Source organism: Panulirus ornatus, chromosome 1, assembly GCF_036320965.1.
Source record: "Panulirus ornatus isolate Po-2019 chromosome 1, ASM3632096v1, whole genome shotgun sequence".
NCBI lineage: Eukaryota > Metazoa > Arthropoda > Malacostraca > Decapoda > Palinuridae > Panulirus > Panulirus ornatus.
The window spans coordinates 32,806,020-32,878,108 of NC_092224.1; the positions used below are offsets into that span (position 1 = coordinate 32,806,020).

The 72,089-nt window shown below is 42.9% G+C and overlaps 1 pseudogene; it reads left to right on the forward strand.

The window, feature by feature from the left end:
* The first annotated feature begins 28,199 nt into the window (after positions 1-28,199).
* Positions 28,200-52,130, forward strand: LOC139747468 (uncharacterized; annotated as a pseudogene).
* The last annotated feature ends 19,959 nt before the right edge of the window (positions 52,131-72,089 follow it).

Here is a 72,089-nt window from a genome sequence, read left to right on the forward strand (position 1 = left end):
GATCAAGGGTTGTACCGTCAAGATCAAGGGTTGTACCGTCAAGATCAAGGGTTGTACAGTTATGATCAAGGATCGTAGCGACGCGTTAAGGGTTGTACCGTCATGATCAAGGGTCGTACCGTCGTGTTAAGGGTTGTACCGTCATGATCAAGGGTCGTACCGTCGTACTCCAAAGATTAACCAAACTTTATATGATCATGTCAGTTACTACCTATTAAGTACTATTAAGCACACACACACACGCACATACAAGCCTCCGTGGTGTAGTCATTAACGCTACTGGCCACAAGTCAGCCCGCGTTAGAATCCTGGACGTGGCATTTGGCCTACACTCAACCCAGGTGTTTATCCCCTGCTTAAGGATGGTTGACAATTGTCTACCTGTCCTAGGCTAGTGTGTGTGTGTGCGCGCGCGGGCGCTCATACATACTTACACAGGAATAAATACATGCTACATACAGACAAGGTTAAGAGGCGGGGGGGGCTACACGAGTGTAAAACTCTCCTCCCAATATCAACACCTGGGTGACCTTGACAACAATAAACGTGATGAACACGCCCACAAGACAGCAGGTGGAGAAACAGCTGTGAAGCATCTGTCTCGTCCTGCCAGACGAGTTAGCTTGTTGGCCTTGTTAGGGCGTGATGGAGTGGATCCTCTTGCCCGGTAATTGGCCCTTGTGGTATGAACTACCCCTCAGTGGTAAGGCAGCGGAAGACATCATTGACAAACTGGAGACCCCATTGTCAATTCCAAATAACTTTTTTTTTCTTTCGTAATTTGTTTGGGTAATGGGTTTTATGCTAATAGGGTAGACACAGACTCAATGTTTACTTTAGTAATTATCAGGTTCCTGGAGTACCTGGCTCACCCCTGTGGTCCACCACACACACCACCCCCACCTCACCCCTCTTCCCATCAACCACCTGGTCCGCCCCTTTCGTACCATCCTCAGCCAACTGGCCCATCCCTTAGATTCCCCCTTCCCCCCAACATGGCCCATTTCAGTGAAACCACCTGGCCCACCCTTGCCTCCTTCTTCCCCTCCTCTACTAAACCCATCACCATGCCCTCCCCACCAATTGGCCGACTCAAGTAACCCATATCCATCTGGTCCACGACTATGGCCATCTCTTGGAGACTACCACTTGCTCCATCAATGTGGCATCACCACCACCATCTCCCCCCACCCCTTCATTGTACCTTCATCACCATCACAAAATATCAAAGAACAACCATTCGGTCTGACGTCATATAAGAAATGACGAAAACTATTTCAATAGAGATTTTTTTGTCCGTAATGCCACAAGAATCGTTTTAAACATCAATGTTCTTGATGTAATAACAAGAGAGAATAGAAACGAGATGTGAGAGTAGAAAAGGCGAGGAAATGACAAACACACACATATGCCTAGACAGCATCATCGCAGTTATAGAATAATTGATCTCGATTTAAATTGCAAGTCTTGACAAAGTTCTTATTTACACCTCGAAGAGTTAGTCGAAGTCAGATCGAGGTTATCCGTAAAAGATCACTGAAGACTATATTCCTTGATGGACGTACGCCTAAAGACCCTAAACCTTGATCTTTTGACCCTATAATTAGTATAGATCCTCCCTAACCTATGAGACAAATGACACCAAGGACGGTGACACAATGATAGGAGGAGCTCTTTTGCGGAAATGTAAAAATCATACATTTACATACTGAATTTGGCGTCCTTGTCCTCTCACGGGGTAATTGAGAGTCGCAGGCACATTACTGACTCATAAGTGGGATGACAGCAGTGGGAAACGAGTAGAGAAGCGGGATATGAAGAAGTGGAGAGATGGGATAGCAATAATGGAGGAAAATATAAAAGGGGACTGGAACTGTAAAATGAGTGGGTGGGGAAAGAGGATAGAGCGTTTGGGAATGATGGGTGGTAAGTGAGGACCTGTAATGTAGGGACGTCTTTAGTTCCCTTCGACTAGTCTATCCGGGGAAGAGGTCTCACTCCCCACTCATTATTTACGTTTGAAGATCTGGCCTTTTCAGCAACCACCAGTGCAGTACGGCATCAAACGTTTCCTGTCATTCTAAAACCATACAATCTAGCCATCCATCTCCTTTGTCTAAAGTGCAGCTCACTCGGTCACAAATGTCCAAGACATTTGTTACTCCTTTGTCTAAGTCCATATTTCCTTTCGCTTACGTAGTTTATCTTCTGCAGGTGATGTTCAACCATCTGCTCTCTGAGTATCTATATCTTTTCCACTCTTTAACAGTCATGCCTAGTGTAGCTTCACATTCCATCAACACTTATGAAGAGATTTCTAACTGGTCGTAAGTTTCATATAGGAGAAGGGATCGTGATTTCCTGATGTCTTTTCCAGCATTTCTCAATGCTTTCTGAGACCTCCTCCTCCCTCATCATCATCCCACCTCGCTATGGTTAGATCTACAGTAATCTCGATCGAAGGAAATATACCCAAACTTGTCATTCATACCCTTGCTTATTTATGAACTCTTGTAGTGTAGCGGTTTGCGTGACATCTCAAAATTGCTTTATATCTTGACACCTCTAATTGGGCCACATCATCCATTTCCTAACCTCGCCTCTGTGTTTGAGGCTAATGGTTTCTTCTATGTTCAAACTCCTTTACTGTAAATTCCACAGAACCTTTCACAACAATGGCCCATATCATGGCTAATGAACTCCTCCGTCCCTCATCAGTGTTCCTCTCGAAACTTTTTTAATTATGTGTGGTTCCCACCGTTAAATCTCTCGTTTTTTGGCAGAGGTTTCACCTCTGTTCTTTTTAGGTTCTCATTTGCCACGTAATGAGACCCCCCAAGCTTTACGTGATCCCTTTTTACAGGCGTTTCGAGCATATGTTTTTCCCCACTTCCCACGTTATTGTGTGTGAAGATATAATAATGATGTAGCAGCCACTCAGGGAAATGCTGATGTAGGAAATTCTCTTCTATACATTATACGAACACGTGTCTCTTATGACCTTGTGTATATACAAGAATCTAAATTCTCCCATTCTAAATTTATATTTCAAGTCCCTCATAATCAGATCTTTACCATCTATGAGGATTGCGTGTTTCACTGCTTCGTGTAACGTGACTGTTCTTTCATTGTCTGTACTTTGTATATTCATTCTAGTTCATTAAGATTCGTAGGAGGATAATCAATACCACTGTGCACTTCTTTCCTACACTTACTCTTCCCATTATGTCCCTCTTTGAAATGGACATCTCTCATTCCTGAAACAAAGTTGTCCCTTGTTCATATAGACAATTCCGTTTGACAATTCCACTTCCCCTTCGCTTTCTTTTTCCCTTTGCTATCATGTACTCTTTTTGACAGATGAGGTCACATGTCTCTTCAGCAAGACCCATTACTCCAGCTGGAGTTTCTTTTCATATCATTCAGTCCTTGAACTCCAGCGCTTTCCCACATACAGTACTATTAATCCAATTGCACACGTGTAATTATCTTGATTTAACTTTCCCATCACTTAACATTCCAGATCTGTATGAGGTACTTGCAGGGTTGTTCTGACCTGACGCTTCTCGTTTTCTACCTTCGGACTGGATTCGTTACATCTTCCTCCCTCCCTCCCTCTCACTCTCTCCCCCCCTTCAGCCCACCACGTCATATGAAGTCCCAACTAAAATTCCTACTAACAAGTTCCTTAGCACCACCTTTATACATAACACCTCATTTCTTTTCTCATATCTATCCGGTCCCTATTTCTTTTATCTCAGATATTGCATGTGGCATGTGTTAGATGTGTCAGATATTGCATGTGTTTGTTAAACACCGAGAGTAATGATAATGAATTATAATAGTAATAAAAATAATATATATATAACTGATATGTATAATGATAGTGGTAGTAATAACAATGGAACTGATAATAACGACAAACGATTTAACCGAATTAACAGCAGCCAGAGGTTGATATATTACAGAGACAATACACAATATGAACAATGGGGCTATAAATAGAAGGGAGAGAGAGGATAAGCAGAATCTTTTCCCACAAATTTTAGGTTGGCAGTCTCTTGATTACCCATGATTTCCAATGACTCGGACGGACTTGCACTTATACGCCTTTTTACGAATTCGAATGGTTTCGAGGGGGATTGTGCTGCCGAACCAGAACCCGAGGACAAGGGATATCATAGCACGGGAGATGACGGTGGTGAGGGTGTGTGGTAGTAGCTTCTTTCCACACTGGCGGAAAAAGGCCTAGGAAGACCTGTTTCGAGAGTATTGTGGTTGGCGATGAGAGAGGGATGGAAAAGACGAATGTTCTTTTCTCCATCTTTTCTAATAACTCAGTTTTGTGGTGGAGGAGGGAAGGAGACCAGTTGTGGAGGTATAGGTAAGTCTGGGAAGGATGAAAAGTGTTGAAAGGTTCCTTAGTTCAGGTGCAGACAGAAGTGTCTCAAGTTGCCGAAGAACGAGAGACGATGGCTAGATTTGAGGATAGTACTGACGTTGTCCTTTCAGTTTGAATAATCATTGCAAAAAACACTGACAAGCTCAGAAAACTGAAGGAAGAACCTGAAGGGGACTGTGGTCTAGCAAGACAGTAGGATGCGAAAAACTGTTACATGAAAGATTTTTTTTTTATTGTGACTGGTATGGCACGAGTAAGACATGTCCTAATTAAGGCCATCTAGGGTGAAAGCAAAAAAAAATGAAGAACAAGTTAATCACGGCTCCTCAAGTGTTCGTATACCTGACTCATGATTCATAAAGGAGGAAAGGCTATGTGAAGAGGGAAAGACAAAGGGAGGAAGAGAAACTACCACAGCACCGTTGTTCGGTGGAAGGAGGAGGCATAACGGCTAATATTCAAGAGTCTTTTTTATGGTGCCGTATTTTGCGATGGTCCAGGCCAGGCCTATTGTCATCACCTTATACTCGTGGCAGAGTCGTCATAGACATCCACCAGGCACTGTGCATCCTTCAAGGCATCCTTTATAAGAAGAAACACAAGCATCCCAACTCCTCGGCCTGTGGGACGCCACACGTGAGGAACTTAGTAGTGCAGATGGCCCCCCTCGGAAGCATACAACCAGACGACTTTCACCGAGGATGTCTTGAAGCCATAAAATGAAATCTGTCAGTAGACGTGAACCACAGACGTCTTGGCGTTCCTCTAGGTTGTGATGGATAGAAACCCAGGAAGCTGACGAAAGCAGAGGGTGGTAGAAGGAAGTCTTCTTATCATCAAGCTTATGAGGGTTTATAGAAATTGCAGGATCCGCGACCACAAGACTGCCACAGAGCAAGGTGGAGATCGCGGTGATGGCAGAGGGTCGTAACTCACTGGGGAAACTGTGGGTTTGTTGGCTTCTGTACTGGGAAAACATATGGTCGTCCAACTTCCGGGGGGTTGGGGGGGGGGGGGTGATGGCTAGGAAGAGGCTTGGGCTGTGATGCAGAGGTGTGTGTGTGTGGAGAGATGGACGGAGGGAAAGCTTAGGATATATAAACAAGGCACCAAACACACGATTCCAGATAATCCCAAACATACATGAAATTATATCACAATACACCTGTACATACTTCAGTCTTCTACTCCATTTCAAACTAATCCCATTCCAGTGCTCCACCTCTTCCTCTTACCATCCCAATAGAAAGAAAAAAAACGTTAAAAACAAATCAATCGATAGAATAGAAAGGTAAAAAAACAGACAAATCAGCAGACATTGAGACGAAGATAGAAAAACCTCCGCTCAGACACACACACACACAGGTCATCACCCCGGGTAAGGCACAGAGCAGTAACAGCAGCTTGGTGTCAGGCACCAGGTCCTCACGTGCGCTACCGTCTCGCTCTAGATACGTCAGCCGGAGAGAGAGAGACACACACACAATAAACCCCCCCTCTGACATTATTATGCTCTACTCGACAACCAACACCAACACTTGGATCTTTACTACCGCTTGGACGAACCCCTTGTCTTACTACCCTCACGGGCTATTTAGCGCGCTTCAGCACGTCGTTAACAACAGGCTACTGGGTAGTTAACGTGGCAAATGGGTGATGGAATAGTTAAAACAATCGTAGAGGCAAGACATACCCATATTTCTTGGTGGGGCTCTTTGGGATGAGTGGGCCTCTGTGTGTTAGCTTTTGTGATCCGTATTTTCCAGAGAGTCATTACAGTTGTTTGGCTGTAGGAGGAGTACACGGGAGGGTGTAGGGAGGGTGCTATTAGCTAGGGTGCTACTGAAGAACAGGGTGTTCTTAGCTAGGGTGTAGGTAGAGCGTTAGTGAAGAGCTGGGTGTTGTTAGCTAGGGTGTGGGTGGAGCGTTCGTGAAGAGCTGAGTGGTTTAGCTAGGGTGCAGGTGGAGCGTTAGTGAAGAGCTGGGTGTTGTTAACTAGGGTGTAGGTAGAGCGTTCGTAAAGAGGTGGGTGGTTTAGCTAGGGTGTAGGTAGAGCGTTCGTTAAGAGGTGGGTGTTGTTGGCTAGGGTGTAGGTAAAGCGTTAGAAGAGCTGGGTGTTGTTAGCTACAGTGTAATTAGGATGTTAAGGCTAAGCAGGGTTTTGCTAGTTAGGGTGTAGTTATGGTTTCAGTAAAGAGCACGTTGTTAGGTTCAGAGACAATGTAACAAGAGTGTAGCCTTACGGACTGTTGGTAGGGCTAAACTAGAGATCAGGCAGGGTGTAGTTAAATGAAGTGGTTTGGTCGTAATTAGTATGCAATTAGTTTAACTCAGAAGATGTTAGGGTGTAATTAACTTAGATACGAAGATATTAGGATGTCATTAGTTTAACCACGAAGATTCTAGAGTGTAATTACTTTAGTGAGATGCTAAGGTGTAATTAGCTGCACCAGGAAGATACTAGGGCGCAATCGGTACGTAATTAGTTTGAGATCATGGTAGGATGCAATTGACTTAGTTACGAAGATATTAGTTTCTATTAGTTTAACTCTGAAGATTCTAGGGGTAATTACTTTAACTAGTAAAATGCCACAGTGTTATTAGTTTTACTAGGAAAATGCTAAGACGTAATTCACTCAACTAGGAAGATGCTAAGGTGTATTTAGTTTAACATGAAGGGTGTAACTAGTTTAATTAGTATGCTGTTAGGGTGTAATTTGCTTAACTAGGAAGTTGCTAGGGTGTAACAAAATCAACTAGGAAGCTCCTAGGGCGTAATTAGCCCAACGGGGAAGTTGAAGACCGCCCGTCCGTAGTGTAACTAGCCTAACGGGGAAGTTGAAGACAAACTATCCGTGGTGGACTAGCCTAACGGGGAAGTTGAAGACAAACTGTCCGTGGTGGACTAGCCTAACGGGGAAGTTGAAGACAAACTGTCCGTAGTGTAACTAGCCTAACGGGGAAGTTGAAGACAAACTGTCCGTAGTGGACTTGAGAACGCACGAATCAAGAGTGTCCGTGGCGCTGTTCATGTGAGCACACCCTGATTAATAACCCCTTCCGAGCCAGGAACGCTGCCGACAGTAGCCGGGTGTTGTACGTGACGAATTAAGTACCAAGGTTCCCTGTGTAATTAAGCACCTGTGTACCCGTGTAATTAAATACTCCTCCGCTTCTGTAATTACACGGGAGCGGGGGGGGGGCGCCTCTCCAGTAACTCACGCCGGCCGCTAACCCCACCCAACCCCACAGGAGGAAAGAGTACAGGACTTACGAGTTACAGAGAGAGAGAAAGAGAGAGAGAGAGAGAGAGAGAGAGAGAGAGAGAGTATGTCTGTTAGTGGGAACGTAAAGTTGAGGGCAGAGACATATGGCTCTGGTCATTACAGCGTGCGAGCTTGTAAACAGACAGCCAATTAGGTCTGGTCATTCTCCCTGGGCTTAATTACCAGAACCTCGTCTTTTATTTCCGACGCTTCCAGCACTCATGACCCTCCTCCTCCTCCTCCTCCTCCTCCTCGGCTGCAGGCTCGTGGTATGGCTCTGGATGAGCTAACTGGACTTACCCTAAAATGTAAAACCCAGACAGAGTAAATCTGGAACCCCAGCGAGGATAGACCTGACTTTCTATTTCAGTTACTCCTTAAGCACGACAGTACGACCCTTGAGCACGACAGTACGACCCTTGAGCACGACAGTACGACCCTTGAGGACAACGGCACGACCCTTAAGCACGACAGTACGACCTTTGAGCACGACGGTACGACCCTGGGGTCGTACCGTCCTGTTCAAAGGTCATACAGTCATACTGAAGGGTCGTACCGTCTGTCCTTAAGGGTTATACAGTCGTGCTCAATGGTCCTACCGGTCGTGCTCAAGGGTCCTACCATCGTGTTGAATGGTCACATCTCCGTGCTCAAGGGTCGTGCTGTCGTGCTCAAGGGCAATACCGTCGTGCTGGAACAGCAATGGATATTACCTCACTTTATTCAAAGAACGTCTGAAGAGAATTTTGATCGTTTTGCTGACGTTTTTATCGTATTTCCGATTCATACATTCTAAATGGTACTGGGGGAGTTAGGGTAGTATTATGATACGGGGTTTCTCCTTTGTCAGAACCCGTAGGCTAAACGAAGAATTCATTAAGAACACATACATATCTAATGCCAGTTTTACACATTTTAGGGAAAGGTAATACCCTGAGGGCACAGTATACCCAACGAGAATGTGGAACTGGTATTCATTAAATATCTCGGGAAACAAGCCAGAGGAAATCACGTAAATATCAAGATAAGAAAAATATAAAAACATTCAGAATACCGCCACGTAGGTCAGGGTTTCCAGCACTAAAAAACCGAGCAAAGAAACATTCGCTTGAGAAGCTACAGTTCTGTATGGCTATTCATGGCACGGATTATGGATGGATCTACAAATTAATGATAGAAATTTATCTTTTCCTATGATATCAGACTTCTGGCAAACCCTGTACACTATGTGAGGACAGACAGTTGTTCTTCGAGGTGAGGACAGCTTCCCAACCCCCGCACCCACACACGCACACACCTACACCAGTGTTGACTCCCTCCCGTACAGGACTAATAAGTAAATACAAACAATGAAGAATGCTCAAGAAACGAGACCCCCCCCTACAAGTGAATTCCTTCCCAGTGCATTTCAAAAAGGTTACTTCGCAGTTACACTGATAGACAACCCCCACACCAACATAACTCTCCATATAACAATAACTACCCACACACGTGTATAACTCCCGACACATGAATAACTCTCCACACACGAATTACTCCCCACACACGAATGACTCCCAAACATGTATAACTCACCACAAATGTTTAAATTCTCTCGCAAGTTTGATTCCTCACACTAGTTTAACTTCCCACCATAATATAAACTCCCCAAACTTCACTCCTCGTACGTGTTTAACTTTCTCATCAAATATGGAGAAAAGGTTGAAAAAGAAGGAGTAATGGTTCATAGTAAGATGACAAAAGCAAAATATGATCATTTGGATGTACTGTGTACATATTAGCCAGCCAGCATTTGAATGGTATAAGAGATCATGGAATGACTATTACATAAGAGATAAGGATAAGAAAAATCTCTGGAAAGCATGTTGTGGATAACGCAGTTGATTCAACACTTTTCCATATGTTCATGAAGCAAATTGGCGGTTAAGTTGCAGCTTATCACACAGATGTGCAGAGGGAAAAGTATTAGAAAGGTTGATGTAAGGATGTGGGAGGAAGCGAATGACAAATTCAAAAGTCTTAACACACACACACATATATATATATATATATATATATATATATATATATATATATATATATATATATATATATATATATATACACATATATATATATGTAATGTTAAAGAGACGGTCTTAATTAGGGCTTTAGTTGGCAGTGCTGTTTCAGCTTACATAGAAAATGGAAAGCACACACACACACACACACACACACACACGCATTAAAAAGTCTCCTCCGCCACAAACCACGTAACGACAGACCGAGACACAAAATCCTCATAAGACGTTGTGAAGCTGGAAAAACAAGTCAAACATTTTGCAGTTCAAGCGGCTTGTTTCATTAACCTTCGTTCACTTAGCCAGCACATCATCGATCACCGCTGTTTACCAGAATGATTCGTGATAGGTAATCAGCGATTGATACAACGACTCCTTAACCGACGTTGAGACATTGACCACAGAATAGATTATCAACTAATCTTTCCTGCTTAGATATATAGCAAACACACACACACACACACACACACACACACGTACGTACGTACGTACGTACAGAAATACTGGTTCAGCAACCTGGTAACGTGAAAGAAAGGAAGAAATGTTAAAAATCTGTAAAGAATTACTTTTATAGTATAACTGATTTGTGAAAGCTGGGATGCATAAAAAAAAAAAAATTCTAAAGATATGATTTGAAGGTTCGTCTGTATTAGAAGTGATTGAGAATAATAGGCTATGGCGGTATGGCCGTGCACAAAGAATGGAAGGTCCGAGGTATGTCAAGAATTTAGAATGATTCCCTAAAGGAAGGAGTCTCACAAGACGTCCAAGAATGAATTGGATTGAGAGCACCAAGAACTTGCCCCTTCATAGCCTGAAGCCAATGGTTACTCATCCTTCTTTCCAGGACGCTTGCATTTATCTCCTCCACCATCCTGTCCATGAACAAATCACACAGCCATGGGGACATCGCGCACCTCTGCTACAGGCAAACCTTCGCTTGGAACGACCCACTCTCCTCACTTTCCAGTCATATACATTCCTTACACCCTTGATAAAAACTTTACACTGCTTGCGAAAAGCTTTCTCCTCGTACCATACATTCTTAAGACCCTCCACAAGGCATTTCTCTCAACCCTGTTATGTGCTTTCTCTAGATCAGTAAATGCCACAAGCAAATACTTCTGTTTCTCTGATCATACCTTGCACATCCACCACCCCCTCTGAAGCCACACTGTTCCTCCCTAATCTAACGTTCTGCACAGGTCTTCACCCTGTGAATCATTCTTCACTGTGGTGTACCGATTAGCGTTGCTGACCGTGAAGCATACATGGGCCACCTGCGGTAGATTCAGTACTGGTTTGAATCCTGGTCGCGACAACCGGTCCACAGGGTAACCCAGCTGATCATCCTCCCCGATGGATTTGGTTAATGAAATGGTTACTCGACTGTCGGAATGCATGTACAGTGACACTGTATAACAGCGAAAGGGATATACACGGATGTTCAAATTAGACGTATGATATTGTTCAGTGAATCTGCTAATTTGTATAGGAGCGTAGTGACCGAGAGAGTGAAGGCATGTACAGAGCATCAGACTGGGGAGGATCAATGTGGCTTCAGAAGTGCTAGAGGATGTGAGGATCAGGTGCTTGTTTTAAAGAATGTGTGAGTAATACTTAAAGAAAAGGATTTCTATGTGGCATCTATGAATCTGGAGAAATTGTACGACAGGGTTAATGTTGACGACATGTTGACCAGTAATGTGTAAGGGCCATTATCTCGGAGGACAAAAATGGTTATGTTTGACGGTATAGTAGTGTCAGCAAAGTCATAGGATTGCTAGGCATGGGCTATAAACGAGAATGTGCGGAAGTGGTAGAGGTGTTGTATATGAAAGGTTTGAAGTCATGGGGTGGTAGGTGGTTGGATCGAGTAAGTAATTAAAGGGTTTGAAAGAAGTGTTCGTAATAAAAAATGTGCTTGACAGAGCTGAAGAGGATATAATGAAATTTTTTTGAAATACGAAGAGAGAGAGGGAGAGAGGTGAGCTTATCAAAGAGGATATATTTGTCGGAAATAGAGGGAGAAAGAAGAAGGGTGAGACCAAATCGGATATAGAACTGTCGACTGTAAGAAGTTTTGGTGATCGGAGCCTAAGCATACAGCAGGGTGAAAGGGGTGCACGGGAGAGAGTGAATTTGAACAATGTGATATACAGGGGTCGACATGCCGTCAATATATCGAATCTGGGCATGTGAAGCGGCAGGTAAACAATGGAGAGGTCTGCGGGGCCTGATTATGGATAAGGAGCTGAAGTTTCGGCCCATTTATCATGATTAGAAAATGGATATTAGCGAATGCGATCTTTCTTCGTCTGTTCCTGGCTCCACCCTGCTAACACGGAAAATGGCGATCATTATATATATATATATATATATATATATATATATATATATATATATATATATATATATATATATTAAGATGACCTCGTTAAGGTCATTCATTTGCCCTTGCCGTCTCGGCTAACACACACACACACACACACACACCCACCCACCCTAAACAAGCAACATGTAAGAGCACACAACACACACTCACGTTTCATCCTTCAATACGCTCTTTACCGTGGTAATCCGTGCCTCCCACACAGCTTGTTGTGCTTATCGTCAATAAAAACGAGGAATCATATCCTGTACTTAGGTCCCAGTAATTTCATGGATCTGGGTTTGCACGTTAGCGCAATAAAAGCAACGTGTAATTACCCATACAGCTAATTACAGCCGCTGTAACCCAGGCACGTCAGTAAAGCAGCTTGAAAGAATGTGAATGACAAAGGTGAGGTTTGATAACTGCCCATAGGTAGCTTGCCTTCAGATCTGGTAAACAAAGACTTATAGACTTCTATGTTCCTTTCTTGCATTTGGTAAAGGCAAATCATTCCGAAGCAAACAAGATTGAAAGCATTGGAAATAATAAGTGTAGATTTGTAGAGTTATTTTGGAAGGGATGAAACGGTACGAGTTTGAAGCGTGTGGTGAAAGTAAGCAAGCTTGGAAAAGGGGTTTACTTCCAGTAATATTAGAGGAGATTAAATGTCAAATGGCAGCAGGTGAGAGGAAACGAAGCTTAGGGAGTGGCTGAGGAACGGGAGGTATTCAGGAAAACATTGCTACTATGTCTGAGGGAAGTGTGTGGCATGCGGAAGGTGGGTGGTGGGCGGATGATAATGGTGTACTAAGTGGTGCGAGAGGAAGTAAAGTTGTTAATGAAAGAAGAGAGGTTTATGGATGTTACTTTTTTTTTCTATGTTGGAAGCTCCAGTCATGGACACAAGTCCACATCAAGGCCGGGCCGTAATTGAAATATGGAGAGAATTATAAAACGGAAAAATATAAGACAAGGGAAAGTGTTTACGAATTCTGGAGGAAGTGAAAAACCTGTCTTTTGATGTGCCAGGTCATATTTGTTGAGAAAGACACGAGAAAGTACAGAGTTTAGAGCTCCGACGTGTTGGAAAAGAATTAGGTATCAAAACGGCCCACCCTGGAGTTGCAAATGGAGTAGTGTGAACATGTAGTGATGAGGTGAGGAGGACACGGCGAGAGTATTTTGAAAGACGTGTTTGTTGACCAGGCTGGCAAATGTAAGGCGTCTGGGTCAGGGAGGTATACGAACTGCAAATCATGGTGAGAGGTTTGGAGAAAAGAGAAGAAGTAGAGGAAGCCTTGCGTAAGCTGAAAGGTGGAAAGGCCGACGAGTGGATGGTGTTGTAGTTGAAGGAAAAGACTACTGTTGCTTGTTAAGCTAAGATTTTCAGCATGTATGGATCATGGTGAGATGCGACAGATTAGAAATGCAAGTATGGCGCCATTGTATAAAGGCAACGCGGACAAAGGCGAGTGTGCAAACTACAGAGGTGCAAGTCTGTTGGGGGTTGTATATGACAAGTTGTTTGGGACAACAGTGATGAGAAGGTGAAGGCAAGTACAGATCATCAAACTGGAGAGGAACTACTAATCCCCAAGTAGGAATGGAAAAGCTTACCCCTCTGTCTCAGTTCAGCAAACTCTACTCACAGTTGAAGGTACAACTAGGCGGCACGGGTTTTCAGTAAATGAATATAGTGAACAGCTTGTGGAGTTTTGTGCTGAAAAAGAACTGGTGACTGGGAAAAAACTGGTTTAGAATGAGACATGCGCTAGATTAAGTATACGAGTACGAAAGATCGTTAGCAGGGATTACTGCATCACATAATCATTAATTGGTGTGCAAAAGTGTGTTTTTGATGTGAATGTACTGAAAGAGGTAGCGGTGGGAAGTCTGATCACTATCTTCTGGAGGCAGGGGTGAATTGTGGAGGTTTTCGGAAAAGAGGAATCATTACCGGTGAGAAGAGAGAGCCGAGAGTAAGATATTGAGTGTAGAATGGCGAAAGGTGACAGTAAATGAAGTTAGGAGAGGAGGTGAGGAATAAGAGGCATTTAGGAAAGCAGTGATGGCATGTGTGGGAGATACATGTGGCATGCGAAAGATAGATGTGTAGATTAGAAAGGTTAGAGAGTGTTGGGAAGAAGCAAAGTTTTTCTAGTGGAGGAGGAGATAGAAAAGTTAGGGAGTTAATTATAGGGAAGGAGTGCATATACTTGGGAGCTGTATAAGTTAAAGCGGTGGGAGGTCAAGAGGAAGGTGCTGGGGTTGAAAAAATGGAGCGAACGAGAGTTTAGTTTAGTGTGTATCAGTAAACTTTGAGGCAAGATGTTTTCGGAGGTGGTTAATGATGTGCGAAAAACAAGAGAACATATGAAGATATCGGTGAAGGGGCAAAGGAGGAAGTGGAAACATTAGTGATATGATTATATTGAAGGACTGTTGAATGTGTGTGATAATAGGATGGCAGATGTAGGGTGTTTGGATCGGGGTGGGGGTATGCCAGGTGAGAGCCATGGGAGTGGTTTGGTGAAGAGAAAATAGCTGATTATCATCCTGTAGCCCAAGACTGTAATACCTGTGGTAGAAACTTAATATGGACTACTTTGACCTTGCTCCCAGTGATAGTCACGCCATCGCCGACAAGGTTTAACCTCGTGCAGGCGGAGTCCGGTAACACCTGCATATCTATGTATATAGATACATAGAGCTACAACCCCGTAAAGGTTACACACACCAACCTCATAAGTCCATCAACCTTTCATGCCTTCCTAAACAACCAGAATGTCTCCAAATCCACAACTTCAGGATAAATATTTACAATCCCAAATTCCACAAAACCACAATCCCCCTCTTTTCCCCCAACTTAACTAAAGGTTCTTTAATCAATAACCTCGTCAGTCTCCTCTCAGGAACCACAAAAACCCACAATTCGCCTTCTATTCTCCTCAATACAGAAACCCACAATTCTTTTCCTCACAGAAGCACAATCCCGCAGTCTCTCTCTCTCTCTCTCTCTCTCTCTCTCTCTCTCTCTCTCTCTCTCTCTCTCTCTCCAGTCTGTACCACCATCCGTCTTCGTCCTGTGCTCCACCCCCCAGCGGGCAGGCAGCAATAACTCTGTCATTCTCTTGGCCTAAACATTTCACCCATGAGCCTGTCCATCAGAGGCCAAGCCCCCAGAAAAAGGCGGGGACGCGCGGCCGTTCTCCAGCCCTTAAATCCTTAATAGCTACCTGCAGGAACCATTACACGAGGCATTAGCATTTACAAGGGTGTCATTGATGGAATCTGTCATCAGGTAATGGTGGTCTATTACGGCTCCGCCGCGAGTGTTGGCCATCTTTTGGGCGAGGTTAATTGGGTAGTATAATGGTAGGGAGGGAATTAGTATTAAAAGGGATGGAAAGGAATATGTTGTTAATTGTTGCTGCTAGCAGTGTGTGTGTTAGGGCAGGAGTTTTACACTCACGTTACTTCGTCTCAACCTTGAAGACACGTACCATGTTTTTACGCCTATGTTTATATGCACACAAACACACACGCACACACGTACCCCAGTCTAAGACAAGTACCCATTTATCGACCTGCCACGAGAGGAGAATCAACACCTGGGTAGAATGTGGGCCGACTGCCACGCCCAGGATTTGAACCTACGAGGGCGCGACCCTGAGTAGACCCTCGTTGACTCATGGTTAGTGTGTGTGTGTGTGTGTGTGTGTGTGTGTGTAGATGTCTAGGAGAAAAAGCTACCTGAAAATAAAGCTGCATGAAAATAAAGCAAGTTCAAGAGATGGAACTCCACGAGAAGTCCCTCCTATTGTAAAAACGGGTTATCATAAGCAAGTGATTAATCACGCACACACACACACACACAAACACACACACAAAGCATAGGGGAACCACACACACCTACACACAAAAAAAAATCACGTTAAGATTATCCTGTAATCACACACGAACTAAAAGACTGACAAAAATACACATACAACCTCACAGTTTTATGGCCGTTTACTTCATGTACTGCCCAACATCTGAGGAATGAATGTCGAAATTCATATGCCAGTTATCTCTTCAGATATACCTCACATTATACACCGGATTATTTGGTATCTTTAGAATGAAGTATTAAGCGTGGAGGACAGAAAGACTGGTAACTACAGCACTACGAAAAGAGATGATTATAGGACCGGATCCTCACCCACAACACAAACTAAACAGCCGTCCGTAACAAACAAATTCACGAAATACTCAGAGCAAAGAGATGTTATTGTCATACCAAACTACGGTATTTATAACAGTCTGCCATCAGTCCGTGGTATGGATGACTGAGGGAGCTGACCGGGTTGAAGAAGAAGACCTCCTATACTTTAGCCATCTCCTCAGCCAAGGAGCACCTTAACTCAGTAAAAGATCACACCGCCAGCATCTGCCAGAGACTCCAACCTTGACGCTGCCCGCCGTCCCCAACACTTCGGGATTTCGAAAGTCGTCAGACAGTTACAAGGTTTCATGGTAGAGAGGCTCTACTACACTCATTAACTTCCTTTTAAACCTGTGTCATGATTTTTACCCTTAGCTAGTCAAAACCTTCTCCTCCGTGATCAATGCTCTCCTCCAATAATCCAATTATCCCACGGGTTGGATGACTTCTTATGCTTCCCCAAGCATCGAAGGTCCACAAACCACTAACCTCTCGGTGATCTACGACCCATTGCCATCACAGACTCGCCGGCTCACAGTAATTTGGTCAAGAACTTCTCTGCTACCCACTACTTCGTCAGCTTTTTACATTCTATATACCACACACTAGATGTACGTACAAGAGACTTCTGAGGCTGTCATCTTCGTGGAACTCACCAAAGCTCTCGATCCAGTCAGTCGTCAGATAACCATCGGTAAAGTCATCACCAGACGGTTACGGAAAAGTCTTATTCCATGGTATGAAGACCTTGATGAGCATCCCAGGCGTATATACTTCCGAGGGGAACAATTTCCATCTTCCACACCCTCACCTGTGGCGTCCTGCAGTGCTCTAGGAGCCTTGTACTCCCTCATCCATGTAAAGGATGCCCTTATGGATGCACCTGCTCGACAGAACTAGTGCTGAAAGTTATAACACTGACGTCTTTGTTCACTACACCTCATCTCCAAAATACCACAACTTCCACATGCCTCCTATTCACAAGGATGTGACAAAACCACTTGATATATGCAGCTGCGAATATTTGACCTAAGTTTACAGCTTTCAGCTTAATGACAAATTTATAGTTGAGAGCCATTAAATCTGATGTTTATACAAACATATATATATATATATATGTGTGTGTGTGTGTGTGTGTGTGTGTGTGTGTGTGTGTGTGTGTAAAATTGGACCATCAGCTTCATAAGTACGACATGGCAACATCATTCTTAATTTGGTATCAGATCATAAAACAGTATCACAACCCAAGGATCGTACCATATCAATCAGTGGTCACGTCGTACTCTGTGGTCGAAGAGCCAATCCCCCCTGGTCGTACCGTCGTACTCGCTGATCGTAACGTCGTGCCTACTGGTCGTGCCGTCGTACTCGCTGATCGTAACGTCGTGCCTAATGGTCGTACCGTCGTACTCTCTGGTCGTAACGTCGTGCTAAAGAGCCTGGCGTTACTGTAATCGAAGTTGGTCCTTAAGATCTCGCCCAGGGAGACGGCGCGTGGGTCTCCATGACCAAATATGCCACACTGGTAATCAAGGGAGTGACTGTCTCGCCGACCTGGAGCAAGTCATCTAACTGCATCTCACCAGGATGTTAGTAGACTGACTGACTCACTGAGACTCACTAGGATGATACCAGACTGACTGACTGACGCCCTGCAGCTCATTGGGATGATACTACTGACTGACTCACTGCGACTCACCGGGATGAGACCAGTGACTGACTCAATGTAGCTCTCCAGGATGATACCCACTGACAAGTCACTGCAACTCGCCGCGATGAAACCACTCACTGATTCACTGCATCTCACCGCGATGACACTATCGACTGAATAACTTCATTTCACTGGGATGATGCCACTCAATGACTCACTTCAACTCACCAGAGTGACACCACTCACTCACTCACTCAGTGGGATGACGCTACCCACCGACTCGCTCCAACTCACCGGAATAATGCGACTCACTGACTCGCAAACTCAGTAGGATGATACCACTGACTGGCTCATTGTGACTCACTAGGATAATGACATTCCCCCGACTCAAAGAAATTCTCCTTAATGACTCGACATACTAACAAGTCAGCCAATCTCACTGGGGTAATACCACTTACTGACTCACTGCACCTCACACAGATGCCAACTTCAACACAGATGAAATCATAAGAGCAACATATCCCTGGGTCTGAACGAGACTGATTGTGGTAGAGAAAAAAAATCGTGTGGGAGGAGTGAAAAGACATTAAAGAAAAATATTAAGAAAAAAGACCGTAAACTTTTTCACGTTGAGAAGGCTTAAACAATAACATTCGCGGAATTAAAGCGAAAAATGGTTCAAGTCTCTCCATAAACATATCTATGACACTGCTTTTCATTAATTGGTAACTACCAATTCCTTCCCACGTCTTCCCTGCGTGCCGTAGAAGGCGACTAAAGGAGGTGGTGTGTCTCGCCCTCACATTCATGAGATCAAGAACCTATGACCTGAAATGTGGCACCTACAATATTTCAGGAACCTTGCCAACTCCAGTCTCTAACATTTGCAGATGGTACTCAGTCCCAAAGGAGAGATGACAAAGGTATTTGAATGTAAATGTGATATCGCCCTTGAAACTGTATGGGGAGACGGTCGCTTTTTTTGCGGGCACTATATAGCAGAGATCTTAACATTAGTTTGTTTATTGACACCTTTATCAAAGAAAGTTTCCGTATCACTCGTCCCATCAGAGCATAAAAATGACAACGAAAAACCGAACTTGTAACATAAAAGACGAAACCTCCAACAATACACATTGTCGACCAAAGTTTGACATATATCCCGCATCACTCAAAACCTTCGTGCTCAAGTATATGAGCAAAACACTAGCGTAGATCAGCACAGATATCGTTTGAAAGCCAGATGACTACGAGAACTTCCACAGCATAATCCCAATAGTGTAGTGTATGGTGACACTCACCTGTGTAGATTCCCTGCATCGTTCGTGGGGTTGGGTCCAACACCGTAGTCCCTCAAGGTTGTTCGTGGTGCTACAACGCTTTTTCACAGTTTCCAATGCCGTCGATCTCTACAACGTTCGCGGAGCGCTGTCAAGTTCCGATTTCCAGCACGTAGGTAACCTTCTCCAATATGAGCGAGAGTCACTGTTCACAAGTTCACGTCACAGGAGCAAATGGCAGGAGAGGTGGCGCCGTGGACGAGGAAGGTGATGGTACATGTACATTCACAGACCACCAAAGAGAAAAAGGTCGTTTTGTAGTTACACTCATTTATTCGAAGATATCAACCACTGTATCTCGAGACACTTGCTGCAAAGCGTCGCTTTACCTTGCCAAAATGTGATGCATTACAATTCATAAAGTGAATTTGGTTATAACAACTACGAATTTCGTAGGATCCTTTGAAGTTTATTATTCTTGGTTTCGAAGTCGACTATATGTCAAGGCAGTTTGCTTATATAATTGCAAAACAAGTGGCTGCGATTACCAAATAATTTGATTCGAATATACGTTCAAAATACATTAATCAGTGGCTATTTGTCTGTATTTTAATCTTATCATCGTAAATAATGCAATGGATAAGGGGATTCTTGTGGTGTATTAATATTATGACACTTACATCCTTTGTAAGCCCTAAAAGGGATGACAAAGATGAGGGTGGGAGTGGTACATTACACTGTGCTATTGATGTAATTATTGTCAAATGAGATGTTTTCAATTTCACTTTCTATTTCAAGAGTGTTCATTTGTTGTTTCAGAGGGTTCGACTATTTTTTTCCACGGGTGTTCGTGGACTTATGAAATCATTTGCACCACTTGTTTCCAAACATTTTAGAATAGTTATTCCTTCTTCATATAGCTTCCTTCATAATGACCCCTTACCTTATTTCATTCCAAAAATAATGTTGGCTGGGGAGGACGAATAGCTGGATTGACTGTGGATTGATTGCCGCAACCATGGTTCGAATCTCTGCGCTCGACCTTAGGCAGCCCTCGAAAGCGTCCCGGTCGGCGATGCAAACGGCCACAACACGGAAGTCCATCGGTCCATCAAAGTATATATTCATAAATGTAAAAAATACAAAGGTAACTCAACCATTTCATTAAATATCTTCATTAAACTATAAAGAAAATAGAATCAAGATATGAAAGTTCTGAGAGTTTATTAGAGATATCTTTCAAACGCGTTGGAAAGTATTATCATTTTTTTGGAGTGGGTGATGATGCTGCATATCATCAACCAGGTTCTTGATTCTTGGTCTGGTCGTACTCAGGGAGTATCGTAAGTCGTGCTCCAACTCTTGCCTACTCTGATATTTTGTTCTGATGTGGAGAAGGTGAGAGAAAGCAGCCAACACAGGAATAGGCTGATACAAAATGGTAAGAGGCGGGGGAACACTGACTGGGTCACATAAGTCTAGGTAGCAAGCTGGCTGTGCCATTGATGATCAAAACATTGTGAGGGATTCAGCTTCAAACTTCATCTTGGCGCCTGAATCACCTTGAAGATTCAGAAGAAGCTCCATTTGAGAGGCATCACATTGTCAACAAATATATATGTTGCTGGTCTCTTTATGACAAAAAGGTCCCCAGGAGGCCATGGACCCTAATTTTGGAATCACTGACTTAGACAATTGGTATTATGTAAGATTTTCTTTGAACATTCTAATTCTTTCTTCAGTGTTTTGTTTACATGCTTTAGGTTTAGATACTTTATCCGTGATAAATATATCTATAGTTGATGATAACAAGACTAGCACATGTCCATATTTGCTCTTTTCAAAACTACAAGCAAAAGTAAAATTACAAAAAGAAAATCATCTGCTTCGGTTAGTGTTAGTAGCTCATGAGACACACTCCTCTGTGTTCTGCAATCACTATCATCTAATAAATCTGTGATGACTATTCTTCAAATCTATCTCAGCTTTTTGACTGTTCGAATCGCTGCTAAAATGTTTTGGCAGACGACTGATCGAAGCTGTAACAAAACCTGTGGATCGAGAGACACATAAGGTTCGTTAGAGCTTCGACCACGTCCGTTCTGAGGCTTCGGTACTTTTGGGGTATGCCTGGATCTTTAGTGCCAACACTCTACGTGTCAGTTAACACCGAGTCGTACTTAGAGCCGATACGACTGAGCTCGTACGACTAAGCAATGCAGTCGTCGCATGACCGTCGGTGTTCATAGACGATACGATGAGCACGGTCATGCGACGGTCGACGCCCTCCATCTCCAGGGATACCAACATGTCGTATGCTCACACTTGAGGGCAGGTTGGTATGTCGCGAATCAGCTGTTCGGCATAAATAACCATGGAAGGCAGGAAGCCATGAACGTTCTGTTCCCCCCATGAATGGCGACAAAATTTTTTTGGCGGCTAAATTCTTAAAAAATCACTGAGATGAGGCAGTGCAAAAACAAGAACCCTAAAACTACAGCGTAGAAAAATAAGATATGAAAAGTTTATCTTCCTTTTGATCCTGTGTTCCCTTGACTGTCTCCTACCATTGTAACCAGTTAATTCCATAGTTTTATTATTTTCCATCTTTTTTCTTAATCTATTTCACGCCTTTTATCCGTTCTCTTTATCTAGCATTCCATTTTCTTCTAAGGACAAGTTTGACGCGATGAACCCTGGAAAGGAGACGTCTCAAATTAGTTAGAAATATCTGAAGGAGAAACATACGAAGAAGATGAGGGATTTTGACCAACAGCCATGACAACAAACAGGCGATCAGTGACAGCCTATTACATTTACTTGATGCCGGCAGAGAAACGTGACAACATGGCAGAGGCCATAAGCTCTTAAGTGCGTCAGGGTGGGAGAAGATGGGGGATGAGTAACATTATTTTGAAAGACACTTAAAAGCATACATGAGATTACAACTATCTAGATTAACTCAACCAAAAGTGTCAGGTCGTGCATTCCTTCACTGGCGGCCTCTGGAAACTTGGTGTGCCACGGTGCCAGTCCCGCTACCCTGGCAACAACTAGTGACACCCTTGCATAAGCTTGGCTGAGAAATATCAGAGGAAGCAGCAGGTGCTCAGCTGAAAGCTACCGTTCGCCATCTATCGCAAAGTCATGATGAGCAGCAGATGAGGTGGGATTCGGGCACCTATTGGGCAGAAAGATACATAGGTTATACATATTTTGTTATTGTCTAAGCTATCACCTGCAAAATGCTAGACAGCATAAGCACTAGAAACCAAGGGAGTCAGAACGTTCTTTACCAGCAAGTCCACTTCAGGCACTTTGAAACCAAAGTTCCCACTGAGGAGGTGTATTCTGAGGGAAGGGGCGCTTGACGCCTCTGTCGACAAACCGTTCATATTGTTAGATGAGGCGACAGGCAGGAGCGTTTTCCCTCCTGGCTATCAGAACACCACAGTGTACTTGTGAGGTTCCACGGACGATGTAAGAGCACAGGGAGGACACCAGCCACACTTCAAGAGCCATGGAATTCAGTTGCACAGCTGTGCGCAGGTATTCTAGTTGTTACCTCGGCGATCGTCTGTCATTCAGGTGTTCGCCGCTGTCAACACTGCCTGGAAGCAGACAGTTTGAACATCCATGATAGTTAACTGTGTGTGTGTAACGAACTATTGTTTCTGTTTACATCAAATGAATACTTTTCAAAAGTTTGTAGTGGGTTGTTCTTATTTCCCAAAATGTGTATGCATCTTTTTGAGACACCTTATGTGTATATATATATATATATATATATATATATATATATATATAGAGAGAGAGAGAGAGAGAGAGAGAGAGAGAGAGAGAGAGAGAGAGAGAGAGACCATGTCAGTCGATAGGAGGTTAAGCCTAAATCATTGACCTACCGACTTATCATCCATAAATGAGTACTTCCCATAAGTCATACATTCTTATTGTCTTTGATTTAGATTTCTTATGAAGCTGTTGCGTAGCAGACCCAGCCAGGTTTATGTTAAGAGATTAACATTTATAAAGAATGTACTAATGGCCATGTGCATCTTAGATACCCTAATAATTGTTACCAAATAAATGAAAAACTTGAGAGTCGAGTCAAATCATTTTTTCTAATCGGATAATGAGGAAACTTTGTCAGACATGTTCCCGATGAAAGGGCAGGAGAGACAAGGGTAGCCTATGTGGCCCCCAGGCACTGTCGCTGTCACCTACACTGGACATATGACGAGCACTTTCCTCCGTCAGGCGAAGACAGGAGCAAAGGTACTGTAACGCGAAACAATACTCCAGAAGGAGAGAGGCTTGTTCACCTACTACAGATCACTGTAAGAGGAGATGCCTGCTGACGTAAACTAGCTGACGTATCTGCTGACGTAAACCAGATGCCGTATCTGCTGACGTAGACAACAGGTTTTGATTACGGTCAACACTTTTTGTGTGTGCGTGTAAAGACTAGGGTCGTCCATTGAGGTAGTACGTGAGTGAAGGGACGAAGCCTTTAAGTCTAGGTCCTCCTATATTTACCTTTCCCTTCCAGTACACATGCCAATATTTTTGCTATGTTCTTTCTTCTTCCCAACATTTAATGTTTTGAATAGTTCATTCATTATGAGGCCGATTGGATTGAAATTTGGCATCTAGCTTGATTCAAGATACCCAGACACATTTCATTTCATCTCTTCAGGGCTTTTGGTTCTCATGAGGTCAGAGGTCAAACCCCAAAACATATATATTAGGCTACAGTCCCTTACGGTCTCATTCAAGACGAATCACTGATGACATACTTATCCCTAAGTCCCATACAATATACATGACAAAGCTGTAATTTGAGCCTTTTCTTCAATCCTAACTAACTACAACCAAAGTTTTATTGAAAAAAAATATAGAACAATAAGCATTGGGGCTTTGAAAATAGGGAGGATACGTGTTAAAGAGACAGTCTTCACACATAGCAAAGGATGAGGATTACTGTATGATCAAAGTCTGCTACTCAGTAATAAAGATCATATTGACTTGGATGAGATTGATCTTGTGATAGTCTCCACAAGCTCGTAGCGGTTCGATGCCGTTTCGAACCCATCTTGCAACTCGTATGAACCACCAGTGTCGGGACTGTACCATATGAGTGAGTGTTGTACGGAGTAATGACGCCGCCGGGTAGGAGGCGTTTGGCAAGTTTAAAAGTCCCAGGCTGATGCAGGTTCACTGATGAAGGTCAAAATGGGAGGGAGGGTGAGGGACATGTGAAGCTCATCATCTAGACGGCCTTTTGATCACATGCAACAAATTAGGTTTCTGTGTAAACTGTCTCTATGACACTGCAAAGTCCATAAGCAGCAATAGACGTCTGAACTCCCGTGTGCATTGGACGTATTGACGGAGGTTCATGACAACTCGAATGACGCTTCCTAGGCTTTGTGCCGCGTCTGGGGCAAGTGGTGGGTAGAAATCCGGGAAGCCTGTGGTTTGAGAAACACCTCTACTAATGGACAACTTGCGAGACGAACTGCAGCTATCAAGTAGCGAATCTGAAGCAGATGATTTGCGGTCAGCTGCAATGGATGATTTGGACAATTTTCAGGAAGCAATCAGCAAGAAGGAGAAGAGGAGACGAGAGGCGGCGAAGCAATGTGAGGAAAGTGATGGTGATGACGATAGGAATGATAAGAAGATGAGAAATGCTTACCTAGAAGAAGGACGGGAGAAGTTTAACAGGGAACCAAACACTGCAGAATGATCGAACGAACTCTCGAGACAGTGTCGACGCGACGAGGAACCCTGGTGGTGAAAACAGCCCAGGTATAAAGAGGTTGTACTTCCCAAGTGATGTGCGTATGTCATTCCATTACCAGTTGCTGTAGGTTGCTACACTGAGGAGGCAGCATATGGAGTTTGAGCAACTGCCTAAGGAATGTCTTAATACATCCCATCTGACTGTGGCTGGGGTTGAATATATGAGCAGTCAAGTTTTTGGCCAAGAAAGAGTTTCAGAATGTGATAATGACGATACCTGAGGACACAGAAAACACATCAAGGTGATCGTCTTCTTGCATCCGGTTATGCTGGACCCTAAGTTCCTTCTGGACGATAAACGACATGTCTGAGCTAAGAGACACGAGGTCTGGAATGAGGAGAATAAGAAACAAATGGTAGTGTTGATGAAGGGAGACTTTCCAGAGAAGATATTCATCTCTGGAATCGGGTACAGGAGACTGGCAAAGTTTACTGAGCAACCGTTCTTGTATTTTTAGTGCAGCAGGTAGGGGTCAGAAGATGGCCTGGAATCGTCAGAGCGAACATCGGTGCCGTTTCTTTGGGATAAAAAAAAATAACACAACTCGTTGTGGTGTGGAAGTCAAGTAAAGTCTGGACAACGTGTTGTGCCGTGTTGCTGCAACTGTGGCAGCACGTATAATGCGAGCTGCTCGCTTTGTGATAAGAGGCCACAGACGCGTGGCCTTCCCCCTCACTCAGCGCCGGGGCGCTGGAAAGGCACAGCAAATAGAAACGTGAGGATGAACGAGTAATTGCAGGGGAGACACCACCACTTCCTCCACCCAAGGACGTATAAAAAAATAAGCCGAAACAGAGCGACAGACAGGTCGAAGACAACAGGAGATGGAGTAAAAGCCACACTGACAGCTGTACCAGAACACATTGAGGTAACTGACAAGTCCGGTGATGTGAATGGGTTATTGGTTCAACTCCAGCAAGAAAATCACATACTTAGGGGAAAAGTAGAAGACAATCAGAAGGTAATTACTCGCTTTTGTGAATATGATCCGTGGATGTTGAGGAAAATAAAGGCAAGACGTTTAAAGATTATATTGTGATGGACTCGAGCAAACCACCCTCGTTTTGGAAGACCGGAAATTTGGACATGAGTGAGGAGGTAACCCGCAGGAGGGCTGACATCCCCAAGGTATTGCATAACAGGTTATAATATCGCTATTTCCCGCGTTAGTGAGGTAGGGTTAGAAACAGATAACTAAGCCTTAAAGTGAAAAATCCTTACATGACCCCCTTCTCTGTTCCTTCTTATGGAAAGTTAAAACTGGATGGGAGGATTTTTCAGACCCCTTTTAGTCACCTTCGACACGCAGGGAATACGTGGGAAGTATTCTTTCTCCCTTGGGCCCAGGGGTGACATACACACACACACACACACACACACACACACATATATATATGTATTGGAAAGGATCACAATTTTGCGCGTGATCAAGTATATTCTTTAGAGTTCACGGGAAAAGTGAAACTCGATAAGTTCCCAAGTGCACTTTCGTGTAATAATCACGAAAGTGCACTTGGGAACTTATTGTGTTTCATTTTCCCATTGGACTCTTAAGAATATATATATATATATATATATATATATATATATATATATATATATATATATATATATATATATATATATATATATATATATATATGTGATAATGGAGGCTGCAGTAACGAACAAAAGTCCAGATCAAGGCCATGTTTTGATTGAATTATAAAGAAATTATCGAAAGAGAAAAAGAAGAGACAGCTAGAAGTATTTAAGAATTTTGGAATAAGTGAAAAAGCGGTCTTTTATAAGATGCCAAGTCATAGTCACTGGGAAAGACTTGACAGAGAAGAGAGTTCCAAAGCTTTGAGGTGTAGGGAAAGAAGCAGTTATCAAAACGGCCCACCCTTGCGTTTTCAACGGCCTCATAGTAATCAAGTGACGCAGCAGCTTGCCGAGCATATATATATGTATATATATATTATATATATATATATATATATATATATATATATATATATATATATATATATATATATATATATATATATATATATATATATTTTCCCCCTGACATCTTCCTCAATTCCATCGTCTAGTGAATGATTACAAGGGAACACTCTACCCCAAACAAATGTGAGCTATAGCTAGTCAGCGTAGATCTGCATACACACAAAACCTAATACATCCCAGCTTCTCACACCTTCATCTCTGAGAGGTAATGGTGATCATAAATTTATATACACGAGCTCATACGTTACATATACACACTCATACGTATCATACATTTTGCACCAAGGGCACCCATGTGCGTTTACATGGGCAAAAGCAGTCAAACAAAATCATTAGTGCAAGCATATACATGCATACACATCTATGTATTTTCGCTGGCACGTGTGTATACGTGAGTGCACTCATGTATATGTATGCTAAACACACATGCACTCACATACACACACACACTCACGCGCACACACATACACACATCCGTACATACACATACACACACACATTCTATGCACACACACACACACACACGCATACACGTACTCAGACACGCACTAACATCTGTACGCAGCCCATCAACCACTTCGGCAAATAGTCTGGGAACCCATCGCATCAGTTCTTTGTCTATAGGCGACTAGCATATTATTAGCATATCATAATTATTTCCTACCTGCCTTCCATACACGTCGAGATCTTCCTGGCCAGAGCTCTTAGATAGGCGAGCGGAGTCATCGCACCGGTCGCAATTACAAGTCTTGGGACCCCTCGTCCGAGAGGGGATATTTCCGTGGGTGTCGTGATGTTTGGCTGAGTTTGGCTGGCCTCTCTTGGAGGTGGTTTGCAACTGAGGGCGAATATGATGAGTCTTCCATAAACGCAGTGACTGAGCCTTGATCATCTGCATCATGTATGCCGGTTCATTTCTGCCGTTTTCATCCCAAAGCTCGAGAATGCGGAGTAGTTAACCCTCTTACAAAAATTATGTTCATTTGATCGCTATCTACAAACCCTCTCCGGTCTGTGGATTGTGGGAGGGGCGACTCCGCCCTCTGTGTATTGTGTCACTGACGTCACCAGTCCGTGAGCCGTGATTGGCTGGGAGGCGGAGGGCGTACAACATGGCCGCGCCCTCACCTGGACCCATCTACCTGGCCAACGAAGCTTTTTCCAGTCAGTCAGTGCGCCGCTGTCAGCCCGTTTGGACAGGTGCGAAAGCCAGTGCCGTGCAGTGACTGCCGCTCGCTCGCGGTGATAGTAGCTTGAGGATATAACGCAGTAGTTCGGTGATCTCTCCGCTGTGCTTTTGTGTCTACGGTACGTGGGAAAGTTATTGTTGGAAAGACACTTTCGATAACCCTGCTACTCATGTGAAGTTAAAGGCATTTAAGAAGCTGTTCTCTACCAGTTCTCCATACAGCTGGCGACGACGTAGGGATGAATCTATATAAAAAAGAATTGGAATAAGAGCAGTGGAATAATCTCAAAGGCTTATGCAGTGATGTGTCGTTTGTATAAAGGTTAGAAAAAATATTTAGGGGTGAAGTCATGGACTATATATTATTGATTCTAACCGCAGATCAATGCTAGTGGCTCTCCTTTTTTTTTTTTTTCAACTCGAGTGGAAGTGCAACACCTCAGGTGGAATAGCAAGTCCTTGGACGCTCGCTTATACAGCCTGGAGAAGATATCGTGCATGTTTGTCTTGTCTGGTAGTGGGGTGAATGCATTCTTGGCTTCTGTTCTGTTTTTTTTTTTTTTTATTGACGTCCATCGTAAGGAATTTCTGCTCAGTGAAAAGAGGCGAGAGTTTCACCTGATCTTGCAATGTTATTTGTACCCATTTTCTCTTTTTTCTTCTTTTGTGAGAGTAGAGTTTCACTCTGTGTCCTTATTTAGAGGTCTTTCTCAAGAGCTGCGTGTCACAGAGGTGAGGCTCGGGATAGATACAATCAATTCATCCAGTGGATTTAAGGTGGATATAGACGATGTTGAATGCAATGGGAATGTGCAGTGGGTTTCTATAGATTTCATGACCTGAGAGAAGGTTTATTCAACAAGTTTTACGCTAATCAACACCGCTCACTGGGTGCATGAGAATGTATAAGATACCGACTGAGCGTATCCAGTACCACAACAACAGCTCATACTTCAGCATGAACCAATTATTATATAATCCACAAGGTTAGTTGCTCTATCGTCTCGGCTCTCTGAACCCTACTTCTCACTCTCTTTCCATAGTTTGCTGATAGTCTTGCGCCTCGTTTGCCAACGCAGAAAGAGACAGTCTTAGAGAATAGAACGAGTGTCCGTCCAGTTTTACGAGATAGCGCCTCATAATGAGATACAGATATTCCCAGGGGTATTCCACTATCACAAACAGCTTCGAAAAGACCCAATGATCTGTTGCTGTTTGAATTCCTTTGTATTTATTGTGGTCAGATTAATGTATGGGTGTCAGAACCAGAGGAGGTGACCTAGTCATCAGACTGCCGGAGTCGTGGCCGAGGAAATACTTCCATGGCACTGATTGTTCTTCTTTCGTTTCAGGTTGACCATGGGGATTCTAGAGGAATGTCCCACGCCCACGCCCGTGTCCGTGGCTCTGGACATGTGCCTCAAACGCCAAGGTGATGGTCCCACTCAGTCTGTCCCCTCCCATCACCAGAACCCACCACCCACGCGCCAACACCAAGACCCCGAAGAGGACCTCGAAGTCGATGTCGTAGACACCGACTCTGAGATCGAAGTGGGAAAAGGTGAGGAGGAGGTGGGTGAGGAAGAGGAGGATAGCGGAAATGGAGCAGGTGGTGGAGGCGAGGGCAGCAGTGAAGGTGGTGGGGACGCGGGAGGACCATCGAAGAGGAAGCAACGTCGCTACCGCACTACCTTCACGTCCTACCAGCTGGAGGAGTTGGAGAAGGTGTTCGCTCGCACCCACTACCCCGACGTCTTCACCAGGTGAGTCCTGTCCTTGCACTGGACGTGCTAAATTGTCCTCACACTTAGATAGAGCCGGAACCATCCTGAGTTATATGTACATATATATATGTTTACGTGCGCATACATGTACTATGCACATATATGTAGAGCAACACAAGATATATATATATATATATATATATATATATATATATATATATATATATATATATATATATATATATATATATATATGTTTAGTTATGTGTGTATGCCAACCTTCTCCATTACATGTGGACACACCGTGAGTCACAATCCACCTTAGCTAAGCTATAACTTTTTACTGGAAAATAGATATAATGTCTCATCAAAACTCCTCGCTGCAACGAAAATGATAATAATGATATTGATGATGGCAAGAATAATGAATATAATAAAAATAATAATGATAGAATAATAAAAGTGATAATAATAATAATAATAATAATGATATATATATATATATATATATATATATATATATATATATATATATATATATATATATATACACCAAGGAACCCTATTTTAGGGTAACTCTGGGGGGATACAGTCTCGTCCAAGAACTACTCGTTTCAAAGGAGTTTACATATCCCTGCTACTGGAAGTAGTACAGCCGTAGGTTGCAGAAGTTTTTAGATAGGTCCTTGACGCACAACCCAAGGACCACTTTTATGATCTTTTTTTTGTTGCTGTCGCTTCGTAGTGGCTGCGCTCCACGCAGGAGCAGGTAAATAACGGAATCCTGTGGAACAAGATCCTTTACGAGTACACACACACACCCAACTGCTCGTCCACTGACGATGGTACTGCCTTGTCCAGGGTGAGTGACGCACCGCTCGAAGGGCAATCAGAATGCAAGCGAATTCCGGAAACGCGTCTCTCTCTCTCTCTCTCTCTCTCTCTCTCTCTCTCTCTCTCTCTCTCTCTCTCTCTCTCTCTCTCTCTCTCTCTCTCTCTTCTGGGTGATGGTAGACGGTAGGCAGCCATTAACAAGGGAGGAATACTATCGCTACTACTCGTCTGGGTATTTGGGAAGTTAGTGACGGCTGCGCGCGCAGTGAGCCAGCACTTCGGCAGTTTTCAAGATCCATCTCTTTTCCTAAGGAAGCTGACTTCTCTCTCTCTCTCTCTCTCTCTCTCTCTCTCTCTCTCTCTCTCTCTCTCTCTCTCTCTCTCTCTCTCCGCCTTGCCCCTCGCGTGGGTTGCGGGCATTCAGTCCACAAGCGTACCGCGTCTTCACCTCATGCATAACGTTCCACAACACGTAACTATATTTTCATGCGGTGAGCGTTGTGCGCTAACGCTGCCTTATATCAAAATCCAGTCGTAAGCAATCTCTCTGTAAATATATATAAACATTTATATCGATACGATTTGGTAGGACAAGGTGGAGGTGTATATATATATATATATATATATATATATATATATATATATATATATATATATACATATATATATATATATATATATATATATATATATGCACGATCACCTCCGGAAAGAGATACACATATTCCCGTTTCCAGCGTTCACAAGGTAGCACCAGGAAAAGACGAAGAAAAGGCCTCATTCACTAATGTCCATTCTCTTAAGTGTCATTTGTAATGCACCGAAACCACAGCTCCCCATCCACAACCAGGCCCCACGGACCTTTTCATGGTCTCTCTCAGCTAGCTTATATGCCCTGGTTTAGTTCATTGACAGCATATCGACCTCTATATACTTACTCTTATCAACATCTCACTTATTCTCCCCATATGTCTAATACATTTGAGCACACCCTCTTCAGCGCTGTGTACCATAATCTTATCATTACCACATCTCATTGGAACCCTGTCATTACTCTTTCGATTAATCCTCTTAACGCTATATATTGTCCTCTAACATTTCATTGCCAACACATTTACCCTTTTCCGTACATTATCATTCATAGCCCATGTCTTGTATCCATACAAAGTTGTTAGCACAACTATACCTTCAAACATATCCATTTTCACCTCCAGATATCGACCGATCTTTCCACACTTTCTTCAGCTTCCCCAAAACCTTTGGCCCCCCTCACCCACTATATAACTCACTTCCGATTCCATAGTTCCATTCGCTGCCGTGTCCACCCTGAGGCATCGAAAGCTACCCATTTCCTTCAGGGTTTCTCTATTCAAATTAACATCCCTATTAACCTGTCTCTTTACACTGCTAAACCTAATAACATTACTTTCATTCGCATTTCTCCTCAACTTTCACAAACTCTCCAAAACTTAGCCACCAACTACTGCAGTTGCTCACTCGACTCTGTCACCAGCATTGTGTAAACAGCAAATAATGGCTGATACCTACCCCTCTTTCTATAGGATCCTGCTGCTCAAGGTTGCGCTTCTTTCAGTTGCAGGGAAATGTAGATTCCTTTTGACTGAATAATTCTTGAACGAGAATGTTCTCCCAGTATATATATATATATATATATATATATATATATATATATATATATATATATATATATATATGTATGTATGTATATACCACACATGTAATGTATACATATCTGATGTAAATTTTTTACATTATAACCCGGGAATAAGAACCCCGGTCCACCTGTGTGGCAGCCAGGTAACCTAACCTAACCTGTACGACACGATGAGTTTAAGACAGCAACTCCTCCGTAGTTACTCAATGATTCACGGATCTCATGATGCCTCCACATCCTTTACGAGGCGGAAATACTGCCGCTCATGCTCTGGACAAGGAAGAACAGCTATCATATCGACTCGCAAGACATTAAGGCAATGTTTGTGTACCTCTAACATGTAATGTACACACGAGATCTGGTGTAAACTATTTAGAATCGAAGCTAGCTGCCACAATGGTGGATCAGGATTCGATTCTCGGGGTATAGTGATAGTTTGGATCAGATATCATGGGTTCATTACATATGTGAGATGTATAGATACACATTGAAGCAATGCCTTGCGAGGTCATTTGATGCGCATTTCCTCCCTCCTCGTCCAGAGCATGAGCGGCAGTATTTCCATCTCGTAAAGGATGCGAAGACTCTCCAGGTCCGTGAATCATTGAATGGCTCCGGAGGAGATGCTCTTTTGAGCTCACCGTGGCCTAGGGGTTAAGCTACCTGGCTACCAAACAGATGGACCGGGTTCGATTCTCGGGGTATAGAGATAAATAGTTTGGTTAATATATATATATATATATATATATATATATATATATATATATATATATATATATATATATATATGTAGAATAATAGCGTTATTATTCTTCGTATGGATTTTTCGAATTCTCTGTAATGACTAGATGATAAGAATAATTTTTTTTGAAGGGTAAAATATGAATAATACATTATCTTACACCTTTTTTGCCTTCTGTAATACTCGGTATTTATTTTCAAATGCAGAATCCAAGTTAATGTACATGAAGAGAAAATTACAGGTTTAGTGGATTGAGTTAACAATTCTTTTTTTTTTCTCCCCTCCCAGGGAAGAACTGGCCATGAAAATTGGACTGACGGAAGCCCGTATACAGGTAAATATACATGAACTTACCTTTGATTGATAATATATATTTTCATAATTGTCCTTTCTTCATTGATGCAATATCTTTTTTTTTTTCTTTGTCTTTTTCATCCTTTGCAAGTCTTCACCGTAATGAGTATATATATGTAGTATGCTCGGTAGATGAGGAGGTAGTGCGGTTTACTACAGATCGCTCGGATAACTCGTCGTCTTAGTGAATGCAGAACGGTAGGGTACGTGAGTGCGTTAGTGAGGGTGGGAATATGTCCGTTAAGTAGGCTTGTGCTTCTATGACCAACGTCTTTTTGGTTACAAAAACCCAAGTCTGTTTCCTTGAAATATTAATGTATTGCTTTGTGCTTTGTCATAGTCTGATGGGTCGCTTGCGATGGTTGCCATAGTCGTGATTGGTCATTGGGTATAGTTGCCAATAATCTTGATTGGTCTTTGCTATGATTGCCATAGTCCTGATTGGTCGTTTTGTATGGTTGTCATAGTCCTGATTGGTCTTTGTTACGATTGCCATAGTCCTGATAGGTCGTATTGTATAGTTGTCATAGTCTGATTGGTCGTTTGCTATGGTTGCCATAGTGCTGATTGGTCGTTTTGTATGGTTGCCATAGTCTGATTGGTCGTTTGTTATGGTTGCCATAATCCTGATTGGTCGTTTGCTATAGCTGCCGTAGTCTTGATTGGTCGTTTGCTACAGGACGTTGGCCATTTGGAGGTGGTCTCCTCCGGGTCATCACTGGGGTTCATCTTTATATATTCTCTCTATTTGAGAGATTAATCCGGCTGTGTCGAGAGAGGCTGCTGGTCAGGCAGCAGTTTTGTCTTCAAGTGTCAGGGGCTCATAATAAGGCTATCCAGACTATGACAGGTCATGGTAAAGTCGTCTGGTGGACACGTTTGCCAGGTCGAAGCTCCCGTCCTCAAGCAGACTGCTAACAGCTTGCAAGAATGTTGTCCTCCGGGGACGGTAGAGCCTACGAAGGATTGTAATGCCTTCAGAGTGAGGGTCATAGTAAGGTGATGGGGAGTATAGAGCAGCTGTGCCCTAGGATGTGTTATGGTCCTTTTGCCGTGGAGAGCGGCGCTCCGAACTATTTTTACGTCCTCCGTGTTGGTATGTTTATGGACTGCAGCCGCCCAGGGAAATACAACCCTCCTGACTTAGGCGTGCTGAAGTGACGCACGGAACCATCTTACACACATTATTTTAGGATTAATGGTCTTTGTTATGACAGTTGTACTGAAAAAGCTGCCAAATTAAAGGCACATGCACGTTGCTCCTTCGCCCTATAATCAACAGGTCACATGAATTCGCAAAAAATCCTCGTGCATCCCCTTCCTAACAAGGCTGTATAGTTCCTCCAGTAGATATGGATCGAGTGTCGAGGAACACGTCGATGTCTCGTGGGCTGGGTACTTGTGTAGGTATTCTTGTGAAATGAAGTGAGGCGACGTGCCTGTGGAGTTGGGGAATAGCGAGGCTTCTACGGGTGGCATGATGCAAGTCTCGCAAGTACAGGGGGCGCTATAGATGCCTGTGGGATTGACTGAGTGCAAGCAGGTTTCACACAGATGGAAAAGGGATTTTGAAGTTTCCTGGACTGTGAGTAGGTTCAAGTCGATGAGACGATGAGCGTGTTGAAGCCACTGAAAGTGTGCGGCATTGAGAACACTGGGAATGTCAGTGTATTAGTCAGTGGGGGTCGTACGTTCGTAGATCTCATGGAGAATAAGTGACTATCAAAGCTGTGTGTATGTGTGGGAACTGAGAGGAGGAGAAGGTCTCCTTGGGAGGAGAGCGTTGACATGGCCTTACGTGGGTTGCAACAGATGTATTCCTGGATAGACGAGGGGTAGACCATTACGTCTGTGAGTATCATGAAGTCAGTATGAGATGTTGTTGACTAATCTCAGTTTCGGGGAGCTTAACCATCGTTGAGATTAAGGGTACTTAAACTCCTGGGTGACGAGGTGAGTACGGAGATGAGTTAGATGAAGAGGGACGTGTTGTTAAGTTTCGTAATCGTCGACAATGAACAAGACTCATGATTAGTAAGACTGATTCATAATCACGAAAAGTCACAGCCACCAAAGGCTTACTTGAGCAAGAAATGATTACCGCTGAGGGAGGAAATTTGACTCCTAATCTTTTTATTTTTCACTTCAACCGGATGTAATGATGACCCTCCGCTCGTAGTGTGGTGTCCGGCATCAGTTTCAGCGAGACAAAGGCATTCTCTGCTCCCCTCAGTGTCAGCAGAGAGCAGTGACTAACCCAACTTAATGAAACGCTATTGGCATTTCACGCATGCGTGTTCGCTCGCCTCTAGTTTCCAGGTGGCTGTTGACATATCGCTTGTTACGGACAACCATCGGATATCGGCAGAACGATCATGAGTCGGGATAGACCATACGTTCTGACAATAGTGATCGGCAAGTAAAGAAAGGACCAGGTTGCCCTTCATGGTGGGTTAGGTATAAGAGTCGTCCACGTATTGAGGTGCGTGTTATGAGGGAGGAGACAGAGAGGGAGAGGCACTTAGGTTTATGGACAGAGCCTAAGGCCGCCGTGAATGTGGATATCGATTTCCATGGTAGCCAGCGAGGGCGTGATGACATATGTGCCGCTCCTCGCCCGGGAGCCTGTGCGCCGTGCTTGCCCGCAAGCCGTCGCAATACCCTCTCCCCGTCTCTCGTCCACGCTCCGCTGCATGGCGGGGTAGAGAGAAATTATTGAAGTAGACCCCACCATGTATACACACCAGTGAATGAAAATGAAGAAAATACATTTCCCCTTTTCTGCCATACATTCGACTAAGTTTATGAAGCAGATGCTTTCGCTTCGTCAAATAAATTGAAGCATACAGCAGTCGGCGCACTGCGTCGTAGCCACGCCATGAGAGTTCATGAGCACCGTAGGTTTCAGGTGTGTGCACAAATGTCTCGAGCGGAAGCACAAGACATGTTTCATATATATCGTGATCAGGTGTGGTCTTGCCTAGCACGTACTCAGTTCACAAATAATTGTTTCGTAAGAAAATGGATCATTCCTTTTCTTAGTAAAAACATAATACGTGATATATATATATATATATATGTATATATATATATATATATATATATATATATATATATATATATATATATATATATATATATATATATATATATATATAAGCAGTGTACAAAATTGAATAGTATTGGTGATATACAGAACGTGTATATTTTATGTATAATACGTTTTATGAACATTATTGTAAATGTATATATATGCAACTCAAACCATACAGGCTACATACATTATACAGTAACTACAAACTGCATGTATGTGCATAGTTAACAAGGTATTTCTATTACATATTCCATATAAAATGTACACAAAGCGAGGGTTATGCAAAATATACATATACACATAGAACGTAGGACATACGTTTGTGTATCAGTGTAGCGTACACCAGTGTACTGTAGAGTGTAGATGACACAAAAACACTTATCAAGAAAGAATATATTCTGGTCGTGTTTTTGGTCTGAGTTGAGGAAAGTTAGAATATTCTCTGAAATTAGAATTAATGTTAGTTATTGTCGACAGCAGAAAAACAAAATACCGTGATTATTCATTCTTGGATATTACTCGACACCAAGGAGTTAGGATGGTAGTATGAGAAGTATTCGGCGTCATGGAACAGGGTCGTAGTATGACAGATATTCGGCGTCAGGGAACAGGGTCGTAGTATGAGAGATATTCGGCGTCGGGGAACAGGGCCGTAGTATGACAGATATTCGGCGTCAGGGAACAGGGCCGTAGTATGACAGATATTCGGCGTCAGGGAACAGGGCCGTAGTATGACAGATATTCGGCGTCAGGGAACAGGGCTATAATATCATTATTTTTCGACGTTTATAATTCGATCCACTGCGTCAGAAATTTTCGACTTTAAGAAGCTCATCCACATTAACGTAAACATTCAACATTAAGCAGGTGATCCACATCATCAACATTCAACATTAAGCAGGTGATCCACATCAACATTCAACATTAAGCAGGTGATCAATATCGTCAAAATTCAACATTAAGTGGGCGATCAATATAATTAAAGATTCAACATTAAGTGGGCGATCAATATGATTAAAAATTCAACATTAAGTAGGTGATCAATATCATCAAAGATTCAACATTAAGCAAGTGATCAATATCGTCAAAACTCAACTTTGAATAGGTGATCAATATCAGCAACATTCAACATTAAGCAGGTGATCAAAATATCATGAAAATTCAAGAATAAGTAGGTGATCAATATCATCAACATGAAGCAGGTGATCAATATCATCCAAATTCATCATTAGAGGAAGTGACCCTCACATTACTATAAACCTCCAACGTTATAAGACTGAAGTAAAGCATCGTGAATCTTGAAATTCAGTGCGTCGACCCATAATACATTCTTAGCCCCTCAGATGCATCCCCGCTGTGTCTCTCTATAGTAGATCTAGAGTCTTCAAGCATCGCCTGCGCTGGTGTTGGAGTTCTTCCTACTTGTGCGCGCATTTACGGAGCGTAACTGAACCCCAGACTATACGTCGGTGTTAGATTCCTCCAGCTAGAAGCCAACTCCGTAATGGCTCTCCGTTCTACGACACTACCCGTCGTCTCCCGTCCCTCCCGTTCTCCAGTAGAGAACAATGATCGCAAATGAAGTTTGTGAAATATACTTAAGGAAATGTTCCAGTATAATTCAGATAGGGCGAACTTTTGACAGCCTTACGCTATCATCATTATCATTATTGATATTATTATTATTATTATTATTATTATTATTATTATTATTATTATTATTATTATTATTATTTTTATTGTTATTATTATTATTATCATTATTATCATTATCATTATGAGTATTATTATCATTATTATTATTGCTATTATCATTACTATTATTATCATTTTTATCATTATTATTGATACCAATATTGCGATTATGATTATCATTATCATTATTTTCATCATCATTATTATTATTATCAAAGAAAAGGAATGGGAGGTATTTAGGAAAGCAATGCTTGAATGTGTAGATGAAGTCAGTATATGAAATGAGGAAGATGGAACGTGGAAGTTAGTTAGACTACCAGTGGAAGAGAAAAGGGCTGTGTGTGGATGGTGTATGCAGGGAAGTAGCGGAAATTACTGAGAGGAGTACAAAAGATAACGGCAGAATATCAAGAGAAAGGAACAAGAGCTGAAAGAGAGGTTAAATGATGAAACAAGAAAACTGAAGTAGATGAATGGTATGAGGAGAATTAAAAAGGAAATGGAACCTATAATGAGGAAACCAGATGGGGACTTGGTAACGGGCAGATAAGAGGTGAAAAAGAGGTAAAGTGAATATTTTGAATCACTTCGGAATGTGAAAAAGAAAGAGAGACGGATGCGATGTGTTTGGAACAATGTGACACATGGAATGAGGAAGACTTGGAGGAACTGAATTGTTATAGGGTACCTGGGAGTAGACTTGTGAGCGGTTGGAGGTCATGAGGCTGAATTGGGTCATAGGGAGAAAGAGAGGGATAAAGATCTTCGACACGTTAAGTACTGTTTTAAAGAAGAAGTTCATAGTCCGTGAGGACAAAGATGGGTTTGTCTGATCATAAAGAAATCACGATAGTGTTATATGAATTTGAGTCTTGGATCTTGAACAGAACGGGAAAAGAGGAGGGTGGACATGTTAGAAGTATCATGTGTTGTGAGTCGGGTTGGTCGTATGAGGAGGAACACTGTAAATGGGAGGTGTGTTAGTGAGCACAGTCTGAAACGATTCAGACGTTTGGGTTTGGGTAGGACGAGCGAGCAAAGATTGGAGGGTGAAGAGGGAGATTGAGGAGATGGAAGGATTGGGTAAAAGTAGCCTTAGAGTATCAGGGTATGAGCATTCGAGAGGGTAAGAGGAGTGCAGTGGATAGAATGATTTCATTGATGTGGTATCTGAGGAGCGACGTGCTGACAGTAGTCTGGACCAGGGCATATGAAACAGTCAGGATGAACCATGTAATAAGTCAGTGGGGCTTGGCTGCAGAGGGTTTAATTCTGGTACCGTTGCATTAAGTACGACGGCAATAACACATTTCTCGCTAAATAAGGCCATTGTTCGTCTATTCCTGATGCTACCTTGTTAAGATGGAAAAAGCAATTGAGTAAGAAAAAGAAACATGTGTCACTACTACTACAACTATTATTCTTATTGATATCATTGTTATTATCATCACCATCATTATTCACTTTTACTGTTATAACCATTATAATGTTATCATCATTATCATTATGATAATAGTCATTATTAGTATTCTCATTATTATCATTATCATTATTTTAATTATTATATTATTATTATCATTATTATTATTATTATCATTATTATTACTATTATTATTATTATTATTATTATTATTATTATTATCATTATCAATGATATTATCATTACGATTATTATCATTACTAGATTATCATCATCATTATTGATATCACTATTATTATTATCATCATTATTGTTATCATTATAGTTAGAAGTAGTGGTGGTTGTAGCAGTAACAGCTGACGACAGCAGTCCTTGTAACACCACTCCAGTTATCATAATTATCGTCTCTACTTTTATTGTTATTACTATCATTATTTTTTATTGTAGTAGCAGCAATAGCATTATTATCATTTTTATTATATCATTATTTATTATTTTCATTATTATCATTGTTATTGTTAGTATTATTATTGTTTCTATAATCATCCTTTTTATTATTATCATTTTTATTATTATTGTTATTATTATTATCATTATCATTGATATCATTATTATCAATATTATTATTATTATTATTATTATTATTATTATTATTATTATTATTATTATTATCATTATTATATTTTCATGATTAATATTATATCATTATCATTTGTTATCATTATATTATTATCATTATTATTATTACTATCATCATTGTTATTATCAATATTATCGTTAATACTAACATTAACATTTACATTACTTTACGGTCTTTCTGTTGAAATATAATCCAAGGGAAGAATGTAGTATAGAATGTAGTACAGCATCTGCAACAAAATCCATGCTAACTATGGTGGAAAAAAGGAGAGGAGTTGTGTGACATATCAGTATGAGGCTTGACCCCACACATCACAACTGAATCATCACATTATCACAGGTTGTAATTCGTCATGAACCTCGGCCATCCAAAACCAGTTTGTCCCTCTATATCCCACAGTTTATCTATCTGTCTATAATCTATCTATCTATCCGTCTGTCTTCCTCCGTCACCGCTAATGTCGCTGTGGCGGATGCGTTCCAGACTTTCCTATCCCTGTGAGCGCGTCGGGTTCGCCACCGCTTGAACACCCGGGCCACATTCGTGGATGCGACGATCGTAACCCTTGACCTGAGCCGTAAGGATCGGTATGTATTAAAAAAAAAAAAAGAAAAAGGTTCACAACGACGCGAGGGGTCGTATACGATCGTGCTCCAGAATCGCATCGTCGCACACGTAACTTAGGGGCGCAACTGTCGTATTCACAGGGTTTTTTACAAGGTCGAGACGGCGTTTTACCATCGCAATCAAAGAGTAACTTAGTGTATGTGGTTGTATACCAGTGAGGTGCCGCTAGCACAATGTATGGAACTAATGTGATGTAAATGTATTTTTTTTTTTTTTTTCGGGGTGAGGTTTGCCATCAAGATGACCCCAAAGCTGAGTCCCGGCCACAGCGCAGCTTCGCAGGTTTCGCGCAGTGTTCAGCGGTACATCAACTCTGTTCTTAATTGTTCTCTATAAGATACGATCTCAGAATAATGTATGTGTGTGTGTGTGTGTGTGTGTGTGTATGTTAATAGTTATTCGCCGTTTCCTGCGATAGCTAGTTGCTGCCGGGAACCCCAAACGAGCTCCCTCATTCCCTCGCATCCACCCTCTAACTGTCCTGTATAATGCTGTGGAGCAGAGTCCCTTCTCCACAGCCGTGCCTGCCCCATAGATCTTTCCGTGGTTTCCCCTGACCGCATCGTATGTTCTGGTTTAGTCCAGTGACAGCGCGCTCCACCCTACATACAACATCGTTAATTTGATATGTCCCATGCACGCCTCCCACCCTCCTGCATGTTCGGGCTACGAACACCCGAAGCTTCTTTCACGCAATCCTTCCATCTCCTCTACATTTCCCCTCTTCTCCTTGACCCCTCCACTTCCGAGGTGCGTATTTTCTTAACTATCTTCTCACTCTTTCTCACTATATGTCCAACCCGCTTCAGCCCTTTCTCTTATCCTATCATCTGTTGTTCAATCAACCCTCTTACAATAGTGCTGCCCTCAGACATTCTGTTTCCAACATGTCTACCCTGCTCTGTACTTTTTGCCTTGATTCCATTCCTCACATCTATACAACACCGTCGCTTTTACTAAGTCATCAAACATGAAAAAAAAATATCTGTTTCTAATTGCTTTCCTCCCACACCATATATTCGTAACATAGGTTCCAACACGGTGTTAGGAAATGCAGCTGTAGTAATCTGGCCATCATTCAGGCGATTGAATTCTTTTGGGATGGTGTTCCCTGATAATCAGGACTTCGGTGACGTGTAGGCGTCTTAAGTCTTGTTCATAGCGTATTATCCTTGTGGGTTTAAGAACTGTCTCTCGTGTGAAGGCAGCGTTGTGTTACAACCAATGAGCGCAGAGCGCTACATGCTCCTCCGTCTACTGGTATTACCCAGCTTCACGCAGCTAACCGCAGTCATTCCCAGCTGCTCCACTGACCTCGTCACACACTCCTACACAGCTTCCCCCAACCCACATATAAAGAGATGTTAGACAACTTGAAAAGTGCAAAAATAATTTCATTAAAAAGTCAGTTATCTAGTCGTTTCAAAAGAATATACATATATAAATCAAGCAAACTTGCGCAGAAGACTCACACGCGATTTCAGAAAATACAGTTTATGAGTCAATTACCCGAACACCTGATGAGGACAGTACACATCACAAACATGATATAGGATCCATTTATTTGAACACTTGGGTGAAGATAAATGGGAAAAAAAAGATATCATCCCTAACCTTGAGTCTTTGATATTTCCATATGACTCACACCAGCCAGCGTCATGCCAAAGACTCTCCCGCTGGTCCTACAACGTCATTTTGAGAGTCTACCATCATCTCGTTTATCACTGGAAGTATTATGATGGTAACTTCTATGATAACAGTCCCACCATTGTATAGGTATACAGTGTGTAAGTATACGGTGTGGTGCTGGTGAAGTGTGAGGTGGTACAAAATACATTTGTGGTTGTGTGGGTCATGTCATCACAGATGTGGCGCGTGGAGGACACAGCGTTTTGCTTCTTGTTTGTACAATTGTTTATTCATGCTTTTCGTGATGATTTCTGTTTTGGACTGACGCTACCGTTCTTGAGTGTTCATATGCTCGCTGTTCGTGGAGCGTTCTGTTCCACGCGTCTGGATTGTGTATTGCGTTCTCTCACTTAATGTTTTGCGTTGTAGATTGTGTGAGATTCGGGATAACATCATGCGCTTACATCACCGATGGAAGCTCTCTACCGCATGACATATATATATAGAGGTGCTGGCTCATTGTGGAGGCGCGAATGACCCTCCCCTCGACAAACCTAGGCGGATAGTACCAGTAATATACCTCCCCTGGTCGGTGGCTGCCTTCCCAAATACTACGTAGAGAGAGAGAGAGAGAGAGAGAGAGAGAGAGAGAGAGAGAGAGAGAGAGAGAGAGGCTGGTACAAGGTGGCCAGGTGGTCATCAACTAGTTGGAGACTCACCTTCACTCACTCACCTACCCAAGGGTGGTACTTCATGACTCCACCCCGCCGGTCTGTGGCTGGCCACCTCTCGTCATTCATAACTTCCCTCACCTTCTCTGTGAGCCAGACTCAAATTAATCGGCTGATGACAAAGCGCGCTATTAATTAGCGTAGTCCACCACCTCGATGACTGGCTGGGTCCGTCCAGCCTCCTACAATTATCGTGGTTCCAGTGAAATCAGAATGTACATAATGGCATGACTGCTTCGTAATTTGTAGCTTTTTGCCCTTGGCCATTTGTCAAGTGTAAGTGTGTTGTCGGGAGGGAGGGAAGGGGGTTGAGGAAAGGGTGAGGAGGAGGAGGAGGATGAAGAGGAGGGACTAAACGAAGAATAACAAAGGGAGGTAGACTCGATGAAGACTGTCCTGTGGGGATGTAGGTTTGCAGTTTCGTCTACATAAAGTTATAAGTAGATTTTTTGTCACTATCCTTAGATATGTAGTACAAAGGCTTACTTATGGACGATTGTTATAAGATGGTGATGGTTGTGGTGGAGGAAGGCGGCACTGGTGGTGGTGGTTGTGTTGGGGGAAAGGGGAGGCGGTGGTGGTAGTTTTGCTGTTGCTGTCATTGACTGATGTGGTGATAGTGACGTTCAAGTTGCTCCAAGTGTGGTGATTGTGGTTGTGGTAGCGAGATGGAGGTGGCGCTGTTGCTGGTGCAGACAGACACAGATAGACAGACTTAACGGTTAATAATTAAACATTGCACGGCTGCGTATGTATATCTAAAGAACATGTTATATGAATTCTAAGGATAGATTTTCAATTTAGGAAGAACCTACCTCAGTCATAACTTAGACTACATCAAAACTCTCAACGAAATGATCACGGTACATGAGTTGGGAATCTATATCAAGATACCTTATGAAGTACAAGTGAAGTGAGTCAAGTTGTGCAGTAATGCATGGTATGCTGGAGTTCTTTGATCTGGAGGCGAAGGTGTAATGGTGGGTGTGGTAGTGTAGTGGTGCTTGGTGGTGTAGGTGTAGTGGTGGCTGTGGTAGTGTGGTGTGGTGCAGAAGGATGTGTACTGTGGTGTTGGTTGTCTTTGTTAGTTCCACAGGTGCTTCTATTAATGGTTGTGGTGAGAATGGTAGTCAGGTTGATAATGATGGTACTAGCTGTGTTATTAGTGGTTGCTGTTGTTTTACCTTTGGTAGTGAGGATGGTAGTTGTCTTACGGTCATTGAGGAAGGAATAATGTGGTAATGATGGTTTAAAAGATGATGGCAGGGATGGTGATGATGTGGTGGCAACAGGTAGTAAGGAAGGTGGCATGGGACGTAGTGTTTATGGTGGCAAAATGTCGCAGATGGTGGTGTGAGCTGTGATGGAAATGGTGGCGAAATGGCCTTGTTGGTGATTGAAGTGTCGGCAATGATGATAGGAGAAGTGACAGGCGGCAGACAGTGGTTGGTGGTGGTGATGATGATGGTGTTGGTTGAGACAACATGCCCTCTGTGTGTGTGTGTGGGAGTCTCACCTGCGAATAAAAAAAAGGGAAAAAAATGAAGAAAATTCCCATCCTGGAGTTCCAACTTGCCTTTTGGGGGAGCTGTTGTTGTTCATCTCTTGTTCAGCGGCGTGGCTACTGCAGGTGAGGATAGTGCGATAAACACAAGTGTGTGGGTTATCGCCCAAGTAGCACAGTGTGTGAGTGTCGTGCCTCACAGCCCCACTCTCTACTGCAAGACTCCTACCGTAATGAGGTTTCGCTACGGCTTTTTCGCTCCTCCGCCTCCCGGAAGGAGGGAATTGGCCACAGTCTGAGTTAATGGATCGCGTGTAATTACGGCTCCGAAAATTTAGGGGTACCCGAATTTAAGGACTGGATTTTTGTATAAGAAATAATAGACATCTTATGGTGAGAGATTACCGAACAACCCAAGATGTACCCACGGCGAGATTTTGCAAAAAAAGGGCACGGCTAGCTAGAGATAGCTAGAGAGAGAGAGAGAGAGAGAGAGAGAGAGAGAGAGAGAGAGAGAGAGAGAGAGAGAGGATCTCTCTTTATCTAACCTCTGGAATCTAAACGATTACTGTTACCCGCCGTTAAGGCGAGACGTGCCTGCTATCATCAGATTATTGTAACCTTTGTTGACGAGGTGATCATGGCCGTTAATTCCAGAGCTCGTGAGACGCTTATCAAGAGAACATGGTGTTAAATAACATTATACGATGTTAAATCAAGAGGGGTTCGTGTTAAAGGCCGTGATGTTAAATCAAGCACACGTTGTTTCAAGACACCCTGATGTTAAATTAGAATTGCATGGCCCTGAATCAACGGTGTGTGTGGAGTTTGATTGCCAGTGCATGGTGATAAGTGTGTATAGTGTTAGATTAAGGGCGCAGGGTGTTAAAATCGAGCATTAACCTTAGACTGAGAGATGGTTCATATCAGGAATACATCATGGTTAGAGTGCACGGTGGTAAGTGAAGTGTCAACGGTGGTAGGAGTGTGTGGTGGTTGAGAAAGAGCTTGAAGTGTCCAGCACGCGCGCTGTCAGACCAAGAGGTGTTCATGATCCTGAAGGAACCTTGTGTTGCCTTCAAGAGCGTGGAAGCTTTTAAGAGTGCATGGTGTCAGATCAAACAGGGCACATGGTGGGTGCTGGACAGGGAGGTTAATTGTACGAAAAGTACTTCCTGTTAGATTATAAACGCGCGAGGTTATGAGAGCATGGTAGTGTGACGAGAGAGAGAAATCTTCGCCCACTGGCATTGATTTGTGACGAAGTTTGTCACTGCCTCCAGCGCTCGAAGGGCACTAGACGGATATACTTAGTTTTCTATCCAGTAGAATCTTTAGATCAGAAGCATCTCTCTTCAAAATGACGATATACATAGAATCAGCGTTAATTAATATTGGTCCGGTGTGTGTGTGTGTGTGTGTGTGTGTGTGTGTGTGTGTGTGTGTGCGTGTGTGTGGAGTTAAATCGGACGACCCTTTTGTTAATCTTCGATGTTGATCTAGTGATGGACGATGATAGATGAAGAACATGACAGTGGCGAGGCAGAAAATAAAAGAAAATTTACGTCTTTGCCCCAACCCTTGACTTAGGAAGGCTTGTATGCGCAAGCACTGAGCACAGACTGAAATCGCCAGCTCATGCCCCCCCTCCCCCCCCTCCCCCGAACAACCGTTAGCCAAGATATGAGTAGTCTCGTGGCCCACATCAAGGAGAGAGAGAGAGAGAGAGAGAGAGAGAGAGAGAGAGAGAGAGAGAGAGAGAGAGAGAGAGAGAGAGAAGGTGTTTGTGTTTGATGAATGAAGACCCGATCTGAAGTTCATCCTTTATCTGACTGGGTTAATCAAAATTCGCGATCGTTCGAACGAGGCCATTTCGATCATTGTCATTGCCAGCGGTGCTACTTCGATCAGAATTATGCTACTTCGACTATAGCCAGGCTACGTCAGTCACAAGCTACTTGATCATAGCCAAGCTACTTTGATAACAGCCAAGGTACTTTGTTCATAGCCAAGCTACTTTGATCACAGGCTATTTTGATCATACCCAGGCTACTTTGATCATAGCCAAGCTACTTTGATTTTAGCCAAGCTACTTCGATAACAACCAGGCTACTTTGAACATAACTAGGTCACTTTGATCATGACTAGACTGCTTTGAACATAGCCAGGCTACTTTTGATCATAACTGAGTTACGTAAATGATTACTAAATTACTTGATGAATTCCAATATTGTTTAGATGATTTTCAAACTCGATTTAGAAAAAAAAAGTCTCGTAAAATGAAAACTAGACACCTTTGAGTGAACACCAGAGCCAAACTGATACAAGGCTACAGATTAAATGAACTCAGACGACCTTGTTCAAAGTCAGTCACTGATCAAAAGCTACATTACTCTGAACACAGACAGGTCACGTATGTGTAAGACATTTCATGAAACCACAGTCATTCGGAGCTTTAGGATGTGTCATGATATTGGAGTTACGAAGCCAAGAATTGTGTAACGGTTGTGGGAGGGGATGAGTTATGGTGTGGATGGGAACTGGTGATTGTGATAGGGGAGGAAAGTGGTGGGTGTCATGTATCATAGGATATAAGGTGGGGTTAGTATCAGGAGTTATGTAGATGTACAGGAGTTAATAAGTGGGAAATATGTCGTTTTGCTGTTCATCATGAGGATGTTCCCAAATGAATCAGAGGAATTGAGGTGGAGGAAGACGGTCTCTTAGGATACCATCCACCAGCTGAATTACCACACGTATCCACCCATCACCCATAGAGCAAGATGCTTAGCTCCTCCACATGATCAAGTGAACCAACTCCCCACAAGAGATGTCCACCACCCACACCAGCACACTCTCCTCTCTCCACCCACATGACCAAATGCTCACACCCTGTATGATCCACCAGCCGACCACCACCCATAAGCAGACACCCACTACCTTTATGATCAGTCATCCACCACCCTCATGATCAGCTACACACTACCCACATGATCAGCCACACACTACCCACACTGATCAGCACCCACTACCCACATGATCAATCAACCACTGCCTACATGATCAATCACCACCTGCCCACACGATTAGTCACCCACTGCCCTCATGATCAGCCACCCCACTGTCCACATGATCAGCCACCCAGTGTCCACATGATCAACCACCCACTGCCCACATGATCAGCCACCCACCGCCCACATGATCAGTCACCCACTGCCCACACGATCAGTTACCCACTGTCCACATGATTTTCATGTACTGCCCACATATTAAGTCACCCACTGCCCTTATGAACAGTCACCCACTGCCTTCATGATCAGTCACTCACTGCCTACATGATCAGTCACTCACTGCCCACATGATCAGTCATCCAATGTCCTCATGATCAGTCACCTAATGTCCACATGATTAGTCACCCACTGCCCGCATGATCAGCCACCCACTGCCCACACGATCAGTCACCCGCTGCCCACATGATCAGTCACCCACCGCCCACATGGTTTTCATGTACTGCCCTCATGATTAGTCACCCACTGCCCACATGATCAGTCACCTAATGTCCACATGAATAGTCACCCACTGCCCACATGATCAGCCACCCACTGCACACATGATCAGCCACCCACTGCCCACATGATTAGTCACTCACTGCCCACATGATCAATCACCCACTGCCCACATGAATAACCTCACACTGCTTACATCACCAACTTACCAATGTTCACACCACCCACATCCTACTGCCCACACCATCCATATCCCACTGCCCACACCATCCACATCCCACTGCCCACACCATCCACATCACTCTGCCCACACCCTCCACATCCACTGCCCACACAACTATATAGAGAGGCAGCGAGTAATGTATAGAGTGAGGGACGTACAAACGGTAAAAAAGGTATCTTACCACTTTTTGTGTGAAACAATATGAAACCACGTAAGGGTTTTAGAAAAAATGCCCACAGTGGTAGCACTTCTTTCATGGTATTCTAATATATCCATAACTAGCGACATTTCCTGCAATCTTCCATTGTAAATGTTACATTTGTATATGTACCTTGATTCGATATTTCGATGGAAATAGTATTAAAGTGGGATTTTTTTTATATATTCACGTTTACCAACACGAGTCGAATTGGCAATTTCAAAATACATCGGATCCATCCAGGATGATACTTTTTGTATTTTTTTACCGTGTGTACGTATGAATAAATCATCTTTTACGTGACCAGCCACCTCTCTCTCTCTCTCTCTCTCTCTCTCTCTCTCTCTCTCTCTCTCTCTCTCTCTCTCTCTCTCTCTCTCTCTCATATGATCGGCCGCCCATTGCTTTCATGGTCATCCACCCATTGCTCCGTTGCACCGCCGCCCAATCGCCCGCCGCTGCCGCCCACTGCCCGTCAACAGCTGCTGGATATCATATTCACTCAGCCTCAGGTTTTTATCCCGAGTCGATAATGACAGGTAGGAGGAGTAACGAGCGCCTGTGTCCTGGCGGATAATTAGCCTGTTTAATTAACTCCCTCGTGATATGTGGCTCCGGCTCAATTATACTTGCGTTTCCCCACATCACCGACTGCACTAACCAGGGGTAGAGAGAGGGGCGTGGAGCTGCCTTACTCATGGGACGACAGAGGTGGGGTTGGGTTTGGTGTGTTCATCATTCCCCTGATGGACTGACACGAGGAGACGGAAATGCCTGCGTATCGTGTGGCACGGAGAGCGTGTGGGGACTTGTCTATCTCTTTCCCCGCCTCCGTGGAAGGGGAGACACTCTGAAAATGATTCTCTCCCCCCGTGGTACTTGTGTAGGAAGCTCGGAGCGTCACCTTCTCCGAGAGCATAGGATTGTAAGGAGCCAAGAGAGTGTCCCTCTCTCTTCTAAGTTACTAAGGGAGCAAGGGGTGTGATTGGGATATTAGGGAGTAAGGAATGTGACTGAGATACTGGGGAGTATGGAGTGTGACTGGGATATTAGGGAGTAAGGAGTACGACCTTTATTTTCCTCGTAGATTTCTAAGTCGTTAGTAGCATCTCTATACTTAGGATAACAGGACCAATAGATACTGGCCAGATAGACGGTACTAGAATCAGATAGCTTGTTTAGTGGTCAGATAAGTAACGATACTCGAGGGAGGTTGGCGTGTGGTATCGAATGGCATAACACTCCTGTGTAAGGAAATTGTAGGGCGGCTACATGATGACCGGACGCTTCCTGCGATGATCGGCGCTAACGAAAGAGGGTCCTGAGTCGGCAACGTCTTATGTAATCATAGCAGCAGACAAGGATAGAAGCAGCTATATTAGTCTTGCAAGGAACATCACTCAGACAAATAAAGTAGAAAGAAATTAACCTGTCATAGGAAATTAAATTTTCTCCTGATATAGCAGTAATGATGCTAGTAAGTTAGGGCAGCCTTTGTCTACACGGTTGAGGAACTGCCGAGAGACACGCAGACCAGTGGGCGCTGCCTGCCGAGGGAGTGTGTACCGCCTTCGCTGTGCAAGTTCTCTCGTCAGGGACAGCAGGGTGCTTAGGGAGAACCTCGGTACCTGGTGTCCTGAAGTTTGTCACAATGATGGTGAGGTCAGAAGTGAGTGATTTCATCTCGCCACAGAGAAGGGAAAATGGCATCTCTGGTTGTGTGTCGCTAGCTGGTCGCCGTCTCATCTGAAGGTCTGTTGTGTCATGCCGAGAGCCAATAACTCGCCAGATGTTATTAGGTCTGGACCGCTTCAGGACCTGCTGGCCAGGATTAGCGATCATAAACAACGCTATAATTGATATATGTGTAAGGCAGCTGATCTATTCCCACACTTTAATATTTCGTCAGCCATAACCTAACTTGCCTCTTTTTTTCCTTTTGTGGCAGGTGTGGTTCCAGAACCGACGGGCCAAGTGGAGGAAACAGGAGAAGGTCGGCCCATCGTCACATCCGTACGGAGCCTTCCCTCCGTCAGCGCCTCTGCCACTCCAGAACCCCGCCCTGCCACCCACCATCTCCAGTCCCTTCGCTGGTCTGGGCTACCCTCCGCCCGCGGCCAAACATCTCGATCCCTCTGCGATGTTCCACGGTGCCCGCGTACCACCGCACACCGCCTACCTGCCACCCACTTCAGTAGCTCCCTCTGCCGTGTCTGCCGCCCAACCTCTGCTGCCGCCAAGCTCCCCCTTCATCCATCCATCTCTGGCCGTCCTGCGCGACCTGCAGTACAGGCCGCCTGCACTAGGCTCCTCACCTCTTGCCCTACACTCCCTCTTTCACATCCGTCCTGGCGCAGCTGTCGCAACGTTCCAAGTTAGAGGCAGCGCCCTACCTAGCGAGCCTGCAGCCTTACCTGCCCTCACTAGCAGGCCTGCAGTCCCACGCCTCCTCCCTCTCGTCGTCTGGCCTGGCGCCGCCCCTGCCTTACTCCCCTCCTCTGACTGGCCCACAGGGGCTGCAGGCGCCACCTCTCGCCCCACTCACCCTGCGTCACGAGGAGGCAGAGCGCCGGCAGGCCTCCCTGCAGGACCTCCGTCTGAAGGCGCGAGACCAGGAAGTAAAGATGGAGCTGATGCGGAAGGCTGGCGAGATCACAGCGTGAAAGGATGGCTTCGTGTGGTGATGGAGCCCGTCGCATGGCCTCAGAGTACCATGGCGACTGCAGGGAAGATGGATGGTACAGAACCTGAGGCGCGGGGCGATCACTGCTTACAGTAGCCGGCTACGTGTTCACTGTGAAGCAGTGACCGCAGGTCGACAGTGATTCCTTGGACACTGTGCCCCCTCAACACTTTGAAGGATCTTACAGTGACGGATCTCACACCTAGCCACAGATACGGCGTGGCGATAGACACAGGTGATCACAGATGCAGTTGGCCATGGCCTTGACTGTGGTGAACCACACAGTCCCAGCTGGCCAATGGCACCTCAGGTTGGGGTCCAGGACTCAGGAGTAATGATGTGCCTCTAGAATGTATATTAGCGTATGGTATATAGTAGTCTATAAATGTATATTAAGCATATGAAGCAATATGTATACACATCCTCTCGTCAATAATATTAGCGTTCCGTCCAGTCTACTGCCTTACCTACACAGTATCTCGCCTTTGACCTGGCGTGGGTTAGTGTATATAGCTTATATAACAACATTACCTATTATTTCTGCTGTTACTTAATAGAAGCCAAAGTTATTACCCCTCAGTCCATGATGTATATGTACAGTTACAATAAACTTCTAAACAGATGAATTCTGTTCTCTCTTCTACACTGGGTCTGTAGTATCATGGCAGCCAGAGCTGCGAAGGTTGAGATGGTCTCTGAAATTATATACACATGTGTGTAGGAATGGTCCTCGCGTGCAGAAAATACAGGCGAACAGATATTCTTGCATAAGTATACAGATCGACAGGTATACTTACAAACGTGTGCTAACAGATGTCAATGGATATACTTTCATGTGTATACTAACACAGATCAATATCTATACTTACGTACGTATCGTACCACAGGTCGATTTGTGTGATCACATGTGTATGCTAACACAGATAAATATCTATATTTACATAGATACCTCAACAGAAATCGATGGATACATATAACAACAAAGATCATCAGGTATACTTAGGTATGCTATCACTGATTGACAGATACACTTGCATATCTATGTTAGACTCACAAGATGATACAAAGCAAGCTGGTTCAAATCATTTGCCTAAAGAAGTATGTGGAGGCACATATGAAGTAAGTGAATATATATATATATATATATATATATATATATATATATATATATATATATATATATATATATATATATATATATATATATATATATATATTTTGTCGCTGTATATATATATATATATATATATATATATATATATATATATATATATATATATATATATATATATATATATATATACGCACATACACGTACATATACAAACTATTCCTTCAAACATACCCAATTTTGCTCTCCTAGGTAATGTTCTCTCTTTCCACACATTCTTCAACGCACCCAGAACCTTCACTCCCTCTCCACCCTATGACTCGCTTCCACCTCCATTATTTTATGCGCTGCCAAATCCACTCCCACATACACGTACATATACAAACTATTTCTTCAAACATACCCAGTTTCTCTCTCCAAGGTAATGTTCTCTCTTTCCACACTTTCTTCAACGCACCCAGAACCTTCGCCCCCTCCCCACTCTATGACTCACTTCCACTTCCATGATTTCATGCGCTGCCAAATCCACTCCCACATATCTAAAACACTTCACTTCCACCAACTTTTCTCCATTCAAACTAAGCCCCCTCAAGCTGCTGAACCTACTAACCTTGTGTTTATTCACACTCAGTCTCAACTTTCTCCTTTCACACACTCTTCCAAACTCAGTCACCAAATTCTGTTCTCACTCGAATCAGCCAACGGGGCTTTATCATCGGCAAACGGCAACTGACACTTTCCAGGCCCTCTCATCCCCAACAGACTGCTTACTAGCCCCTCTCCCCAAGACTTGTATTTACCTCCCTCGCCTCCCAATCCATAAACAAATTGAACAACCATGGTGAAATCACACACACCTGCCGCAGACCGACCTTCGCTGGGAACCATTCACTCTCTTCTCTTCTCATTCGCATACATGCCTCACACCCTTGATAAAAACTTCTCTGCTTCTCCAGCTCACATTCCACACCGAATATTCTTAAGACCTTCCACAAAGCATCTCCATCAACCTTATGCTTTCTCCAAGTCCGTATATATATATATATATATATATATATATATATATATATATATATATATATATATATATATATATATATATATATATATATAATATATATATATCTTTCATACAATTCGCCATTTCCCGCGTTAGCGAGGTAGCGTTAAGAACAGGGGACTGGGCCTTTGAGGGAATATCCTCACCTGACCCCCTTCTCTGTTCCTTCTGTGTGTGTGTGTGTGTGTGTGTGTGTGTGTGTACTCTTGTTCACAGTCGACTTAACGTGAAATATATCACTTTAAAGAAATACACATCTGCGCTAATAAATACAGCTGTATACGACGAGTGATAAGATTAAAAATGGCTAGAATTATACAAAATATCAATATGTATCCACATACTGTAAATTTGTATCCTCAGACCGTAAATTTGTTTCCACTTACTGTTCCTCCGTATTTACATAACGTAAATCATATCGACCCTCAATAAACACACACCAAAAAGATAACGATGATTCATCAGAGCTCGAATGATCACATATGAACACAACACCTGAAGCTTCAGCACGAACCAACCTACCAAACTCTCTCTCTCTCTCTCTCTCTCTCTCTCTCTCTCTCTCTCTCTCTCTCTCTCTCTTACACATACACACACACACGTCACCGACCATGAGTCACTAAAGGGCCAGCCCGGGGTCGGACCGGCGTGGGTTCGAAACCATGGCCTATACCAAACCCAGGTGTCTATCCTTCCCTCATGCCTGGTCGATAAATGGGTAACTACGTTAGGCTGGTGCGCGTGTGTGTGCGCATACATACATATGAATGAAGACATGATTATATATATATATATATATATATATATATATATATATATATATATATATATATATATATATATATATATAAGGTTAACGCACAAAGAATGCTCACAAACACACGTAGTGTAAAACTGGCTGACGCATCCATATCAAGGAATCTAAACAACACACACACACACACACACACACACACACATCGCCGCAGTGTTTGCTCGCCTCAGTCATTAGCAAATCAGGAACTCCGTGTCTCATGTACAAAATGACCGACTTCCTGTGAAAACTAAACGTTTTATGCCCACTAAGAGAATTCTCGAGTCATAGTAACAGAAGGAGTCTGGTGGAGAATACCACTGACTCACTCAGTCGACCTGTGTGTGTGTGTGTCTGTCTGTCTGTCTGTCTCTCTGTCTGTCTGTGTAGGACGTTTGACTTCCTTGCTATCTTCCGGTGGTACATGGCCTGTTCATACCCGAATGATGGCGAGGATGGGCTAGCACAGCGATATGACATATAAGACAAAATATAGATCACACAGGGACGCTTGTGTTGAAATTTTCGACCTGATGGAAATAGACTTACTATTCCTTAGTGTCGACTTTGTTGTTCTCTCTCTCTCTCTCTCTCTCTCTCTCTCTCTCTCTCTCTCTCTCTCTCTCTCTCTCTCTAGAGGAACGATGCGCCTATCTTCCTCTCCTCCAGGGCTCTCCCATCCTCTCTTTAGCTATCCTCTAATCCGTTCCCCCATCATCTGCCTCGCTCATAGGTTACCTTCTCATCCAAGACATCAGGGAATAGAACGCGTCAGTATGATTCACTGTGTTCTACAATTTATACATATCCTGTTTCCTCTTCTTCTTCCTCCTCCCCTTTTCTTCTTCTTCTTCTTCTTCTTCTTCTTCTTCTTCTTCTTCTTCTTCTTCTTCTTCTTCTTCTTCTTCTTCTTCTCTACTTCTTCTTCTTCATCTTCTCTACTTCTTCTTCTTCCTCTCTTTTTCTTCTTCTTCTTCTTCTTCTTCTTCTTCTTCTTCTTCTTCTTCTTCTTTTTTCTTCTTCTCCTTCTTCCTCTTTTCTTCTTTTTCTTCTTCTTCTTCGTCTTCCTCTCTTTCTTTTTCTTCTTCTTCTTCTTCCTCATCTTCTCTACGGTACAAATTGCTTATTCATTTGAATGACGTACTGATAAGTTAAATGAACGATTACATGATTAATGACTGATTAGTTGACTCCTAAAGTGATTAGCTGCCCCTCTGTTAGACAGGTTGATCAATAGGGTCAAATGTTAAATCCGTTAATTGACCAATGTATTGACTAATATGCTAAAATTGAGGGATTGGGAGAACGGTTGTCTGACCAGTTTTCAGTTAAACAATTGGATGGCTGACTGTCTCATTAATCTAGCGGACAGTTGGCTGGTGTATTCAGTTTTCTAATTGATCACTTCACATTAACATCACAGGGGAAGGTTAGATGTAAATATGTCTATCAGTCATCACGGACAACAGCTTTCTTCTAATCATCTTGAAAGACTGAGAAATGGTTTTCCCCCTTTTTTTCCTGCTATTATTAACACTATATTACACACACACACACACACACACACACACACACATATACACACACACACACACACACACACACACACACACACACGATATCTTCTTCATGTTCTCTGTTATTGTTATCATTTGTGATGACGGATTATTTGTGTTTTCGTCTGATATCAGAAAATGTTTGAATGAATGAGAGTGTCGTGTTATATTCAGGTGCTGAAGCACTTGAATTTTTTGTTGTTATCTTAAGATTAAATAAATATTTGCCTCCTTTCTTGTTACTTTGAAACGTTACAGTATTTGATAGTTTTGTTGGGTCTTGTGACGTGGAGAGAAGTTTTTCTTTCTTGTTAACATAAAATACTGAAGATACGCAAAAAACTATAACACAGACATCTGCTTTCGTAACAATCTAACACAATAAGACTCTATCTAATCTAGCTATCCTGAAATTCGGCAATATATATATATATATATATATATATATATATATATATATATATATATATATATATATATACATATATATATACGAATAAAGTGCATATGAACGCTCAATTTACTGTTTTTTCTTACCTGATCTTAAATCATGGTACTCGCATGTTAATGGACACTAGTCATCAGTCCCCGTCTTACTAATGAATTCCATAAAACACCTGAAAGGTAAAGTACTTCATATCCTAATAGAGAAATGTGATTAATCAAAGACCTACGTGACTCCACTATTCATTTACAAAATTTTCTTGTCATGTCAATCGTGTATGTGTCCGTCCTTTTCTAATTACTAATTGCTATACAGATATTGACTATCGTGGACGCAGTCTTGTCTACAAGTGCTGCAACTACGATTAAGAGAAGGATGTCGCATGGAACTCATGAGTCCCATGTGGCGCAACATAGTCATTGGGAGAGAAATAAAGATTGAGAGAGATAGTGTCTACAAAATATCAGAAACACTTGTGTTAAGTTTAATGGCTACTTTAGGAGACAAGTTAAATTCCAAGTTAAATCTTGTTATTATGGAACTAATCTCTGGAGAGATCCAAACTAGATTTAAGGGTTTTATGACTCATAAATATGTGTGTGTGTGTGTGTGTGTGTGTGTGTGTGTGTGTGTGTGTGTGTGTGTCTGTGTGTGTGTGTGTCTGTGTCTGTGTCTGTGTCTGTGTGTCTGTGTGTCTGTGTCTGTGTGTGTGTGTGTGTGTGTAGACTTTAGGTTGACCTCAGTCGGACCTGGGCAGGAGTGAGGGTTGATTAGAGGCTAAGCATCGTTATCGAGACAGTCCAACTTTGTGTGATAGTGTAGTAGTAGTAGTAGTTACGGGTGGTGCCTCGTATCATATTGGGAATTTAATGACTAGCATGTGAGAATTTAGTTAACCGAATGAGAAACTGTGTGATGCAGAAGACAATCAAGGCGTCAAAAACAAGGGCTTTTGTTGCCAGGGTTACGAATCACCATAGCACCACCTGGTCAGCCCACGCCTCACTCACTCGTGTCGAGATCATTACGAATTAAGGATATTCTCCTAAAATAGATTGGTGTGGAGTGAATAAAATATCAAATTGTAAGAATGATAGAAATGATGTAGTGTTGAAGTCCTTTTATAGTTTGTATAAATACTGTGACTAGGTTAATAGTAAGAGTAAAATTGGTAAACTTAAGAGACGTGACATCGCTCATAGCAGGTCCACTATAGGATCAAGTATGCTGTAAAAGGTAATTTTTTCTTGGTGTTCAAGTAAGAAAATAGATGGTGAAAGTGACGATTAAACACAACGAAAACGCATCGAGTATGGAAAAGTGGATTAGTGGAGTAATTAATCGAGGACAGTGAACTGGATGCCTTAGTAATACAATAAATGGCATCCCACATTAAACAGAGCAGTGAGGAGGTTAGTGTTGGGTCAGTTTTATACCACATCAACGCAGAGACAGCTAGCTTCCACTGCTGCTTGCCTTGCCCTGGAGGCATAAAGTTGTCATCTACCCCAGCCTCGGCAGATTTTCTGTAAGGTGTCAGGCTCCTTCCTGTAGGGGTAACGGGCCAATGGTATGCCTACAGGGACACTCATAGCCTCACTTCCAACAGGGCACCAGCAAGGCCCGGGTGTCGGAGAGAGAAACGGTGACCGGTACTAAGAACGTACCGAGGGCGTGCTTGACCTGTCGGGGTGCGTCTTGCTCAACTCTGGGAGCAGAGGCACGTACAGGCTCACGTTCAGAATCGACCTGACCGGAAGAACGTGGTCTGTCGCTGAGGAAGTACTCCCACACACCCGTCCTCACCTACAGCGAGTTAGGTATGCCTGAACACTAGACACCGAGCAGAGCCGCCATTCGCTGTTGTACTGTGCGGCAAAAATTACAGCTTGTTTTGAGATGAAATTAGTGTAAAGTCCATTCCCTATAGCTATTCCTTCGCCCATCAGTCCTGTATTGCAGCTTAGTTTCAGTGTATTTCCCTATGATTCTTCCTTCGTCCATCAGTCCTATACTGTAAGAACCGTTTCATTTGTGAATATGAATAGGGTGTTAGAGCACATTTACTCTTGGGCGGTGACTGCGCATGCGTATGTGTCTTCCTTTACACTTACGAATTAGGGTGTTATGGTTATTATTACCAGGTGTGTTTAGGATGCGTGGCACATTACCTCTGTCTCTGTCCTTCGATTGGGATATCAAATGTAATATTGTTATTGACCTTTTCCTTAAAGCCTACAGGGAAGTGAGTGGACATGGTAGGCTTGGCAGTCCTGTGGGCTCACTGGCTCATTTAATGGTTTGATTAAGGGGTGTACTGAAGCTATGGCTTATGGGGGCCCCCATGTCACTCTTGATTGATCACACCAACACTACTAACCTAACCTGACAGAGCGCATATCTTTTGTAGTGTTTGTGTGTTAATGTTTTTTCTATCTATCTATCTATTTATCTCTCTCTCTCTCTCTCTCTCTCTCTCTCTATATATATATATATATATATATATATATATATATATATATATATATATATATATATATATATATATATATATATATATATAAACTGAAAAACCTTATACAATCCCATCCCAAGACGCATCAATCACTAATGTGTTACGCCGAGAATAGACCTCAGCCAGATTGATGGCAGACTCACAGGAAAATGATGATATACTGCTTCACGTCAGGGTTGCCAGTGACGGGAAGAGAGGACGACGGAGTGTGGCAATGGTCTGGTAACTCCATCGGGGAAATAGCGTCTGGGGCTTGCACGTATGTCTCGTCTACGAGATCCTTTGCATGCGTCTTGGTCGCATCAGGCCCTGCTGCTGCAGTTCGACCTACACTCACTCAGGGCGTTCTTAACAGATGTTCCTCCTCCTCCTCCTCCTCCTCCTCCTCCTCCTCCTCCTCCTCCTGTTTATGATATCCTCCTGGCTATGCTCCACTGAGAAGTAGGATGTGGTATCCCAGGGAAGGAATGTACTTAGGTACTACAAGCCACTCTAGGTCCTTGAGATTATACAATGGCCAACCTAGAGAGCACCCTATCAAACTTATGGGGCCTAGATAGGAAGGCTGTGGTTTTGGCGCATTGCACAAGACATCTAGAGAATGGATATGAACGAATGAGGCTTTTTCTTTTTCTGTTCTCGGCGCTACTTCGCCAAGATGGGAAAGACGAACAATATGGACTAAACAATATTTCAATGTTGTTTAACCTAAACTGGTAACATTCTTAATGTTGGGTTAAACATCATGAAAATAGTGTAAGATATGATTAAGAACTTATGCAAGATTTGTCCACCTTAGAAAAATTTCTGGTCATACAGTTGACTGTCGTAGCCTTAAGATTGTCAAATACAATAACTCAGGAATGAATAAAGACAACGATGAATCATCTCTTCAAACATAGTTGGGATATTATCATGAATCAAACAGTTGGTTTATATAAACTGAAATTATCTTATGAGTGCATAAGAATGTAAATGTGTTCCCAGAACATAGATTGACCTGAGTTTGTAATCTGAGAGAGGTGAGGTCGTCCAGGGTGACCTGTGTCCTAATACCTTCACCAGTTACTTAATTCATTTGCCAGCCCCGCCCAATGGCAGTTGGTATATTATATTCTGGTTCTTTCTATCTATACTCAGTCATGACGATGAAATTTTACGAAATTGCTCTACGCAACATATATATATATATATATATATATATATATATATATATATATATATATATATATATATATATATATATATATATATATATTTTTTTTTATTATACTTTGTCGCTGTCTCCCGCGTTTGCGAGGTAGCGCAAGGAAACAGACGAAAGAAATGGCCCAACCCCCCCCCCCCCCCATACACATGTATATACATACGTCCACACACGCAAATATACATACCTACACAGCTTTCCATGGTTTACCCCAGACGCTTCACATGCCTTGATTCAATCCACTGACAGCACGTCAACCCCTGTATACCACATCGCTCCAATTCACTCTATTCCTTGCCCTCCTTTCACCCTCCTGCATGTTCAGGCCCCGATCACACAAAATCCTTTTCACTCCATCTTTCCACCTCCAATTTGGTCTCCCTCTTCTCCTCGTTCCCTCCACCTCCGACACATATATCCTCTTGGTCAATCTTTCCTCACTCATTCTCTCCATGTGCCCAAACCATTTCAAAACACCCTCTTCTGCTCTCTCAACCACGCTCTTTTTATTTCCACACATCTCTCTTACCCTTACGTTACTTACTCGATCAAACCACCTCACACCACACATTGTCCTCAAACATCTCATTTCCAGCACATCCATCCTCCTGCGCACAACTCTATCCATAGCCCACGCCTCGCAACCATACAACATTGCTGGAACCACTATTCCTTCAAACATACCCATTTTTGCTTTCCGAGATAATGTTCTCGACTTCCACACATTTTTCAAGGCTCCCAAAATTTTCGCCCCCTCCCCCACCCTATGATCCACTTCCGCTTCCATGGTTCCATCCGCTGACAGATCCACTCCCAGATATCTAAAACACTTCACTTCCTCCAGTTTTTCTCCATTCAAACTCACCTCCCAATTGACTTGACCCTCAACCCTACTGTACCTAATAACCTTGCTCTTATTCACATTTACTCTTAACTTTCTTCTTCCACACACTTTACCAAACTCCGTCACCAGCTTCTGCAGTTTCTCACATGAATCCGCCACCAGCGCTGTATCATCAGCGAACAACAACTGACTCACTTCCCAAGCTCTCTCATCCCCAACAGACTTCATACTTGCCCCTCTTTCCAAGACTCTTGCATTTACCTCCCTAACAACCCCATCCATAAACAAATTAAACAACCATGGAGACATCACACACCCCTGCCGCAAACCTACATTCACTGAGAACCAATCACTTTCCTCTCTTCCTACACGTACACATGCCTTACATCCTCGATAAAAACTTTTCACTGCTTCTAACAACTTGCCTCCCACACCATATATTCTTAATACCTTCCACAGAGCATCTCTATCAACTCTATCATATGCCTTCTCCAGGTCCATAAATGCTACATACAAATCCATTTGCTTTTCTAAGTATTTCTCACATACATTCTTCAAAGCAAACACCTGATCCACACATCCTCTACCACTTCTGAAACCACACTGCTCTTCCCCAATCTGATGCTCTGTACCTGCCTTCACCCTCTCAATCAATACCCTCCCATATAATTTACCAGGAATACTCAACAAACTTATACCTCTGTAATTTGAGCACTCACTCTTATCCCCTTTGCCTTTGTACAATGGCACTATGCACGCATTCCGCCAATCCTCAGGCACCTCACCATGAGTCATACATACATTAAATAATATATATATATATATATATATCTTTCTTTCATACTATTCGCCATTTCCCGCGATAGCGAGGTAGCGTTAAGAACAGAGGACTGGGCCTTTGAGGGAATATTCTCACCTGACCCACTTCTCTGTTACTTCTTTTGGAAAAAAAAAAAAAAGAAAAATGAGAGGGGAGGATTTCCAGCCCCCCGCTCCCTTCCCTTTTAGTCGCCTTCTACGACACGCAGGGAATACGTGGGAAGTATTCTTTCTCCCCTATCCCCAGGGATATATATATATATATATATATATATATATATATATATATATATATATATATATATATATATATATATATATATATATATATATATATATATATCAGTAAGCTTTTGCTTTTCTTGATTCAACATAAACTTGAAAACGTTTAATATGGTATGTACACAGAGAGGGAAAACTAACATCCTAAAGACTGATATGAAATCCATGAGGGCGAGAGGAGACTTGGGCCTGGATGCGTTGATCATCGGATCTCACGCGTTAAGTCACCGATACGGAATCGAAGACTAAGGTCTCTGACTCGGCCCGTCTGCTGGTTCAGAGTACAGGAGAAAGATTCTTGGATGAAAAGAAATTACTCCCTCTATGATTTGTGATTTGTTCTGACCTCCTGCAGTGCTTGAGGACTGTCGTGTTGTCCACCAGCTGCTGTCGTGTAAGGGAGGTCCTGTGATCTTCCTCCATGTGTTGGTTTAGGTGCACCCTCCTGCAGGTGTAGTTTAAGTCGACGACTCAAAGACGTGAAAACTCATAAGTCTGATCGATACTCCTTACGTCCCATAATTCCCCAAGTCGCTACTCCTCCTTACGTCCCATAATTCTCCAAGTCACAACTCCGACATACTACAAAACGAAGCAGCTGGGTGACATAATAACACCATATATCCTTGCTAAATATATCCTAAAGTCTCGCGATCAACATCTAGAAATAATTCCCACTCTTCAGCTTGAAGGACTACTTGTGTCTCTGGATCTGCAAAGCTTGTTCACTAAAGTTCCTGTTCATTGAAACCCTCGACATAAATTCTAAGACATGTACATAATCACCCAGTGATGGCTGACTCTTACATTCTCCCTCTCATACTAGCAGAGCTTCACAAGGCAAGCACCTATGGAAGCGCCGTTCAGCCTTAGAGAAGGTAAGCTTTCGCATCAAATTGAATAGTCGTAATGAATGGTTAATCATCCCTGTGGTCACCCGTTTACTAGTGGGGTCATCCCCAGGGATTCGTCCCTTGAGCGTATACTTTTCATCATCTATGTTCATGATATTGATGTCGGCATGAATAACCCAGTGTCCAGATCTGCAGAGGACACAAAAAGATAAGCAGTGCTATATCAACCGATGACGATAAGCAAAGATTACAAGGGGATCTAGATATATGGTCTGGAAAATGGCAAGAGGATCTAGATGTAATAGCTGATTGGTCTAGAAAATGGCAAATGCCATTTACCTTTAAATATCAGCTGTTGCAAGTAGGAAACATTTCTTCTACTGCTTTCAAAAGGGACCACATTTTTCTTTGAGTAGAGCTAAGGTCACACTTCCGCGCTTGGACGTTGGGTCTGTGTGGTCTGTGTATCTATGTAATTGTCCTTCGTCCTGTGGGCATCTGGGGATCCTGGTAGTGGGCGCGTCATCCCTAGGAATAAAAACTCTCGACCTCAAATGATAATCTTGAGGTCAAACACAATTGTCACAGCGGGAGGTAATGAATGTTTATATCTTACCCTTCAAGATTAGTTGATTTACGGGTGATCCGAGCTAAGAGTTACTGGGGCAGTGGACATCACTGCTCCGTATCTGTACTTCGACTGATATATTTCTTGGGGAAAAAAAAAAAGAGAAAGAATTAGAGTATGATAAATATTAATGGCCATGAGGACAGGTATAAGGGAGGATAAGTATGGACTGAAAGGTCGCTTTGGATGAGTTATAGTGACACATGCAGTGATTCGATCTGGCTTTTGATTGGGTGAGAAAAGACTGTTGTGAATTTTGGGATTAAACACATGAAGAGTGTGTGGGTGGGAACTGGCGCTATTACCAACGAAGGGTGTTCTCTCTCTCTCTCTCTCTCTCTATCTCTCTCTCTCTCTCTCTCTCTCTCTCTCTCTCTCTCTCTCTCTCTCTCTCTCTCTCTCTCTCTCTCTCTCTCTCTCTCATACGTTATTCCAAACAGTGCTTAGATTATTTTCAAACAAATGGAAAAAAATATCCTAATGAATGTAAATCATTTAATGGGCCAATCAGAAATATATTTAAAAAAAATCTGGTTTGAGTGCAACGTGATAGAAGCCTCACACACACACACACACACACACACACACACACACACACACACACACACACGTGTATACACAATGGGCCTCCGTGATATAATGGTGAGCGTTACTGATCATGATTTAGTATGGGCCAGTCCGGTGTCTGACTCGCATAGGTTCGAATCCTGGGCGTGGCAGTGAGCTCAGGCAACACAAGTAACGCACAGGTAGTAATCACAAATAGTAACCACAAATAGTAATTACAGCTCATCTTGAGAAGCGAGAGAAATTAATAAAGAATGTCCTGGGTAGCCAAGCTAAGGGGAAAGTCTTGAGGCTTTCAAGTTGCCAGTGATGGATGAAAGAAGAGTGAGTGGCAGCCAGACTGAAGAGGTAGACACTAAACAATTCTTTGAAAAATGTAGGGATAAAACCTGTATATCTACCTTGCCAAACCTAATAACCTTTCATTTACATTTACTCTTAACTTCCTCCTTTCACACACTCTTCCAAACTCAGTCACCAGCTTCTGCAGTTTCTCACTCTGCCAAATTGGAATGTCCTTGGCAAACAATGAAATAATTCACTTCCTAGACCTCTCCCCATCCCATACAGCCTGCATACTCGCCTCTCTCTCTCCGACACTCTTGTATTTACTTCCCTCACCACCCCATCCATAAAGAAATGAAACAACCATGGTGACATCACACACCAATGCCGCAGACAAGCCTTTATTTGGATCCATACACTCTCCTCCCTTCCTACTGGTACACACGCTTTAAACCCTTCAAAGAAACTCAATACTTCTCTCATCTTTCCTCCCTCATCATATATTCTTAAGACCTTCCAAACGACATCCATATTTACCCTATCATACGCTTTCTCCAGATCCATAAATACCTCATACAAACCCATCTGTTTCTCTGAAACAGGAATTCCCAATAACCAGTCCTTGTTTTTTTGCCCAAACCTCCACGGCCTGTTCACCATTTCTGGTCACATTACTGTGTACCCCGTGCCCCCCCCCCCCCCCCCCTCCACAACCCAATCATACCCTCAACTGCCACATTGCTCTTCGTATTTAAGTCACCTCCATTATTAATACCTACACTTTAGCATCAAAAAGGCTAACACACACTCAGCGGCTCCGAAAACTCTTGCCTCTCATGATCTTTCTTCTCATGGCCAGGTGCACAAGCACCAATAATCATTGTAATCCACTTTCAGTCTTACCCACATCAGTCTGGAACTCCCTTCCTTCCGCTCTTTCACACTCCCACAACTCCTACTTCCGCAGTAATGATACCCCTTCCTTAGTTTTTGCCCTCACACCAACCCTGACTTTACCCCTAAGATATATCTAAATTGTTCTTCCCCTTTACCCCAGACCTTTGTCTTTATCAGAGCCAGAGCTTCCACTATATATATATATATATATATATATATATATATATATATATATATATATATATAGATAGATAGATAGATAGATAGATAGATAGATAGATAGATAGATAGGCAGCCAAGGATAAGGGTATAAATTTCTCCTCATAACGCGTCGCATGTAAAGTGCAGTGACTAGCTGGGTATTGCACGCACGTGCAGTGATCCTCTCCCAAAATCAAAAGTCCCTCTCCACTGTCTTTAAGTGGCGGGCAGATTGACTCAAGTACGTTAGAGTCACGAGATGAGACATTCAGGGCCAACCTCTGACAATAAGGTGGGGTACCTAACCACCGTTAGGGTTGTTAGGGGCCGATTTCTAGGGTACAAAAGGTTCGACCGAACCTGAAACTAGGTTATGAGATGGATGGGTCGTTTATATGGGATGGGTTGTACTCCACTGAGGGTTATGAGACTGGGTCGTACTGGAGTTGTACTCTGCCAAACGAGAAAAAAATGCAAACACTTAACAGAAAACGATACGAAGTCGACGAAGTAAAATACTAAAAAAAAAGAAAAAGAAGAATGCAATGACCTCAGGGGAAGAAAATGCAGACATCTCAACAGCAAAGAATGCCATCAATCAGTAAAAAAAAAAAAGAAAAAAAACAGAGAAAATGGAGACACTTCATGAAAGAAAGAAAAAAAGAAAATGCAGACACGCAACGAAATATAATGCAGACTTGCAACAAGAGAAAGGATACAGACGCAACAGACGAGAATACAGATATCTCGAGAGAGGAAAATATAGCCAGTGAACAGAAGGAAACGTCCCAATGATACATCCGATCATAGAGTGTGCAGATCGTCAACTGCTGAATGTTGATGATTTGTCATCATATGGAGACTACTATCATGGAAAGAAATAGCTCTATATTGGCCCCAAACATGCCTCTATAGTTTCCCTGCTTCTAGAAGGACGTATATCAAGCCTATGCTGAGAATCTGAGACGTATTGCTCTGTAATCCAAAATAACTCAGAACGTCTTTGATTGTAGTCCAAAACGCCCCTCAAACCCATTTATTGACGCTTCAAGAGGACCTAAAATGATTCTTTTTTTTCGCTATTTGATATTGTAGTCCAGAAGGGATACGAACCTGTTCTTTTGTGATCGAAATGGCCACAGGGGTATGGCTAAACGACGTGGTTGGATGATATACCTCACCAAAGAGAAGATACTCAGTCACGTCAGGATCTGCTGCCAACGCCATCTGTTGATTAAATGTTGCCCTACGCAGGCATACCTTATACGAAGCACTTTATTCACAAATAGATCTCAAAATTCAGTGCCATAACTTTAAAGCTTATTGCTCACAATCTACATTTAAAATAAAAGCTAATTGCATTATAAATAAAAAAGAAAAAAACATTGAAATTTATTTGTTGTTCTCATCTGGCTAAGTCATTTGCCCTTCTGGCAACCTTATAGTCAGTTTGTGTTTGATGGTGACGTGGGAGGGTGTGGTGGGGTTAGTGACCAAAACACTGACCTCTCGAACGGTCGTAATTATAGCGAAGTACCGCAGCTGGCTGGCGGGACTACATTGACAATGAACAGCTAAAAGTGAATCTATTTTCGTGATCGATTCAAGTGATTTTTTCTTGTGATAAGTGTTTGATAAGCCCCTTGAGAACAATGAGTGAACGCTTCGAGTGTAACGACTTAATAACTCGATGACTGAATCCTTGAGGACGATGATTTAACGAATGAGTACGATGACTTAGTCTTCGAGTACGATGATTTTAACCGTTGAGTACGATGACATAACCCTTGAGTACGATAGCATAACCCTTGAGTACGATGGCATAACCTTTAAGTACGATGACTTACGTAAGATGCCACCCCCATGTGTAGGATGAATCAAGTCATCCAACTTAACGTCACTGTGTTTGGACTTCAGAGCTTATCACATCATCTACCAGTGTCACTGTGGCCGTGTTCTAGTACTAGCTAAATCCACCAAACGAATAATCTCTTAACACTGACTATTGTCAGTTTTTGGGGATATCTAAGCACCACATAACACCCTCCCTATGCATGTAGTTCTTGTGTACACGGGGGTTAAGTCTTCGTACTTACGTTTTCGCACCTATATGGTTAAGTCTTCGTACTTAAGGAATTAAGTGATTGTATAAAGAAGTTCAGTCATCGCTCTGATAGGGCTGTGGTGAATGACAAAAGGATTTTGACTAAACGCTGAGTGTTACCAGTTGATACGCAACTGCAACGAACACAGCAACAGACAGACACACCTCCTCTCCTCGGATCCCCTCTGTGTGTGTGTGTGTGTGTGAGGAGTGGGCGAGCAGAGTTCGCGTGTTGACGACCGTGCAAATTCTCTCCATTCGGGCGAAGGACTAAGGTAAGTAGAGTGGAAGTTGATATTGTTGAAGGTTGTCCGGTAGTAAAATGCACGTATTAGCCTCTCCAGTCTTCTGTCTTTCCTGATTAGAAACAATGTGTCCCGCTTGATTGTGATGGATCATGACGTATCATCGAGTGAATTGGGCATTTGGGAGGTTGTGGAGTAAGACGGAAGCAGCAAGAACGAGTCTGCAACTTCCTTACGTTTTTGTGGACCGCCTCGTTAGTCCGTTTAGATGGTTGTTTGGCGTCTTTTCCTTGTTTGCTTAGAATGTTTTTTTTTTTTCCCCTCACGGGTGATTAGTATGTTATGGTCTATTCGGTTTTTAACGTGGTATGAGGGTATGCTGGTGAGGTGTACTTATGTGGGAAGGACAGGATAATAGGAGACTCGATGGTTCATAACAAGGTTATCTGTGAATTCAGACCTAATGCTCTTGTTTTACCGGTAGTTTGTAAGCAGGCATTAATGAGGCGACCTCGTTTGTATGAAGTACACGTAAATACCAAGTTAGTATCCAAATAGCAACGGATCATTGGGTCGTTTCAAGGCTTGAGCACGACAGTACGACCCTTGAGCACGACAGTACGACCCTTGAGCACTACGGTACGACCCTGAGCAACGACAGTACGAGCCTTCAGCACGACAGGACGACCCTTGTGCACGACGGTATGACCCATGAGCACGGCAGCCCGACTTTTGAGTATGACGGTATGACTTTTGAGCAGAACGGTACGACCTTAAACCCGACAGAATGACCCTTGAGCACGACAGTACGACCCTTAAGCACGAAGGTACGATCTTGAGCAACGATGGTACGATCCTTGAGCACGACGGCACGACCTGGAAAAAGACGGTACGACCCTTCATCACGACGTTACTACTTTAATTAAACCCGACAATATAACCCTTGAGCACGACGGCACGACCATTGAGCACAATGGTACGATCTCCAGCACGACGTTACGACCCTTGAGCAACGATGGCACGACCCTTGGCACGACAGCACGACTTTGAGCTCGACTGTACGACCCTTGAGCTCGACTGTACGACCCTTGAGCACGACATCACGACTCTTGAGTACGATGGCGTGACCTTTCTGACCCCGAGTGAGTTCAAACGTCACGTCATCATGCCAAAGATTCATACCGTCGTGTTCTGGATCTCAAAGACAGCTGTGTATGCCCTCTCCTACTCAAGTCTAGGCCAGTTACTTTCAAAAGTATGCGTAATATATTTCTAAGTGTATCGTCAAGATCAGGGTATTGTTAACATCCACTACGTGCGTGCAAGGGAAAACAAAAGAAATACCGGAACTTGTTAAGCATTTCCAAAAAGGTTTCTGATTACCTGTAACATTATTGGTAGTAAAAAGACACACATACACACACACACACACACACACACACACACACTCTCTCTCTCTCTCTCTCTCTCTCTCTCTCTCTCTCTCTCTCTCTCTCTCTCCCTCTCTCTGTCTCACACACACACACACACATTCTCTCTCCCTGTCTCACACACACACACACACACACACACACACACACACTCTCTCTCTCGCACACACGCGCGCACATTCTTCAGTAGATGAAGCCCCACGAGTGTAAAACTCCCTCCTCCCCGTACAGTACAAGTTGATGATTTCATACATACGCACGCAAGCACGCATGCACAAATATAAAACACGATTTCACGTATGCAAGCAAATAAAAGCACGTACATACTAATACATACACATACAAACACCATACAGACACATACACGCATTCACACACACCCACATAAGAATATACAAGCACAAACGCACACAAACATAGAGATGAGTGCAAACACACAAAGAGAAATACTTGCAAATGCATGCATACTTGAAGATTAACGATTTGTTTATGGACAAGGTGGTAAGGGAGGTAAACGCAAGAGTCTTGGAGACAAGGGCGAGTATGTAGTCTGCGGTGGGTGAGGCGGGGGATCTGGAAAGTGAGTCATTTGTTGCTTGCTGTTGACGCAGCACTGGTGGCAGACTGAACATTAGGCTTATCAAGCCAGAGGGACAGGTTAGTCGGGGTGTGTGAATCTGAATTAAGAAAAATGAGAAATGAAGTGTTTCAGATATCTGGGGGTGGACACGGCAGCAAATAGAAACATGGTCGTAAAAATGAGTCGTATGATGGTTAGGGGGCGAAGGTTCTGGGAGCACTGAGAAATGTGTGGAAAGAGAAGTCGTTATATGGAAAGGCGAATCGTTATGGGGAAGGGCGAATATGAGAGGTATAGTGATAAGATGAATGTGGGTGAGAGAAAGTGTGCTGAAATTGTTTGGACATGCGGAAAGAATGAGTTAAGAGAGGCTGACAAAGAGGATATGTTTGTTAGAAGTGTATTGGAAAGGGCGAAAGGGAGACCAAATTGGAGATGAAAGGATGGAATGAAAAGCGTTTTGAGTGGTCAGGTCTGAGCATGAAGGAGGATGAAACGTATGCACTGAATGGAGTGAACTGGAACGATTTGGTTATACAGGGAGCGAAATGCTATGAACGGACTCAGCCAAGGTGTGAAACGCCCTGGGTAGACCGCGGAAAAGTCTATAAGGCCTGGATGTGGATAAGGAGCTGTGGTTTCGGTGCATTTCACGTAAGAGCAAGAGAATGGATGTGAGCAAATGCGACCTCTCTTCATCTGTTCCTGGTGATATCTTGCTAAAGTGGGAAACAGCGGACAACTATGAAAAAAGAAATACTTGAATGTACTCTCACAAAGACGCTAAGACAAACACGCATAAGAACACACAACACACTGCCGCCCGGTACACACACAGACACAGACACACACACATACACACACACACACACACACACACACACACACATACACTCACAGATACACACACACACACACACACACACACACACACACACACACAGAGTTAAAGTATGTGATAATACTTATCAGGGGTCTTATTCCTTGAGCGCTACAGTACGACCCTTGAGCGAGAGGTTAAGATCCTTGACCACGACGCAACCTCCTTCGGATATGACTGTAAGACCCTTTGAGAGCAGCGGTACGACCCTTGAGTACGAAGGTAAGACTTTCGACCACGGCGGAATGATACCTGAGCATGACGGTGCCACTTGAGTTCGACGGCTCGACCCTCGAGTATGATGGCTCAGCCTTAGACCTGATCCTTAACAGGTCACGCTATCATGCCTAGAGGAACGTATTGTCGTACTCAAGGGTCGTAATGTCGTGCTCAAGAAACGTATCATCGTGCTCAAGGGTCACACCTCCGTTCTCAAGGGTCGTACTGTCATGCTCAAAGGGTTTAGCACTTAAACTCTGTCCAGTACCCTGAGGCATATGAGAAACCGAGAGAGATCCTCATATGGCATCTTCGCTTTCTTCATCCCTGAATAGAGAATGAAATTTGTACCTGGACACAGACTTTTGCCTTTATGTACGACGGAACGAGAAAAATGTATTATAGTTTATACTCCCTCAAAATAAATGTGAGTATACTTGAATATATTTTGAGGTATACTCTCGAATATAGATGCTTCCAACCCCTGATGGTTCCCAGATGTATCTATGGTGTATCATGATTATTAAGTATTGAAGTACAATCTTTTTTTTTTCATTTATTTCTTTCTCGATAGTGTGGGCAGACGGACGATCACTATAGCTATTCATTTGTTAGATTAGTGACAGCTACTTTTTCTGGAAATTATTCATTGAAGCTAATACTCACATCATTATTACTCGGAAGATGAAAGATCACTCATGATACTCGATGAATAAGGTGAGATAATCTTTGCGAAGAAAACCTTTGATCAGATTCATTTTCGTGCGATTTTCGAGACTTGCGTAACGACAGGGTTCTCTTTACATATATATATATATATATATATATATATATATATATATATATATATATATTTATATATATGCCACCGCGCTAATCGGCACTCCTTCAGAAATCGTTTGGGGGGCTGGTGGGATGTGGATGAACTGCGTCTCTGGGAGCAGAACTTGTTCTGTTGTGCAGACAATATCAAGTTTGTGTTACTCTGCCACGAAGTGTTTTGTAAGGTGGGGTCTGGGGTGGACCTTTATGTAAAGAAACATACACACAAGGAAAAGATGCG